This window comes from Pectinophora gossypiella, chromosome 17 (assembly GCF_024362695.1).
Source record: "Pectinophora gossypiella chromosome 17, ilPecGoss1.1, whole genome shotgun sequence".
Classification (NCBI taxonomy): Eukaryota; Metazoa; Arthropoda; class Insecta; order Lepidoptera; family Gelechiidae; genus Pectinophora; species Pectinophora gossypiella.
The window spans coordinates 15,088,531-15,149,478 of NC_065420.1; the positions used below are offsets into that span (position 1 = coordinate 15,088,531).

General features: G+C 40.3%; 2 protein-coding genes and 2 non-coding genes across 6 annotated transcripts; 3 read left to right on the forward strand and 1 right to left on the reverse strand.

Annotated features, from left to right (window-relative positions):
• The first annotated feature begins 6,338 nt into the window (after positions 1–6,338).
• LOC126374715 (solute carrier family 22 member 1-like) lies at positions 6,339–30,719 on the forward strand. 3 transcript variants are annotated; one of them, XM_050021442.1, is made up of 8 exons: positions 6,339–6,512; positions 21,931–23,961; positions 24,201–24,402; positions 27,954–28,054; positions 28,359–28,510; positions 28,659–29,276; positions 29,403–29,584; positions 30,021–30,719. In XM_050021442.1, exons 2-8 carry the CDS (start codon positions 23,792–23,794, stop codon positions 30,273–30,275), a joined length of 1,680 nt encoding a protein of 559 aa, XP_049877399.1. In that variant the 5' UTR covers positions 6,339–6,512; positions 21,931–23,791; the 3' UTR covers positions 30,276–30,719. The 3 variants fall into 3 exon arrangements, with proteins under 3 accessions (XP_049877399.1, XP_049877398.1, XP_049877397.1); XM_050021441.1 differs by lacking the exon at positions 6,339–6,512 and adding an exon at positions 19,794–20,240; XM_050021440.1 differs by lacking the exon at positions 6,339–6,512 and adding an exon at positions 19,794–20,236.
• A 22,687-nt stretch (positions 30,720–53,406) lies between these two features.
• Positions 53,407–55,167, forward strand: LOC126374648 (general odorant-binding protein 1-like). The gene is made up of 3 exons (XM_050021339.1): positions 53,407–53,550; positions 54,269–54,449; positions 54,977–55,167. Exons 1-3 carry the CDS (start codon positions 53,407–53,409, stop codon positions 55,165–55,167), a joined length of 516 nt encoding a protein of 171 aa, XP_049877296.1.
• Positions 55,168–57,296: 2,129 nt separating this feature from the next.
• Trnaa-ugc (transfer RNA alanine (anticodon UGC)) lies at positions 57,297–57,368 on the forward strand. The gene has a single exon. It is a non-coding gene; the product is annotated as a tRNA-Ala (tRNA).
• Positions 57,369–57,770: 402 nt separating this feature from the next.
• Trnaw-cca (transfer RNA tryptophan (anticodon CCA)) lies at positions 57,771–57,842 on the reverse strand. The gene has a single exon. It is a non-coding gene; the product is annotated as a tRNA-Trp (tRNA).
• Between the last annotated feature and the right edge of the window lie 3,106 nt (positions 57,843–60,948).

A 60,948-nucleotide genomic window follows, 5' to 3' on the forward strand; every position in this document is an offset into this window, starting at 1 on the left:
CACAAATAATTAATGATGTTGTCTAAAAGCTACTTACATTAGCATAATTATCAACAGAACAGAAAATGAATGTGACAATGTAGATTCAGTATAATAATATACATCAAGTCTAACATTCTTTAACAAAAATCACTGAATATGTAATCCGAACATTAAGAAAAGTAATAAACTATGAAACCCATAAATCACGCAAATTAAAACCGTATTCCTCTCCCTGCAAGGCGCCATTTTTAAAGGAATCCAAGTTGGCCACTTACGAGAATCGTTTGAATAAAACATTTTAAAAGTTTTCCCGAATTTAAAGAGGGTGAGTGTCCATAAGGCATTTTTCACCGCGTTCATAATGTGGGGGAGGGGAGGAGCGGCGGAGGGACGGTAATCCGTGTTTGAAAGAAGTGGCAGTCATTTATCGCGAGTGTCGTGAGCCCTCCGGCGGCCCTCTGGCTCTGTGTGAGCTACGAGGGAACTCCCTCTTAATTCGATTTGAAATGTGGCTTTTTACTTCTGATAGTTTTAGTTGAAAGACCGCTGCAGATTTATTGCTCGCGTGTAACTTTAATTCTTTTTATTTTATCTTTTTTTTGGGTAGATGTAAGAAGACTGACTATTCTCTTTACCGATCTACCGTCTTTATAAAGTTATATAATTATTTCAGCAAACAGATGCCTTATCTTAGTTCATTTTAGCTAATGTTTTATTCATTCAGAAATCAGAAATCTTTTTTTAGTTTCTTTTTGCAAAGACTAATTTAGTCTCCATAAACCAAAGTAAGCGTTTCCTTATCATTCGTATTTGGCCTTCGCGAATTATAATACTTAACTCTGATTGATAAACGTTATCACACATTACTCCTATGTGTACCAAGTACTTAAAACAACATCTCAATACTGACGTTTGTATGATGTTTGCCATGACTGCCTGAAAATTCTGAGCAACTTTACTTATTATAATAATATTGATAAGTAACCGTCGGAATAAGTTTATAATGTAACCGTCACAGATTTTTTAAGATAACTAAAATTCACTATCCGGTACAGATCATCACTTATTATTATTTGTATTATGTTTTACATAAAGTGGGCGAACGTGTCTAGTGATCTAATCTATTACCTTATCTATGTCTGGTTTTCTTAATTATATTGTATACTTCACTGTATTCCAAGGCAACTTACACTCTACGTACGGTCACGAGCATTAATATGTATACACTTTGGTACCATGTCACTTTAACTTTTCTGACAAATTGAACTGTAAGTCTCACTAAATGTCAAATATGTTAGTGCGACAGAGTCCTAAAGTGGATACATTATATTGCCCATGACTGTACGTACGCCGTTTCTGAATTTTAATTTTCAGAATTTTCAGTTTTATGTGGAATTATAATCACTATTAAAGGACAGAGAAAGACGAAATTAGTTATATTCCGACGATGCGGAAGAATTTTGGTCTGCTGTCATGTTAAGAAAGTTTAACGTTTATACATGGTTCTTCACACATCCGAAATCCGAAGTCTAACTGGTCCTCCAGCCACCGATACCAGGACATTGACCCGCATCACCAAGTGACAGACACGAGGGAGGAAGCGCCCCCGGGTACAGCCTGATGGTGCTAATAAAGTACGGTAGCTGCAGGGCCCCGGGCTACGGGCCTACTGCGGGTATGTAACGTACACGGTCAACGTTTGCTTTCGTTAAAGGACTAGAAGAAATGAGATTCCCTTAAAAGACATTGTTTGAGTGGGGTGTATACTGACAATCTTTTTCATTTGTTTTATTATTTGCCGGTTACGTCTGGTGTGCCCCAGGGATCTCATCTTGGACCCCTATTATTTAATGTGTTTATTAACGATGTTATTGATTGCTTTAAATATTCAAAGGTGTTATTATATGCAGACGACACAAAAATCTTCTCGGTTATTAGATCTCCTGAGGACTGTCAACATTTGCAGGAGGATTTGCTAAGATTGTGTCAATACTGCTATAGTAATAAGCTTCATCTTAATGTTGACAAATGTTGTATAATTTCTTTTTCAAAAAAAACTAAACCTATTCAATTTAGCTACAGTCTTCAAAATCGAACTCTTAAGAGGGTTACCGAGGTGAGAGACCTGGGCGTGTAACTAGATAGTGAATTGCTTTTAACCACTCATATTAACATAATAACTGCTAAGGCTTACAGAATGTTAGGCTTTCTGTTTCGCCAGAGTACTAGTTTCAAGAATGTCAAGACACTGATTTTGTTATATAATTCATTAGTTAGGTCCCACCTGGAGTATGCCTCAACGGTATGGAACCCGCAGTATAAAACTCACGTGCAGTCATTGGAGTACATACAGAATAAATTTATTAAACGAATAAAATACAGATTTAAAAACCTTGATTTAAGCACTATCCTCTCTTTGGAAAGTCGAAGAGAACATCGTGATCAAGTGTTTCTATACAAAATATTAAAAAATGCAATTGATTCTCCTTATTTTGTTAACAAAATTTTGTTTAAGTGTCGCAGCGTTAGACTTCGTCCCAATTCTGACACTTTTGCTATTCCTTTTTGCAGAACGAATTACCTAAAGCACCGTTTTATAGTTAGAACTTGTAGCAAATATAATGATAAATACAATAGCATTGACATATTTCATCTTAAGCACAATCAATTTGTATCTGCCCTCAAAACGTTGGAACAAATGTAGCATCAACTTTTCTTTCTATTTTTGTATTGCTTGCTTACTTAATTTATTTATTGCTTCTGTCTACTTCTCAGTGATGCATGTATTAGTTATAAGTGGAGACTTCATTGGCTAATGTACAAACTATTTGCATTTTTAAATTGTTATTTAAGCTGTTTGTTTCCCGATTTGAAATAAATAAATAAAATAAATATTATACAGGGTGTTAGTGACATTGTAACTAATACTGAAGGGACATGATTCAGACCATGATTCTGAGTTAATATGAAGTGGAATCATCCCTCAAGTTTTCGTTACGATGTCACTAACACCCTGTATAGGATTTTATAGTAATGACTGATTACGATATTATGCATACTATAACGGAGTTGTCAATTTCAATACGAGGCTTGAGCGCGGATTTCATAATGAAATTGAGTTATCAATTTAAATGACTTTCTTGTAATTATTTTCATTTGCTTATATATAACATACAAGAAATTTCTTAACGCGAACCCCTAAGACGGCGTTTGTTTTATATGAATAGTAACATTATACATCGATGATTATAACATCCCGTTAGCTAGAATATTCACAAGATTCACTCTCCTAGGTTCCGTACGCACAAACACGTTTTATGAAACGTCAACTTATGCTTTGTATTGTGCTCAGTCAATGTCCGTTAATTTCATTATCTTTACAAAGCTGCTTTTCACCACCATACATGTGTTTATGTACCAGGGCCCGGTGGGGTGTGGAACGTACCAGCTCTACTCCATCACACTGTTATACTATATATTAAGACCTAATTACATTACGCGATTTACGCGACCCATCGGGCCGGATGCGTTGGCAGACTCGAATGTGTTGGTAGGTACATCTGGTGACCGGGGCCACGATTTTGACATACATTTTATACAACACCCGACGCGTCAAGCCCGATGAATCGCGTAATCTAATAAGGCCTTTAGTGGAGGTGTCTACACTTGATAGAGCGTTTGAGCTGCTCGAGAGTCTTCAACTTGGCTTTACAACTACCAACCGACGGCTTTACGTATTCTCCGAAGCACCAGCTGCTAGACAAAAGCTACCAGATGATTCAATCGTACGCGCCACTGGAACAATGATATAAACAACATGTGGAGCTGGTTCCGATCGAAGCCATCAGAATAGTGAAGGTGTTCAAGTAACAAGGTGCTTTGTAATTCCGATCCGCGGAGAGTGACATGAGAACACTGCCAATAACGTGCGCCTGCGCACTGCGCTCATAATGTTGCCGTGTGTTGGGAACGAATGGGATACTAGCTCACTTGCGGCCGCTAGGAATACATTGGGTACCTCAATGGAAAAGACGTCGAAGTGTTAAAGGTTCATTAGATAAGCTCACGACTATACATTCCCAAATGTGCAGAAGAAGATGAAGTAAGCACTTACCCCCACTTCACCGACCTTTCTGGTACCCCAACGTGATAGGTGGTGAGCCGTGTCTACGTGTAACGTAATTGTTACAAATTGAAAATTGAAATGTTTTCGCTATAAGCTTGTGTTGTTGTTGATTATATTGTTCGATTAATTCTTATGAGTACGTAAATACATTTTAAAATGGAGTTCCAGGTATGGTTAATCTTTATCATAGTAAAGGAAGGCAGAACTAAAACAAGACAGCTGAAACAGATAAAAAAATAACCTTTAACAAAGCTCGCAGGATCCAAACGTAATGCGCAGCCAGTGATACATTACAGTGATAAAGCTCATCCAAGCCCACGGTATTATGCATTCAGCGTATCTATGTGGACTGTTAATCTGCGCGCGCATTGCTCCGTGGACGTGTGTCCCGGCCATTCCAGGCTTATCAGGCACCAGGTGCAGCTGCAGACCCTTAGCGACCCTTAGTGATCCCTATCGCCTGGTAATGACCCGTTTACTCTCAATTAGGGACAATCTTCAAGTTAAAACTGTGGTTTTTACGCTCTCGCTTCTTTAGTGGTGTCGTTGGGTGTACGGCCGATGTCAGATGGTCGGATAGCACTCGTGTGAGGAATGCTAACGCGGCTGTGTACGTAGTTGGCTTGTTAGTCCGCCGGTCAGGCCGTGATAATAGTTTATTGACAACTCGAGGAATGATTATGCTAATGTTGCTCGAGTTTCTTACGATGCCAGACAACATGGGATGTTTATTTGTGTAAAAGAAGTCATTTATACCCTACCTTACCCCAAGTATAGTATACTTTAGGTGGTTTATCGATCATAAGTACGATTCGGCGAACACTTAGATATATTTTTTCCTTAAAAATTATATTCTAATTTATAATAGATACTTAGGTGCAGTAACTGTCAGTACTATTCAGAGACGGAGGACAGGAGTCCTAGTACGGCTGTGAAATAGATCACTCTGGCCTACTCGCGTCAGATAGAGTACTGCGCTGCGGGGCGGAAGGCAAGAGGGAAACCACTGCCCTATTTTTCCCTAAAAAGTAGCATGGAGAATGCTACACTGACAAGAGCGTGGCTCTTAAATTAGTGATGAATACGTACTTACCTACCTACTACCTTTACTTTTGATAATCTATTCCGTGTACCAACGGCTTCAATTTTCCACTTGGCTGTCACATAAATCTACTAAAATCACAATCAAGTGAGGGACCATAAAATGTGATGATATAAGTGTGTGCATTACAGCAGCTTGTCCCCCAGTGTGTAACTAGTAACTCGAGTGTGAGGGGACGGGACGGTGTGTGGGTGCGGGACACGGCGGGACATGACTCGGGAGCGGGACACCCGGCGCGGGACATAGCATTCTCTACACAGTTTTAAAACAAAAAGTTTGCACATTTTGCAGAAAAGTATATATCCTATTTAAGGGTTATTATTGTTTTAAACAAAGGTACCTACTCTTAACCGGCGAGCATGCATGATGACTTGAATAAGAGTGGAAGAAGTGAAAGTGGTTTATCAGGATCGTAGGGAAATGGAATTGCGTGGTCTCTGCCTACCCCAAAAGGCTTCATCTTATTTATGTTTGTAAGAATTAGTCATCACCAGCCCATTAACGTCCCCACTGCTGGGGCACGGGCCTTCCCTATGGATGGAAAGGGAGATCGGGCCTTAAACCACCACGCGGGCTCAGTGCGGATTGGTGGTTATTAACGTCTGCTAATGCAGCCGGGACTAACGGCTTAACGTGCCTTCCGAAGCACGGAGGAGCTCGAGATGAAAACTTTTTTTTTGTGGTCACCCATCCTATGACCGGCCTTTGCGAAAGTTGCTTAACTTCAACAATCGCAGACCGAACGCGTTTACCGCTGCGCCACCGAACTCCTCAATTAGTAATATCTACCAATATTTTTCAGTTTTCATAACATTATGTTGTTTGCCGACTATTGTACTTTGTGTACTTAGGTATAATACTTATAGATAATTGTATTGTGCATTTTGAAAGTGTGAAATCTTGGCATTCAAAGAACGGAAAACAAAATACCAAGGCGAAACAATGAAAACCGAAGTGCTAACGTAAAATAATCAAGAAGCCTAATATCTTAGGGTTACCTATAAAAGCTATAACTATTGCGAAACTAACTATTGTTCCATTGTAAGGAAACAGATTTTATTTGTTTCTCGTCCGTGAAGTATCGTGAGGAAACTGCAAGAGGTTTTTATCTGGTGGTATTTAGCGGCGGGTGTGGCGGCGATTGCGGTCGTATATTGAACCTTATCTCGCAAGAGTTACGAGCTACGCGGCGGAACGCGTCTATCGGGGAAGCCTTTATCAGCTGGTGGTGAATCTCGCAGTACGCCGCCTCACAACGAAATATAGGATGGTGCTGTAGACAGTCATGTACGTGTAAAAGAGGTAAATATGTTAACACAGACAGACAGACAGACAAATCTTTCCTTTTTGAATTAACAGATACATTTAATTCCCACAATCCATATCGTCGCTTTATGAAAATCACATAAGAATCTTTTTGAAATATCACGTGATTTTTTTCAACAAACCTCGATTTTATTCATTTAATTTTAGTCCAGGGAGTTTAAAACGGCCACATCGAAGCAATTCATCTAAGAAAGCAATATTGCTATTTGACAGTAGTTTGAATTGCGCATTTACTTTTATATGCGCAAATGTCAAATTGCAATATTGCTTTCATAGATGAATTGCTTCGATGTGGCTATTTTAACCCCCCTGGCAAAAAAATAAATTACAATTTTTTACCTGGATTGACAGTAGCGTGTCTATTGCGAGGTTGTTGAAGAAAATCACATCAGAATGTGAATTCTTGTGGTATAGGGGGAAGGCAAAAGGCAGTAAAAATATGTAAAGATCATTTAATTCATTTTCTTCTACGTCAATAGTTACAGAATCCCAATAATGCGATTCATAGTGCAGTCATAAAACATATCAGCTATCATCCAAAGCCGCTTGCAGTGAGCCGCCGCAGCCGGCGCGTGGCTCCGTCCGCCATATCCGATATTAAAGAATAAAACTGTCAAAACCCATTATTTTGAATAATGGTACTTCTATAACCATTCTTAAAACGTTTGCAACTGGGAAAAGGGACTCTATGTTGTGGGACAATAGGAGTTTATTTTGGAGTATTTTAGTGTGGAAGTAACTTAGTTTTTTATGAAGATCACGAGCGTAGAGGGTGAGCTGTGAGGATCCGAGCAATAAGGAGGTGGTTTATGGCCGACACTAATACATCTCTGAGATTTCCTACCCTCGCTTTTTATCCAATGCCTCGTTCTCACCTATCCCGAGGACATTTGTTTTGAAAATAAACCCTTTATGACTCTACGGTACATAAGGCATCTTCAGCCGTTTCTGTTTAGTATTCAATAGCGACGCTATAAATCATTGACATTTGGTAGGACTCTGAGAGAAAACCTAATTTCAATAGTGAACGAAAGTACCATATTTGTCAAAATAACTGCTTGATTCATCCATCACGTATCAAGACCAGTATCCTCATTTATTCTTCCTCATTTATTTATTTGGTTTTTTTTTTTAATATATATATATATATAGGAAAGACATACACACACATATATAGGTATATATGTGGTTTTCAAGAATTGTGCCCGGCTTATGGCAATATACTCGCCACCTATACAAGAGACGTAAACATACTGCCTACCCGTTCAGGGATACAGGCGTAATGCTATGTTATGTTATATTATATACCTTAGCTTAGTATTATTTATATTTATCTAACCTCGTAAGAACCGGATTTCCAGACATATAATCAATATTATTTAGATTTAAAAAGGCATCTGGTTGGAGGCTAAGGACGTCAATACCTAGAGTTGCTGCAACATATCATCTTACAAGTTCAGGCTGCACTTTGTACTCTACTTACCCCAATAAAGATAACGGGCGTGAGTTTATGTAAATATGAAATGTATTTCTCAAAGGCAATGAGTGTAAATTATCACAGAAAGTACACATTTTATATTGTTTAGAGTGAGGTGATTGAATTCCTGACCGCAGGCAGGGTTGTGGCTACAACACCATGGTATCCTTCAGTCTGTCTGTCTGTTGCATCAAACGTGCAACCAAATAGACACCTAATGGTTTAAATTTGGTAGGGGGAAGCTGGAAGCAGTATTTGCCTGCTAAAGATAAAAGACCATAACCACGTCCAAAGGTCTCAGAAGTGATCGGAATAAACTGAACATTGTCGGGTGGTAAAATCCGTTATGGCGCAGAAAACGCGTGACTTACCTCGTCCTCGGTTCGATTCCCGACTCGAGCTTCGACTTTATATGTTCCAATTCATGTTTGAATCATAGAAGATATCACGTGATTCCCAGGGTTTGTGCCGGCTTAGTGGCAATAGGTTCGCCCCGTATCATATGAGACTGGCGAGAAGTGTGTGTACACACTATACGCCTCTGCCTACCCCTTCGTGGTATACAGGCGTGATGCTATGATACGTTATGTAGTCGTATGGCATCTTGTGAATCTGAACTATTAGTCAGATCTGTTGACAGAGATCATTCTTCTGTTATGATGTCTAGCGGGTGTATCGTCGATGGTCTGCTGCAAGTGGCTATGGCGAGGAGATCGGAAATTGATTTTGACCGCGACGGGCAATATCGCGTGGAGTCGTATAAATGTTATATTGTGCGTCAAACGTACTCGGCATACCTGCGACGGCCGCCACCAGATGTACACCATTCTAATCTTTCATCTTTAAGTAATACTATCCTCGAAGGTTGCCTGGAGGAGATTTCTACTTAGCAATAAAGCTGGCTGTTTTGTATTTTTGTATTTCCTGTGTATGCAATATAGTATTTCTTTGAATATCTAAATATTGTTCATCTTAGGAGGATTAAAAAGACCACGTTGAAGCAGAAGAAGAAGAAAATAGGTGTGAGTTTGTGTATATATAATGTCAGTGTTCCCCTATAGATAAACTAATTCACAACTCTTTGCAAAATTAGCGACATAATTCAGTAGTGCCTAAGCTCTTTAAAGATTAAAAAACTTTGCAAAATCAGTAAAATAACCTACCTACTTATATAAGATTTGAAGGTCATACTCCTGCCTATCATGATCGCGAGTTTACTTTTTAAATTCAAAGCAGTTTTTATCACATCAGTAAATATGATATCCAACTTCAAATATTATCATAATTTATTCAAGAACCAAAACTACCAGAGCACAACGAGTATTCGCACAAATAAAATGATTGGAGATACTTCCTAGTGCGGATATGTTTGCGCACGCGCACCCGACTCACATATGAACACGAGATTCGTACGTACCATGTACTTAAATATAATTATCTAAGTACCACATTATATGGTCTCTATTGCTTATGTTTACCTTTTGTCACAGTTCACTTCACTCATCGTCAAATGAGATGGTCGCCAAATCAACATCATCATCTCCCTAGCGCTATCCCTTGTTCACAGGGTCCGCTTACCTAACCTGAAGATTTGACAAATCCGGTTTTTCGTAGAAGCGACTGCCTGTCTGACCTTCCAGCCCGCGGAAAACCAGCCCAATACAGATTAGGTCACATACCCCCGAACCGCATTTCTCGGGTATGTGGGTTTCCTCACTATGTTTTGATTCGAACCTGCGACCTCATAACGAGAGTCAAGCGTACCAACTGGGCTACCATGGCTTCAGATGGTCGCTAAATATTTATTTCAAATGTCTACCTAACATTCTAACACATTCGGCTGTAGTTAATGCCACCCGAAGCACACCACGTTACCACCGCGTTTCTTGCAAAAACGGATTGATTGATTGAAAGAAACAAAACACGCACTACGAGTCAAAAGAAACGCAAAGACGATGTTAAACAATGGAATTATTAGGCACCCAAGACTTAACTTAGAAGCATATCGTGCTCATAATCACAACAGCTTCGTCACTTTCTCAAGTTAATAAAGTTATTACCTGATTGAAGCAACAAATCAATTTCTCAGGTTCAACGCCGGCCGGTTAGATGCACTTGTCACGGCGCAGTATTTATGTATCGCATCATTAATTGCATTAGCGGCGGGACCACCGACAATACAATACAGTATAACACAATACAATCAGCCCGCAGGCTCCGGTCGGAGGTCGGGCGCAGCTCCGGTCATCTAAATAATGTGATGTTTTAATTATAAACACGCTGAGACATCGACTAAGCTTCCCGAACGTAAATTATAAGCGTAAGAATATTAACGTGTGTGTTTAGTTCGTAATAACAATTTTAATAGACTATTAAATTAAGATATTATATCCATCCTAGGACTTCGTATCAAACAAGCTGCAAGCTGTCGCCTGATTATTTGAGGCTCTGCACACACCATTAGGGACTACGCGCGTAAGTTTGTGTATGTGTTTATTTTGTTGTTTCATCTTTTTTATTCCAATAGCTTAATACAAACCTGTCTAAACATTTTTTGCTGCCAACAATAAATTTTGCGCTAAATTAACACTCTCCTCTCTTCTACATTTGCTATACCCCGCAGGGTCCATAATGATTGTCATTGTATAATGTCACCTACATTGTGGAATGGCAGTCAAGTTATTTGAATATATGAGTATGTAGTTACTGACGCTTTTTTATAGTTTCTGTTAGTAGTGTTTTCGTGCTCCTTAAAGAACTGTTTCATATAAGAAAGTCTATAACCAGCTAGTCAGAAGTACTTAATGCGTAGGCTTAGATCGAACAGGTGCGAGGTAGAGGTGCCCGGTTCCCAACAGCAACATAGTACACTGTAATTTGTCGTAGCAGGAGGCTTGTGAGCTGTTATGATGGCCGCCATTACTGAACTGTTATACCTCCTTAACCTTACACTCCAGGGTATTATTCTAGGCTGCAAACATACATTATACAGGGTGTTAGTGACATCGTAACGAATACTGAGGGGGATGATTCAGATCATGATTCTGAGTTGATATCAAGTGGATTTTCCATGTCGGAAAATTCATGAAAATTTTAATGTTTTTATAAATTATTTTCCGCTCCATACTTTTGCGACGGAAAATTCCGCTTGATATCAACTCAGAATTATGGCCTGAATCATACCTCGAAAGTTTTCTTTACGATGTCACTGTCCTGTATAAGACCAGGCCTATTATCCATTAGGGCAGACAGAGACCTGACACACCAGTCTTCTTCCGATCCCATCAAAATCTTCTTTTGCTTCTAATCTTCTCTCTCTTGACTTGACTTTTCGTTAAAAATCCCCTCGACTGCGAAATTCGTCGCCGACATATATAAAAATAAACTTAACATAAGCTCACGGCTACATCTGGAGTAATCAGAGGTACATCCATCGCAAGATTAACTAAATTCCTACACCTCTCCGAGCTTTCTGTTAGACCAACGTGTTAGGTGGTGAGCCGTACATAGTCGAGTCTACAATAGTCGAGCCAACTGTTATTGAAAACTGCACTTAAGATAAATTGATAACTCATTGGTACATGTCCGATGTACAGTCATGAGCAATATAACGTATCCACTTTAGGACGCTGTCGCACTAACATATTTGACATTTAGTGAGACTTACAGTTCAATTTGTCAAAAAAGTTAATGTGACTTGGTACCAAAGTGTATACATATTAATGCTCGTGACCGTACCACAGGACCACAGTGACCACTCAAAAAAAAACACAACTAAGCTGGTCGCACGCGCAGCCCAGCTCTACACCTCATGATGCGCCGTGTAAATTGCGATTATCATTAGTGAGTTCATTACGCGTCATTATATCATTACACAGCCACTTCGTCACATTACACGCAGTTCATTATTACATCGCTCTCGGTTATGTAAAACATTTTCAATTCGTTTCATAATCATAAACATTACTATGTTAATTGTTTTTTGTTGTTGATTGAAACTAGACCGCCTCTAGGACGTTACTCTCGTACCTGAACTTATCCATTTAGAGAATGCTTTATTTTTTTATAGATCCTATTATGATGGTAAGTAAGCATTTGGGTAACTTGTAAAACTTACATATTTACCAAGTTCTACTTAAATGCCAACTAAAAATAATTCCGTTACAATTCCTAAAACGTCAAGTAATAAAATAGTAAAATTCCGATGTATTTATGGTCACCATAAATAAGTCGTTTTAAAACACAACCAAACAACAGTTAGTTACATTTTTATTTGCGTAGATTACAAAAAAATACCAGTTTCTATGGCGGGCCAATCACTTCGGGCAATGTCTTCAAACCACCAGCAATAAAGCAACGACAAATTGATAGTGAATGAACGAGGCATATGTACATACATACATATTGACGAGAGTGTGTGAACAATACCCAATGGTCAAAGCAAACCGTTATACCAACACAGCACAAGAGCAGCTGGAATAGTTTGGTGAACAAAGCTTGCGGTATGTAAAGCCAATCGTACACTGTCGTACTAAGCTGTGAATAAATAAACCAGCAGACATAGTTCTTAGAATTAGTAAGCTGTTGTGGTGCTGTGCAGACGAAAGAGCACGCAGTGTATGTGGATCTAGAAGGAAACATGTCGACTACTTATATCACCTTACCACCACTTCATCTTATGGTTGCCTGGAAGAAATCGCTTTAAGCGATAAGGCCGCCATTTGCCATGTACTTAGTTAAGAGTCTTTTTGTAATTATTTATTTTTTTAATTTGGTGCAATAAAGTGTATTTGTTTTGTATGATAGAAAAATTCAGGATTGGATTACAAAATGATTTTTTACAAAAATTGCGAGGAACTGATTGTTGCTGATAATTTTAAAACCAATGTACAAGGATTATGTAAAACACCGGACACGATGAATTGAATAGAAAGCTAATGTAGGGACACAAGGCGGTATGACCGATAAGGTGTAGGTAATGTGTACGATAAGGTGTACTAGATACATATTAACATTAAAAAAAACAAATGAATGGCACCGATTCTTGCGATCAAAAACAAAACACCTGTAAACTAAATAGGTACTTAAAAGAAAGAGATCGAGCTAATTTTAGAGCAGTCAAACTATTTTTTTTTTGTCGGTTATTTTCAATTTAGATACCTCTTTTACAAATTTTGTCGGCCGTTCAATCTCGTTCCAATATTGGACATTAAAGATAACGAATTGAAACTTCTGAATTGATTATGTATACACGTTTAGCCAAATCTTCGAATATAAATTTAATTAAGAAAACCAATATTTTTGATGAAATACGTTTTAGATAAATATGCTGATGAAATTCTAATGATGGCATCTACTTACAATAAATTAGTTGGCCCACAAAAATGTTTAAAAAAGAATTTTATTCACAGAAATTGACAGTTTGCACGTGTCTCAAGTCAGAGAACAATTCATCCAAAGTTTTAAACGTCAAAACGATTATGATCCGTCCATTTCACTAAACGGAAATGAAAATTAGAATAACCAGCGAGGCACTCAGCCGCGCGATGTACATTTCCTACGACGACTCTAAAGTTCGATACAACCCGCTGGCATTAACCACTAGTTAACGATATCAAACGGAGATCTGGATGCGACCTTCCTCACTTCCCACGCCCACCTTCCCACCGCTGGGAACGGTGCCGTCACTCACTATTACACCTCAGTTATATCATAGCGAGCATTGTGCGCGAACACCGCACTATACAACTAATATTAACTATGATTATAGTTGGTATCATAGTGTGATACAATAGCTCTATTAAGATATGAAAGACAGGCGCTGGGCGGGCTGCGAGCTTGAAATATTATTTAGATTACTATTGATAATAGCCGCTGACCATTCGTATAATTTTAAGATTTCCATAAAATTCCCTGCAGCAATGAAAGAACTAGGTCTTTGATAAAATTATTATCAATTAGCAAATCTTAATGGAGTCAGAACAGAATTGAGGACGTCCTAGAAAAGGTTCAGTACTTGGCGTGGGAGTACGAAACGATTGATGAATGTGGAGGAACCAAGATAAATATGTCGGAAGAAGGGTCAAAGCAAATGGAATTCCATAGTCTCTGCTTACCCAGGTGGGAAATAGGCATAAGTTTAAGTTTTGTAAGTGTTGATCATTCGTTGCCTTTAATGTAATTACTATGATACCATTATCCTACTACCTATACTTCGGTTTAAAGATCTCTCCTCTCCAATCATGAATCTTCAAGAAACAATGTAAACGATGAAGTTATCTTGTAAACCTTTGCCTTTCTGGTGAACTTTGACGACACATGTAAAGTTTATCAAGTGGAATTCCTCACGAGCCACACATGTAACCAGAAGATATTAAATCAAAAGCTCACGCGATATAAACCTAGATAAATGCAAATAACTTGTAATGGATCACAATGAGCGGAGAGTACCGCAAGGGGCACAGGTCAGCCGCAGTCAACACGACAAACATACGAGCATTAACACGTTTACGGCCAGAAATACCGTCAGTCATATTGATTCTCGCTTTATCTGATGTTGTTGGTTTATCTACGGGTCGAGTGAATTAGGTGATATCTCGTAAAAGGGCAAAGAGTTATTTAAGTTACGATAAGAAAATCCAGGCACTAGTGAAGCATTAGATGAAGACGATATGTGTGTCTAAAAGCCCAACTGGTAACGGACATCAGCATTTTTTTCTTGTCATAAAAACTCATGTTGTAAAAACAGTGTACTCGTACTTCGTCTGCTCCGTATCGTGCGCAAGCGTTGGTAAACCTTTTCTGTAGAGTATGTATCAATATTCACACGGTGTCATTACATCGATGAACCCACATTGATCCAAATCATTTAAATACTGCTATTAGCAATGTGTGCGTGAGAGGTTAATATTTATGATTGTATCTACCCATAGTGTGGGTGTATGTATGGTGTTTATCTGGAGGTGCGCGTGACTCGCTCCGGACAAAAATCCGGCCGCGAGCCGCACCGCGCCGCGATTTGTGCGCGAGCGCAACCTGTCATTACCGCTCATACTCCACACACGCACCGAGAAGATTCTCCCAACGCACCGGTATGAGGTCAACATACACTTTCTTTTAAGACCCATTGAGATCCGTTGCTTTTATATTACGAGTACTTACATCCAAATATACACTTTTATGAAAAAGAGGCGCTTCATCAACAACAACATTTATTTTTCAGTTAAGTACATTCATAACAAGTACACAAAACTGCAAAACTCAAGAAGAAAATTGATCTAAGTAAAACAAATCACAATTCATAAGCAAATGAACGTGTCAACGACGAGAAGGAAAGTAACAATGGTAACGTTTATAGCACGGAGCGCGACAAAAGCGAAGGTGGAAATGATTTCCCCGAGGAAAGTAACGAGCGGCACATGACGGCAACACGATTATATATTAAACCTTGTACGAACGATCCCGGCCGTGGAGCTACCTGCAGCACCATCTGTCATAGTCACGACCCACGAGGCGACAGCTTGTCAAGTGGTAAAACTTTACGAGTCCTGAATCCCGGCGATTTGATGACTGCAGGGAAGTATGTGGGTGCTGTCTAAAATGGATCAACGCCGGCCTTGATTTAATACTCGCACGTAGCACGTAGTGACGGTAGAACTTACATACCTAATTATATATTAAGATACCTGTTGTTCTTCTGACTATATGGACGACATAATACGACGTTGGTAATAAGGATAAAATATTGTTAGATACACGAAAGAGTCGCTAAATTTACTTTGAGTGAGATTGTGCTTGTTGATGTTATATCTCTCTCTATTTAAGAGCTGCGCTCTTGTCGGTGGAGTAACCGCCATTCCTCTCTTCTTCCCGCCAAAACCTTCACCTCCCGATACGACACGACCTGCACCTTCTCTTTTATTTGTTTCATAAATGTTATCCTAGGTCTACCCCTTCCTCTCTTCCCTTCAATTTTTCCTTCTATATAATTCTTGATAAAAGAAATATTTAGTTAGTCGCAAATTTTTACGAATTCTGTGGGAGCGCGATATTTATGCGATTATATGTAGTGCTACCTAAGTTTCCTTCTGTCATTTAAAGTAGACGCGTACTGAATGAGAAACGATATCTAAAGAATAAACCGTCTGCTAATATAATACGACATATTTTCTATATGAATACACACTATAATGTGCGAATTATTCATGGACATTTACGGTCCATATGTTGTTATAGAGTCTACCAACAAAGCTTTGTTGCCGCTGTCCATTTCGGTAAAGCTCGGAAAAGGATTATGACGTGTAGTGTGATGGACTCACCTGTCAGCATGGTTGAGGTCAGCGCGCACCCAGGTCGCGGGCCCCCACTCTTCTAGGGGGCCCTCGTCTCGCGGGGGCCACCCCGGGGGCCCCTCCTCGCGGCCCTCAGGCTTCATGCCTAGCAGCCCCGACAGCCACGTGTACGACTTGCTGCGCTTCATCACTCATCACACTCAATCACTGCCATCATCATCACCATCACTCACTTTGATCACTGTTGCGTCACTGTCTGCCGCTGCTTCACTTCACTCCGGTACACTATGTACACCTTGCAACATATGCGTTGCCAATGTAAACTGCGACACACTCAAATTCGGTCAACGGCGCTGTTGCTGTGAATGCTGTGACCACGCCGTCAATGAGCTCCCCGGACACTCCCCGAGACAATACGCGTGTGTCGACAGCGCCGGCGCAGCTCCCGTCAAAATACCAATTAATTTGAACCTCATTAAAATTTTCCGCCTCTCTACACAGCCTCGTTATTAGTGTATTTCTTACGAGGAGTAAACTTAAGGCTCACAATGCGTTGCCGCCCACTACACAAATCGTAAATCATCGGATAAAATTGACGTTAACTATTGATATTAAATAAAAACTCGTCAAGGACAACCGCTGTTCACAAAGTGGAGTTCTGTAGGTGACCATAACAATTATGTATTTACTATAGAAGGAATTTAGTGGAAAAAGTGGCCGTCGTCATATATCGGTTATGAGTTATGAGATGAATATGGCATGACACGGCCATGAATGTGGTCTAACGCGAGCAATAACGAGCTCGTTGAGTGTCGCGCGCGCAGCTACAATGTAGCAGCTCACCTGACTACTATACTCTGCGATATATATACTAATATCTTTACTACTCCTTGAAGCCGTAAATTCTGGATTTAACGCCCAGGATTTAATTAAATCGATCGGCCCAGTTAAAATTAATTTTACGCACTTGTCTATGTCGTAATTAAAGCATTCTAACTTTAGCGCATACTAAGTAGTAGATACTAAACTCAGTTACCGCAATAATATTTAGTAGTTATTAGTACTGCGTAGGTAACAGTATCGAAAGTAGCCGGGAAACTAATCGGTGGTTACACTGTACCGCTATACAAATCTTTTACAACAGTTAAATATCGTAATCGACACAAAATCGTGACTGGAATTGTTCAAAATTGAACCATTTAATAATCATTTACGGAACTCTAAAAGCACCGTCAAGTTTGACCCGGCGACCTCCGGTCAACAATAGACGTGTTGATTGTAAACCGCGGAATAGAGATGCGCCGGCGCACGCGGATGACACGCCATCATCGCATTCTTAATTTGGTAAGGTTAAGTCTCGGATAGTGTACGGGAAACGTGGCGAGATGAATCTATGAATCCGTCAAGAAAGTACCTGAAACAAATGGTAAATAAAATTAGTAAGTTATAATAGCATGTAGTGTGTGTTATAGTGGGGTGGTAGTGTTTAATTAGTAGGCGATTGGAGCAACCACCGTTCTACACGTACTATGGAGTAATGAAGGCGATTACTCCACCGATAAGAGCGCAGCTCTTAAATAAAGAGAGAGAGAAGTTATATATTATGTTACATTGTAACAACTAAAACTTTACATAAGTAAGAGAGCTCATATCCAGAGAAAAACTAAACGACGATTTCAAATTTTTATACGTCAAAAGCTCTTAGTTCACAATCTCAAACCAAACACAAACCTGAATACTTTTTTACAGTATTCATGAACCAACTACTAGATTGAGGAGCTACCAGAGGAGGAGGAAGGTGTTACCGCAGACCGCAGATCAAGCCAGGCGGCAATTTACCTTTATAATACCACATTAATATTAACTGACAAATGAACATCTCGAGCTCGCCACCTAAACAGTCAAGTAATGGTTGTACAGAATACTCCAGCGACTGGATTCCAAAGTGTTACTTCAAAAAACTTGGCGCGACTGTCAAGTGTTACATAGGCGTTGTCAGTCAGGGCGTGGATGCGCCGGAGTGGCGTGGTGAGACCACCCGGGCAGCTGTCATCACGCCTGATGGTGGTTATAGTGGTTTGAACCCGGAATAGTGATCATTGTGAGAAGTGTGGAGAATCATAGTTTGATGTCTATAAAAAATAATATTTTTATTCCAAAATGACTAAATTGACCCTAAAGTTAATCGAATCCTGTTTCCAAACGATCAAATGTGAATTAACGGTTCAAAACAAACTTTTCGTTATTTATAAAGGCAGTTCGAATGAACTAATAATCATATTACTTTGTTAGTAATATGATTATTTTTGTGAGAGTGTTGGATAGTTAATAGAAAAAGGAATTAAATCTAACCTAAAATATCATAACATAGCGTATTAAGAAGAAGATTATCTACACAACATTCTTATTCTCGCATAACTCGTAAAAGCAAAGTAACTGGGACAGCCAGGGAAGCCAGTCGTCCACCGTTACTCGGCAGAAAGTCCCGCGTTCGAGACCCGAGAACACTATAATGAGTTTACTAGAAGTGCAAGTCAGGACCGCTACACCGATAGACCATAGAATACATCATGGAAAGTGTTATGCAGCGTGGCAACTTTGCATAAACTGTTTATATTTTCGCATGCAACAATTGGCAAAGTAGTCAAAAAGGGCTTTCTTCTCACATACTTAAATACATATGTTATGCGCATGTGTAAGTTAAAACTTGACCACCTCGTACCATAGTACAATTAGGATCCTCAATAAGTATTTACAGACTACAGAGAAATATTGGGTAAATAATATTGAAGAGTCACTGCAGTGACTGCAGTCAGTCCTTGATCATAATAATCCTGTAATAATAAGATACAAGCTAGTATATTCTATGACGCTGGTTCCAACGAACGGGGACCACTTTCACGGAAGCTTTAACAGTCATTTGTTTCAAATTTGGGTTGTAATGGGATCACTCCCCTAGAGCCGACAACGTGTTTCACGCTGTCGAAAATACTGGAAGTGTTTAAGGTAGATAACAGTGATTTCAATTAATCGTCGAATCATATGATGGCGAGACGAAGCTAAAATGTTATTCTATAGGAATACAACTATTGACTCTCAGTAACAACAATGTTGTTAACACAAATATGCACATAATAAATACACATATCTGACTAAGTTGAAAAACAGAACATAAACAATACAATCGCGGCAGGCATTGCGCCATGCCCGGGAGAATGAGATTCTAACTTTAGAAAAATACTTGAAGACGATCATATTGTGGGCTGTAGATTTCCTGCTGGTTCTTAATGTGGACTTCCTGACCAGAGTTGAATAGAATCCAGTACGAAACGAGCGGTCTAGCGGCGAGTACCGGCGGCTGCACACGGCGTGTTTGCTGAGACGCGAGTGTTTTTGTTACCACCTCCCCCCGCCGCCCCGCAGCCGCACCCGCAGCCGCCTTTAACGCCGAGGTCCGGCACCTCACACCTCCACCACATGGGGTCCACCACAAACACCCACCTGCGTTGAACATTCGTACATTCATTGAAGCAATATGAATTGAATCACGAAGTAAGAGCATAAAACTGGTTGCTAGTGCAACTGTCGGCGAGGTGACTTTTTTCTCAGCAATCAGAATCAGCAGTTTAAGTAATCTTAAGTACTTTACAAGTGTAGTGTTTACGGGCGATAGACCGTTTATCAATGTGGAGCGCACACAGCTCGCCGTCAACAAGTAATATAGTGACAACAATAGTGAGTTGTGCGCAGTGGCAATGAATAGAATCCATTGGGAGGGCGCGGCGTGACCGGCGCGTGCGCCGCGTGCGACAGACTCACACAAAAACTGACACAAATTCTACAACTCCATGCAACTATTGAACACAATCAAGAGACCATTTTGTTTTGTAACACCATGAAAGAAATATCTGAACACCTTCATATTGCAAAATGTAAGTAAGTACTTTTCCAATCTTTAGCGTGCGGCGTTTCACTGAGCAAAAGGCTCTCTCTTCACGGATCAATATCTAAATATGTCGTGAGCCTGTCTTCCGTAAAAGTATAAAGTTAATTTTTGACTGCGATTGCGATGCGATGAGTATTTATGGTTCAACGTCCGTCTGAGTTTTTATTGTGTCCTACAAATCTTTCCAAGCGGTTGTTACTTTACATATACTTTGGTGTTTATACGTGCCTACAACACGCATGACCCGCGTTCCCAACTAAACTATGCAGCACTTGTGCACGCATTACGTTGAGTATGCGTGTGGGTGCGCGCGCGCATCCGGCGCGATACAGCGCGCAGACAGCGGCGGTGGACGCGCAAGGGCGGGGCAAGGCCGCGCGGGTCGCGACCCCGCCGCGCGCCCGCGGGTCGCCGGCGCAGCCAGCACCATTACTATCATTATACGACTCTACGCTAAACCTGTCCTTACCTCTTGTGCTTTATTTGCCTTTGAAAAGCTGCTCTAGCCGTATACTTACAGCGAAGACGATTTTGTATATTTTCTCAGATTTTAGCAACCCATTTCATGCTCAACCTACAAATAAGTATTTTCTGAAGCATTCGATGCGACATAATACAATGAGATTCAAATACCCTTGTTTAATACTTTCAAGTTCAAGTAAACTGGCTTTTTATCTTATGTGATATTTTTGTACTTAATCTGTCTTACTTATATCCAATTAAAGGTAAGTGTCGCATTTATGCAAATTAATTACGGCGCACCGCATTGGACTATAAGCGTAGTTATTAACGTTATAAATAAAATATAAAACTCTAAATTATATATTGTTTCCGCGAAGAGACTTTTTAGCTATTGAGCTTCATCTTATCTGTAACGCAAAGGATTAGCATGAGAGGGCACAATAAGTTCTTTACGCTACACTGCAGAAAGTAGCACGTCCCACTGACATGTTTCCATTATCTTGATCTGTGAGGATCCGTTTGTCTCCCCGAGTGACGCCATCACTGACAACAGTGACGCGTGACACAAAGCTTCTTGTTAAGACTGAGGAAGTCTGTTTAGCAAATAATAAGATAAAGAATGAGCAAATACCGTGCCATGTGTTTAACAAGGTTTACATTATATGTAATTATTTTATTATTGCATTACAAAATAAATAAATTTCTTTCACAGTTAATTTCTAAAGAGACGGCGAAACAATTTGATACCAGTAGACATACTCATACAATTATCACAAAACGTAATACGTTAATGAAGACTTGCGCAATTTTAATTTTACAACTTAGCAATCTTCATTTTGTGGTACATCTCACAAATTGTATTTTTAAGAATAACGAACGACTCTTGCTAACCATGAAACATCATTAAAATACCTTCAAATTAATTCTAAGTACCTACTACAAATAAAAGCAAAGAAGATAGTAAGACGAATATGTCTGTCAACATGGTGGATGTAGATTTCAACACGTAAGATGGAGATGCAGTGTAATTACCGTGGCTTTGGGCACTGACAAATGAGGGTTGAGGAGTACGACGCGGGCGCAGGCAGTCTGGTGCACCACCCTCAACCTCGTTTGTTTTGTAATTTAAGAGAATGACGGATGCCAAAGTATCAAAAGAATTATTTAAACGACAAATAAAATCTCAACATACCTTAAGTATTTTTTTTTTCATTACAGATACCAGTTATTAAATAGAAGTAGAAAGTAATAATGACTAATTTTATACACTATATGATACATGCATGGAAATCGCAACAAAGGACAAGAAATAACAAAAGCAACTTTAATATAGACATCAAGAGAATTCAAAAACATAATAACAGGTTAAAGTTATTATTTTAAATGTAAATCGAAAAAATATAATGCAAATAAAGACGAAAATGAAATTGTAAGGTAAATAAAAGAAGACAAAACCTGTCACTTACTGTGGCCAATCGCTTGCTGGGAATAGATTAAAACGCCATTACAAGAGCAGCGGCGGGACAAGGGGCCGTGTCATTAACAGACTGATACGAGATGCAAACCAGACGCATGGCACCCTGATGGACATATCGTGATTACGCTAGAGGTGAGGCTGCCAGCTGGGAACGTTTATTTGCAATCCAGTCTCTATCTTGATGAGGGAAATCGATCAACACTGATGAACACCGGGATATCTGTATTTGAAACTCGTAAGTACAAACCTACCGGAGAGACCGTAAACAAAGTGTGAAACTAAAATTTATTTAATTATTCAGAAGTGTTAAACTTATAGCGTCTCAAGATTAAATATGTACTTACTTAATAATTTATATTTAATCTTAAAGCATTGTAGTAAAAGAGACAATCAACATAAATAACAATCAAAGGCCAACGGTAACAAGAACTTTCAATTGCATATTAAATTAAGTGCTCCGCTGCCTTAATTGAATTACATTCAAAGGAACAACGAAAACTAAACTTGATAATTTATGTCAGCGATTACAATCAAACTGAAATAAAGACAAGTTCGTATAAAAAGTTTACGACACGATAGATTACCGCAACACGCACCGAGCGAGAAGTTAGAGCGATGTCGCTAAATGAATGTTTCCGGGAATGCTGCGACAGCGGGCGCGGGTCAACTCGTGACTTTTAAATTCACGCAGCCTGCTTCTCAAGACACGAATTAAAAATAATTCGGGGAAAGAAAAAAATAAAGAGCACGAAAGCACAACAGGCAAAAAGTTAAAAGTGTTTATTTTAAAGATTAAATAATCAAGAGCTCGAATTGGTGAATTGGCGCGGTGTGGACCGGTCGACAAAAAACTGGCTCAAGTCGAGCTCATACGAGCTACATACTTTGCAAATTTTTTCGAACATCATTACGCGCTTAATGGACAAAACCGTATATGAAAAAATAATAATTTGTATAATACATGGATAATACCAGCCCAAGTATCTTACTATCAAAATTATTATGAATCAATATGCCAACGTATACAAGAACATATTAAAGTGCCACATAAATGTTAGTATTATAATGAAGTCCGAAGAAGTTTGTGATAATTTTAATATGATAAGAGTGAAGTAAAGGTAAATTAACAAGCAATTACATTATCTTTATGACAACAACGTGATGCTTGCAGTAATAAAACAGTAGCTATCGTCGCCGGCGACACACGCCCGCAGCATTTTTGAACTGAATTTTAACAAGACAAACGTTTTACTCTGGTTTTAGTCTTTTATAAATTATTGAATCTCTGCTGAAATGTCATCAGACAACCTTCTTTTGAAGAGACATAAGCTAATCACAGCACTCATAATCTACTTTTAAACAATTCAAATTAATTCAACCAGAATTCAGAAACCGATACGAAACTTGATAAAGTGACTTATGAAATAAACCACCTTTAACGGACGACAGAACCAATGTGCCAGTGCAATATAAAATAAATTACAGAAATTGTATGAAAAGTGATGCAGTCAAATTAAACAGAACCTGAGCTTGTGACAAATTACGCCGAAGTTTGAAAACCATAGTAGAGAAGCACACAAATATCCATAGATACGTATAAAGATGGAGCTCAATGATGATGACAAAGCAGTACACCTCGATGAAGTCCTGGAGCACCTGGGAGCGTTCGGCCGCCACCAGCTGCTTACCATGTGCATGCTGGCGGTCGTGTACGCCACCAACTCTATGTACAATATCAACTATGTCTTCGCCGTTGAAGATGTCAATTATAGGTAAGTACTGCTCTACTATGATTGTGCCAATGATATTACATAAAATTAAATACGTACTGTACATGCATTTAGAGTCTTTGACAGATTTATTCAGAGCGAATTTCCATAGTTTAGAAAGTTTTTGAATGTGTTGATGTATTTGTTAAGTTGATGGGCCCGTAGACTCACGTCCCAGGTCAAGTTATACTAGTGTATGAGAGATGATGTGACCATCAATAGTTTATTTTTTACATTGACAGATGTAAGATTCCGTCTTGCGACGCGGTAGACACGAATTTCTCAGCGTCGTGGCTGATGCTGTCGTCTCCTGGTTTCGAGGATGATACCATCAAGCAGTGCCAACACTACCAGGTCGTTGACCCCTCCTGCACCTTCGATAACTCCACGCTACAAGATTGTACCGAATGGATGTACGAGGTGCCGAACAGCTTTGTGGCAGAGGTAAGTCATAACTTGACATAGTATTAATAGACATCTACTCATTTCGAAAAACATATTACAGTCAGAGAATATTGTACTTTCTAGTATTAGGAATAACATTCTTTGCCTGTGTGTGTGTGTGATCTCTGAATACTAATTGGTTAGTCGGTCACGTAAAAATAACAGATTGTCTAGCACAAATGACATAAACTCACAACTATAGCCCCAAATTAAGCTATTCAGTGGTACCTCCATCGCAAGATGAGTACCCATACTTCACCGAGCTTTCTGTTAGACCAAGGAGATAAATGGTGAGCCATCTATACTTACAGAAATTGTTGCTAAATACCTACTTATTTATTACGTAACCGTAGTCAATCGAAACTAAATTAATTCTAATTTTTTCATTTTGATACCAGGTGGTATGTTTTAGGTGGCAATGCAATTATTACAAAAGAAAATATTTCAAAAGCAATACTTCACCAACACAACGGAACAATTTGTTCGCGATTCTCTACACAAAAGCGATTTCCAATGAAAGCAATTTACATGTTTTTTGCTGCGTTTGCGCAGAGCAAGCGGCGAGCGGACCGGTCGACGACGGCGGGTCAATATCGTCGCATAATACTCGCGTTATAACCCGCATTATACGTAATACACCCGCGGACCTCGCCCGCAGATCGCATTAGAATGCATTAGGTGAACTCGGAGGCTCAATCGCGGGATGCTGTTGCCTCACTGTAATCTGCAATGAAATTGAAGCTAGATATAAAGTAATTGACTACGATATGGATTTTCAATCCGCGATGACACCTACGGAGAAATGTATTTTCAGGGGTATATGACCTAAACTCATTCGGGTTAGGAAATGACAATGGGCACTTTTGTATGAAACTTGGTCCAAGAACCTCCACTGATGAGACTTATATGTAATGAAAGCTTATGCTTCCCCTATGATTCTGGCAAAGTCCTATCAGATTCTGTCCCGGGGTTCTTTTTTTACGGCCATGTTTGTCCTGGCTAAAAATGTGATAAAATACAGTGGGAGCTAAAATCGACTCAAGATTTGTTGCTGGATAACTAAGTCTACATAAATAATTATGTATCATATTGTATATCATTTTAAAGAGGATCTTTTCCAGAATCCGAAACATAAAAAAAAAAACAAAAAAAATCTTTTTGTAAGCGAATTATAGTCAATTTATATCTGCAGCGCCATTGTTTCTCGGTAGCTAAGTTCAAGTTTCATGCCTTTTATACCCCTTCCAAAAGTATCTTACCGATTTTTTTTTTATATTGCTTCCAGAATTTGATCTGAGTGATAATAACAAGAAAAATAAATAAACACCTCTCCGATAGAGACCGGCTAAGCTATTGCCTATTGCAAGAAATCGTCATCATTAGCAAGTCATTACGGTATTGCATATTATAAGCTTATCAGCAACTTGGAAATTGGTCCAAGAACCTCCACTGGTGAGACTTGCATGTAATGATAGCTTATACTTGTCCTATGATTCTGGCAAAGTTCTATCAAACTCTGTCCTAGGGTTTTTTTTACGGCCATGTTTGTCCTGAGTGTACAGTAGTGGACTGCAAAATCACCTCAGGATTTGTTGTCGAAAAACTATTTAACTAAGTCTATATACATAATTATATATCATAATGTATATCAATTTTAAAGGGGAAGGTTATCAGAATCAGAAACACAAATAAAAAAAATGCATTATGTAAACGACTTTTAGCCAACTCACGTCCGTAGCACCATTTTTCTCAGCAGCTACGTACGAGTTTCGCGCCTTCCAACCTTTCCAAAGGAGCCCAATCATTTTTTCCTTCTTCTGATATTGCATTCTTAACCTGACAAGTGACAACAAAGAAAAAAAAAAAAAAAACAAATAGATACCATTCCGATAGAGGCCGCGTAAGCTATGGACCTATTGCAAGATAACGTACTCAAAGGCTAGTCATTATAATCCAACAGACGTAACATGATTAGAATGCGGGAGGACGCAAATGTAGTATGTTTTCTTTCACCACAATCTTGTTTTATTAATCCAGGCTTATATCTTGTCTTATAAACAATGCCGAATGGCAAACGTATCGTAAACGTAAGGTTGCCTGGTAGTAATTGCTACCTTGGCAATAAAGCCGCCTTTTGCACCAGTTATTGCCTGAACTTGTTTAATAAATGTGTTTCTTTTGTATACAATAGAGTCATTGTATTGCATCTTGATTAGAATGACTTATTTCTTGTTTCTCTCGTACTAAGCTGTATGGTTGTATTGCTGTTAGTGTTAAAGAGACACATATTTCGTCTCTTTCGCATAAGGCGATGTACTACATTTCCGTCCCGCCGCATTCTAATCATGTTACGTCTGTTGGATTATAATGACTAGCCTTTGAGTACGTTATCTTGCAATAGGTCCATAGCTTACGCGGCCTCTATCGGAATGGTATCTATTTGTTTTTTTTTTTTTCTTTGTTGTCACTTGTCAGGTTAAGAATGCAATATCAGAAGAAGGAAAAAATGATTGGGCTCCTTTGGAAAGGTTGGAAGGCGCGAAACTCGTACGTAGCTGCTGAGAAAAATGGTGCTACGGACGTGAGTTGGCTAAAAGTCGTTTACATAATGCATTTTTTTATTTGTGTTTCTGATTCTGATAACCTTCCCCTTTAAAATTGATATACATTATGATATATAATTATGTATATAGACTTAGTTAAATAGTTTTTCGACAACAAATCCTGAGGTGATTTTGCAGTCCACTACTGTACACTCAGGACAAACATGGCCGTAAAAAAAACCCTAGGACAGAGTTTGATAGAACTTTGCCAGAATCATAGGACAAGTATAAGCTATCATTACATGCAAGTCTCATCAGTGGAGGTTCTTGGACCAAGTTCCAAGTTGCTGATAAGCTTATAATATGCAATACCGTAATGACTTGCTAATGATGACGATTTCTTGCAATAGGCAATAGCTTAGTCGGTCTCTATCGGAGAGGTGTTTATTTATTTTTCTTGTTATTATCACTCAGATCAAATTCCGGAAGCAATATAAAAAAAATCGGTAAGATACTTTTGGAATGGGTAAAAGGCATGAAACTTGAACTTAGCTACCGAGAAACAATGGCGCTGCAGATATAAATTGACTATAATTCGCTTACAAAAAGATTTTTTTTGTTTTTTTTTTTATGTTTCGGATTCTGGAAAAGATCCTCTTTAAAATGATATACAATATGATACATAATTATTTATGTAGACTTAGTTATCCAGCAACAAATCTTGAGTCGATTTTAGCTCCCACTGTATTTTATCACATTTTTAGCCAGGACAAACATGGCCGTAAAAAAAGAACCCCGGGACAGAATCTGATAGGACTTTGCCAGATTCATAGAGAAAGCATAAGCTTTCATTACATATAAGTCTCATCAGTGGAGGTTCTTGGACCAGATTCGCCCATTCTCCTTTGATTGGCAATCTTGATACATCTGTAAAATTCCGTAGCTGTCAAATCTTCATGTCACGTAACGGGTTAATGCTATGGAAATTAAGATCTGGTAATATTCCAGTTTGGTTTGGCGTGCGAAGACTGGAAGCAGGCGATGGTGGGCACCGTGCACAGCTTCGGGAACATGCTGGGGCTGCTGGTGCAGGGACAAATCTCTGACAGGTGAGCACTTGTAAACATCAACATATATATATACACAAACAACAACATCAACTTGTTTGTTTGTTTGGAGTTAACAATGACCAAAAAATTCCTAGATACGATCCTGACACTAATTTCTCTTCTTCCAACCAAATAAAAATCTTCAAACTTACTCGCTCCTATCGAGTACTGACTGTTGCCTTAACCGTTCTTTAAAACATTCTTTAGACACCTAGGTTCCTTTTCCGACTCTACCACAAAACGCCAGAGTCGTAAATATTACTTTTTCTTAAACTTTCAACAAAACGTTACCTCCGATTCTTAGATTTGGCCGCAAAACCGCAGCAGTGTTCGCCGGAACTATGGGAGCAGTTTTGGGAATAACGAAGAGTTTCGCCACTTCGTTCTGGTTCTACATCGTGCTGGAAGGGCTTGAAGCGGCCATCGGAGACGCGTTATCGCCGATGTTCATGTTAAGTACGTTATTGAGTATATTTTTATTTTTCTTCAAAGGAAGTAAAGTTCATAAACTCGAAACACCTTCGTGAACTATTTATTTTCGCATATCTGTAATCTACCGCCATTAAAAATGAAGTGTAATATTGTAGACAATTTGCGTTTGCAGGTATCGAGATAGTGGAAAAAAAACGTGCAGTACTCTTCCAGATGATTCTTTTAAACTGCTACACGTGCGGGTTGATCGTGATGCCCTTCATCGCGTGGGCGGTGCCCTACTGGAGACATTTCCTCCGGGTCATATACGCACCCACTCTACTGATACTCACATACTCCTTCTACCTCGACGAGAGCATCCGTTGGCTCTTCAGCAAGGGCAAGAGAGACAGAGCGACCAAACTCATACAGAAGATCGCCAAGAGAAACGGCGTAGAAATTGACAAGATGACATTAAGCAAATTAGACTATATTGGAGAAGACCAATCGAATGTAGTGAATGACAGGAAACTGTTGATGAAGACGTTCAAGTCTAAGATAATGATGCAGCGCTTCGTGGTGTGCATGGTGTGGTGGTTTACAATTACTCTCATCAATTATGGGATGATGATCAGCTCGGTGTTTATCGACGGGAACAAGTACGTGAACTTCGCGCTGCTTATGCTGATGGACATTCCTTCGAACGTATTCTATTGGCTAGCGCTCTCCAAATACAAGAGAAAAATTCCGCTGCTCGCCTCCTTCCTTGTAGGCGGCGTGTTCTGCGTCACGCAACCGTTTGTACCAAAAGGTAAACTGGAAAATGCACTAAAAATATATTTTACAAACTGTGATTTGTACCAATATTTTTGTACAACGATGTGACCTAGGTGGGACACCCTCACCTAGCAAATGCCTGTGTGGTTGTTGGTTGCAGGGTACGCGTGGTTGGGCCTGGCGCTGCTGATGGTGTTTGAAACGCTGGCGACGTTCTCGTACAACATCGTGTACATGTACACGTCAGAGCTGTTCCCCACGTACACGCGCAACTCCATGCACGCCGTGTGCTCCGCCGTCGGCCGCGTCGGCGCCCTGCTCGCGCCGCAGACGCCACTGCTTGTCAGTATATCCACATTTACATCTGTATTACATACAGTTAATCTGAATCAAATTAGGTCGCCCACCTTTGGGGTAGGTCCTTCACATATCGGAAGTTCGTGATCAACATCGTCATCATCATGTGATGTCATCATCGATCATGAAGTGGATGATCTGCCTCCCTTCTCTTACGTCTAATACTTCTCTTATGGCCATGTAGAATTCAGAAGACGATGAGTTTTTCACGTAGCCGCCCATCTCAGTCTTAAAACTCATCATTTTTTCGAATAATATCTGCTTCGACCATAAAGCCACTAGCGATACACACAGGCCTTACAGGATATCTGATACTGATACAGCGTAGACGCATAGAGCCGATAGAGATCATAGGAGAAAGCTTTTTTCTCAGCAATAGGAAACAAACCACACACTTAAAATCCTATGGCTATACTTCCAGATATCATACTGGTCGGGTCTTCCGGCGCTCCTGTTCGGTCTGACGTCACTGCTGTCAGGGGTGCTGACGCTGCTGATGCCGGAAACGGCCAACTGCGAGCTGCCCGACACCGTGCTCGAGGCCGAGCGGATCGGGCAGAGACGACGCAGCAGCCAGAAACTAGGACAGATCACGCTCAAGAACGGAACAGCAAATGCAGCCACAGTCAAACAAGAGGCTCCACTGCTCAACAAATATGAAGACAACAAGACTTAGTATATTGAAAAGGATAGTAAGGGAAACAATTGTTACCAAAAGTCAGACATGTACGATATAGAAGAGTTCTTCAAAAGTTAAGAGGGCCACGACTCTGCAAGTTAGTACCTAATTTTAATTGTAAATACGAGAACATTACTAAATTATTGTACCTAAACAATTAAATTTAAATTCCCTTTACGTATATCAATGATGTCGAACGGATCGGACAGATCCTGCCAACAATGTATACAAGCTTCTTCTCTGAACTAAATTATTATGAAAGACTAAATAGATTCAGGCGTTACTTTGCTCAAATTCATTGTCATGATAGACACCATAAAATAGGAGGATGGAGTAGAGTTCTTCAAAATTAAAGAAGTCCTGAAGTCTTTAGGATAGTAACTTAATTTAAATATAAATATGTAAGTAATTAAATAATTGTAAATAAATTTATTAAATTGCGCAATCATCTCATTGCTTACGACAATCACGGCATTAGAATCACTTCCGCCATTATTGGTTCAGTGGGTGTCGAGTTGTTACGGGGAATTAGTCCGGCGCAACGTAAAAGGAATCGTCTGGTAATTTGTTTGAGGACAAATATCGTGGTGTCGGTTTGTTTGCCGTTGCATTAACGGTGCATGTCGTGAATGCAAACAACGCAACGGTCGCAGCGCGCAGGCGCGGGATTCCGGTGTTGCCAGCTTCGCATACAATACTATACTATCTGGAGTGTGTAGATCTACGACCACACTACAGTTTGATAACAATGTTGTTCTCTTATTCGTTGCGTAATCTACAATTCGACATATATTATGCAGATATTAGATCCCTACTAATGTGCAAAAAGTCGACAACAGAACTGGTCAGTATACCGTCAGTTTTTTTTATAAACAACAGCGTGCAATTGAACATCTATATCGACACATCCTTCAACTCCGTCACATTTAAGGCTAACGACACGAGCAGACACTAAGCACACGAAGCGTGCGCGCACCTGCGCGAGCGCCGACCTTGCACCTTTACATCAAACGCCCGCACGAGACACTCGCGTCGTACGTACGTACATGACAACGAAAGCTCCATAGACTAGCCAATGTTACGTTGAGGTCATACTACACTTGTTGTCTGGTCATTTGATGCAGGCAAAATCAGTCTGGAAAGTTTTACAGGAGTTTATAACGTGACTTATTGTAATTTAGTCGCATATGGCATCAACTACTTGGCCGGACAAGTGGGGAGCGCTGATGGCTCTCACTCGGTACAAAAAATAAGACAACTGGACACTTATAGGCCTGTAAAAGATGGTGACTACCTAATCCTTGAACTGTTTCTAACCATTTTGTAAGTCTTTACTGTCTGTTCTTTTTATACGCTGTAATGATTTGCAATTGAATTCCTTTTATCAACTATAGGGGTACTGTTTACTCCACCACACTGGCCCATTACAATTACTCGCCTACGCAACCATAAAAATACGTCCATCTTTAAGTATCTTTTAATACTTTTTTTTATTTGATATCGATTTAAAACTCAACAGAGACGAACACAAACTAATCAACTAAACATAAACAGATGACATCAATCAGAATAAACTCGCATAAGTATTGGTAAATAGCAAAGTCAGTCAGTCAAGAGTATAATAAAAGTTTATTACCTTCTAACACCTGAACCAAAGCGAAATAAATTGAAACGATTGAGTCATCTCAAGCTCAATCGACCCTGTCCTATTACTGAACTTTCAAAGGCTGATGCAGAGGACTTTAAACAGTTTTACAACAAAAAACTAGTTAACCTACAGTAGTGTAGTTCATTGGCAATCTCGTGGTGATCACAATAGATGGTGCATATCTGTGAACAAATTAAAAGCTTTGTCACGCGACGGGTCGTGCCCATCACGCTGCGTCAGGCGAGATGATGTCACCGCGCATGCGCGGACTGTTTGCCGACACCTAACGGGGATGACCTTAGCAGTTTTTGTTGCTCGCATATCATCCAGCAAGTACCTGTACGGTTACCTTTCATTTCACTCCGCGTCTAATGTCAAAACCATTATCACATCTCACTAGTTGCGAGCTCGCGGCTTAATTTGCCGGGTTGCGCAAGCGCACCGATGTGCTACGAGCACTGCGTTGCATGTTCGATCTCCACACACACCGCTAACCACTTGAATTTACGACGAAATAATAATAAAATAACGAACAACATTCCTACAATTTACGATCGTTAACGTTGGTTCCGGCCCATATGAAACGAAATGGCGAGAGATAGCCGCCCAATTACACACGCATTTATCTATATCAATTTAATTATACGGTCCTTTATGTTTATACATTAATCGGGTAGTTTAATCTCCTGGATAATATTATACATTTTATGAAGACGTTCCATTTCAAACGATGCCGCTCATTGTAAAGAGGACAAGTACACCAAATTCAATTAGGACGACGCGAGTATCTCGTCAAACTAAAATTTTATTACGAAAGTGTCACTCTATAATTACGGCTGTCGGATGAGCGTCGCGTGATAGATTATCTACAATAAAACTCGGCTGAAGCTTGCGCCGCGCCGCGCCGCCTGCGCCCGCGACGGGGACGAGGCTGTACGTGCTTTATTTAATACAAAGTTGTCTCGTAAGTTTACCGGCGGTTTAGCTGCGCTCGAGTGCCGTAATTTTGCTCCATAAAACACTTCCTCATTTGTTTAAGTTGTCCGCCGGCGCCGGCTGCCCCCGCTGCCGCGGTGCCGCACCTCCGCGCCGACCAGCGTCATCCCGCTGATGGGCCATCATCGCCGGCACCTCCTAATCTCGCGTCGTCATGCCTCCACTGAGCCGTTACTGAATTAAAGATTCTCTCTATCGTTAGATAAAGTTTTAGTACCGATCATTTTACAAGCCGTTCGCCGTTGAAAGCTCGTTTAATTATCTATTACAAATTGAACTCTCGGCCTGGGATTTTCAATGTTAGCGCGAAATTCCTTGCCAATAAAGCAGGAACTTTTCAGTGTTTTAAAGTTGGCTTGCAACAAACAATAGAATTCCATAATATTGTATAATATTTCTACTGTTATGTCTTCAAGAAGGATGTATGCCAAATGTGGAGGATCATAAAAACACATAATTCAAAACTGGACCGCATTAACTTTTCAAATAATATATTGGTACTTTTATAAATTCAATATAAAGTAGGCCGCTAGGTAAACCGGATAAACCACTTCGACAGTATGTACGTGTACCAAGGTGTAAGCAATGAAAATGATTTCACATTTACCAGTAATAAAGTAAGTACCTATTGTAAATAGAGGTAGGTGTGGATTCGTTCTATGGTCCTACCAACCTCCCGGATATTAACCGTCTCTGTTGTATGAGCCGGTGATCGCGCAGGGCTGGCCGAATGATCTGCCTACGTTCTTATATTAATTACGAGTTCACTATTATCCGCCTAAGAAAAATCTACATCTTCAGAGCTTCGAAGAGAATGTAATGTCGACATTCCAGTGCATAACAGTTTATGTAAAATTATTTTGGCCCTTTTAAGGTATGAATGAACGGATCCTCTAGCTTCAAAGAAACCTACTATATCGAATTAAACGAGTCATTATCATGAAATAAGGACAGACATGTAACTCTTATATTGCCTTTAGCGGCACATCAATATAACTTGATGCAAACCGTCTAGTCTATACATATCCAGTTTTGTGTCACAAACAAAAACAAAATGTTATTCGAACAAGTAATTGCCCATTAGAATTAGTTTAGCAGTAATACTTAGTTTTTATGGATCCACCAGTCATTTGTTTTCACTTGACATGCGCAATAATGTCCCGACTCCACCTATTAAGTCATCTCTCATAGATATACGTGTATGTCATTCTCCATAACACAAGGAATAGCAATGGCGTCGCTGGCTGTTTACATTTCTTGTGTGATACTGATTGGTTTATAACAACTAGCAGGTTTAGTTTTTGCAATTACGATCGCAAGAACCTTCCTGATAGTGACGGTAAGTGCTACCTTTGTGCTGCAGTATACACTGCTCTTATATAAGCAAGTCGATCTATTCCTGTATGCGTGTGCACATGTGGAATGCATTCGTCTTTGATGTACTCACTACAAGCCTGTGTACCCCTCCAGATGCAGTTTTAACTACTTGCGCATTAAGGATGCGAAGTCTTAATAGTTATTCAGCAGTTCTGTAGTCCATGTTGGAATGAAGATGTAGTCGTAGAGATCACAAAACGGACCTTAGAGTCACTTTCACATTTCGAATCACACGTTTGATACCGTCCGAGTTGACCGGCTTACGTTTAGTATTACGCTTCATAAGAATTCAGAAATTACAATGACCAAGATAAGAGCTTTTGACTGTTTTGCAAATGTCACGCGAGTCTTACCAGACTACCGAAAGTGGCGCGGAGGCTCGGCCGGCCCTCCCGCGGCCCTCACACGCATCATCGGCTGCACTATAATGGGTAGTTACCGTTTATTGCAGCGACACAAATAATGCGAGCCGGGCGTCGAACCGCTCCCGGTCAACGCACCAAGATTTATCTCTTCATCCGCTGCACCAGCCCTGCAGCCCTCATTTAAATGAAGCCACAATGTTTTCATGCAACTTTTTTCCGCACGCACAAACACACATCGGCAGGAACCGAACCAGTAACATCACACTGTAGCACATTTGCAGACGCACACGCGGGTTGGACAGGGAGGACGAATTCGGCGGTTCGACATTCAAACGGGCGAATGGCGCGAGAGTGGCGGCGCATGCGCGGACGTGGAGCGGCGGCGGCCGGCGCGCGAGCACTGCCCCGCGCGCGCACTCAACCTGCTCCGGAGCTTTTTGCGGTAAAAAGCTCGAGATAAAAGTAAAATTATTGCGCTCCCACGCCGCCCGCGCCGCCTGCTGCTGCGACGGCGGCGACGCCGGCGCCGCTGCTGCTTCCGATCTCCGCCACATTATAGTCATTTGATTCTTTTAGAGCCATTAGCGGGCGATGGATTATGATTAATGACGTAGGCTTCTTGTTTTAGATGTCGATTCGTTTTGTAATATGAAAATTGGTTTGTCAGTAGTCGTTACGTCGATGGCCGTTCGATTATTTAGCTTCGTAATGGGATTATGATAAGTGCTTTCCTTTTAGAAATGAATTTGTTCATTCAATTTGCTTTTAGTTAGAGCGTCTTATTAACGGCGATGTGGTGGTGTCGGAAGTGTGACTTGTGAATCGCCCGTTGGCCGATCACCGGCACAATATTATCCACATTGTTTGTATCATCAAATGCAAGGTCAGTGAAATTGTTATAATGATACATCACAATGATATTAGCTGCAGTGCGCGGTGACCCGCGTCGCCCCACACCTGCTCCGGCGCATGCATTTACATAACCTTACTTTTACGAGTTCTGTTCATTCATTAACGACGAATTGGCGATTAATTGCTGGTAATGTTGACCAGAAGGCCGTTGGACGGCGGTCATCCGACGGTGACCATCCGCCACCACTCACCAGCAGCGCTCCGGTAGGTAACCAACAGGTTCCAATCACTCGCTTATCAGTTTATCACACACATCCGCAACATTACTCATAAATCATAGTTCAGTCCATTACGACCAGTTGCCGATTGGTTCAGTAAATGATGCGGTCATTAAAAGGTATTTGCATAATGTAGCTTGTAAAACGTTGCTTAGAGCTTTCCATTTCACTTGTTTCCTCCGGAGTGAGTTCTATCTCTATCTGCAAATGAAGTTACAATTAGTTACGTATGTGGCTAGACCCCACAGCAAATTGTGTACTTAACTGAAAGATAAAACTACTTACTTGCCGAATACATTACCAAATAAAGGAGCTTCCTCGAGCTTTGTTACTATACTATACTATACCTCCACGCCTACGTCTCTCTGTCAGTTATTGTAGTTTACAGTCCAACGATTGCTTACTTGACCTTTTGTTATATGAACAGGTCCCGCTCCTCTGATCTTGCGCAACTTTTTATAAACCGCAAAAATAAACGGAATACCTTTGATCATACTCCGACGTAAGCGCGGGCGCGGGGAGTGCGGGTGCAACCTGATCACAGCGAGTTGTATTATGTTGTTGACGTGGATGCGCCAGCGCAGCGACGGGTCCCGTGGAGTCGGGTTACACGCACCACGGGTCCCGTGATCACTGAGATAATTCCCGGCTTCGACCCGCCGGCGGAAGAATAGAACACGAACGACCCACCTCAGAGGTGACAACTAAACATATGTCACAACTGACATTATTTTTTACATCAAGGTTGTTGTGGTTAGGGGTTGATGTGTTATTTTGGGGATGTGAAAAGGGGAACACCTCGGAGCGATGGTCCTGCTCTTACATTTATTTTCAATAGTATTCCTTGGGTGCTCTGTTATCAAATTCCACTGGAAAATATAAATATAAATACATTACGTTAATAAAAAAGAAAGGATCAGGAAGAGACGAAATTTGGTTTTCTAAGAGCAGCAGATTAGAATACAGAATTATAGGTACTATAATCATGATAATTAATAACATATTTAATTAATTATTAACCATTGATATATTAGCTATGAAATTCCCACGTAGACACATCAACATGTGTGTAGGTATCGACGACATCGACCACATTAATCTAAGAATGTTGAGAAATAACTTACACGGAAAATTAGTAGTTGCCGGCAGATGATTATGTATAATTAATACAATTTAATTAAACTTCTTTGATATTACTATCATTATATAATCGGATACCAGAATACTTTTAGGTATACTTTTTTTCCGCTCGATTTTAGTGGTAACGATTAATTTTGAGCGGAATTTGAAGCAAGTGCCGCAGTTGGTACCTGCCAGATGATGTGGTGCTATAAGTCATGGTGCACGACGTGGGAACGCCGGTGGAACAACATAGACAAACCATCGATAACGGCGCCGTAAATCAATAATACACAAATTAATTTATAACCCGACACCACGGCTAAGCGATTCAAATCAATTTCCCATCCTATTGGAAATCAAAAATGAATGACATGAATTACAACTTCCTGCGTAGTTAGAGATCTTTATTTTAGTTGTCATATTTCTAAAAACTATATAACAAATAGATCGTAATTTTTTTTATGATTGATCAAAAAGTTGTCAAATATATTTCTTGATTTTCAGAGCTTTCAGAGCGCTCGACTGGTCGATTAACTGGCGTTACTTACAGGTCACGCAACACGTCACCCAAGTGGAATATTACAATACGATAAATACTCACACCTCACCGAGCTTTCTGAGCGACACAACACACTCAGCACATTATTGCACACAACCACAACATATAGGACAATTACAACATACCAAAAGAAGTACAATCAGCGTCCTTATTGCAAAGCAGCAGAAAGGAATTAATACATTAAACTTACCTACACTGCAACTTGGACTTGTTAACTTTCTTTAGTCCATGGGTAACATAATTGTTATCTATAACAACTTGCATATATATCTACTTGTTGTAATTAGGTTTCCTGTTTCAGGGGGACACCAAAGCAGATATTACAGTAATTAAAAACGGCTTAAGTGAGTAATAATTGTTGTAAGTAATGTTGTAAAGCCGCGCGGCAAATAGCCGACCCGGCCGGGGCGACGCGGGGCAGGGTCAGGTGACGTCATAACTGCTTCCGCGATTCTATAACTATTTTACTATCAGATTAAAACTAAAATCTAATTTCATACAACATTTCTAGCTTATTTTCTTGTGTTATAATAATCCTATTATTTCGAATATAGACGAACTTTACGACAGCAACTCATTTAATGAACCTATTTCATGTAAACGAAACATATGAATTAAAAAATAATAAAGAAAGAAGAGGAAAATTTTATTAAATAGAATACACAAAAATATAAACGATGACTACGGGGCTCACCATCTATCACGTTAGTCTCGGTGAGGTGTGGGGAATATCATCTTACGATGAATGTACCTCTGACTACCCCATTGAAATATAGTCGTGAGCTTATGTTATGTAATATAAAAAAATATATAGCATATATACGTCCCGCTGCTGGGCACAGGGCAATGATATAACATACGAATAACTTGTTAACATTACTGGTACGTCAACCAAAGCAAAACAATAACATTAGTCCACTGCAATCAAAAGCGTACAACCAATCAAAGGCGAGTCGTATTTATCTTTGATCATTCGATGTACCGTATCTGTCTTGTTTCACCACCCACCATCCACCATCTACCGTCCATAACCCACGGTGGACCATCGACCGACACCGGCCGCCACCACCGCCGGACAGGGATCATCTGTGTTCATTGTCAGATTGGTGATGTTCACACAAATACACGGCGCCTTAGTATGCGCACTTAGAGGAGAGCAGGTACCGGTTAGTGCGGGAACTTTAGTACTTTACTTACTGTGTAAAACTAAAGAGATGCATTCCTATGACAAGCCGCCATTGCTAGCCTATTGATGACGTAAGTGTTACTATTCAATTTGAATCTCCTAGGAATCTCCAACATTCCAAAGACTTAAATTTTATTATTCAAAATTAAGTTAATTACTGACTAATGTATTTAATTACTATTATTTGTCACATATATAAAAATCATTACAATGGTACATAAATCGTTTACTAAAAATACAAAATTTTCTTGCAAAGTAAATTAAAAACATTGGACGTGGATTATTTATTTTTTACGAAATGGTATCGCAGGGTCGGATGACGTCAGCTGGTTTCAAGGTTAGAAATGCTAGCTGTCAGTTTTGGCATACCTGGTGTACTTATACCATGACTGTAATAGAGGCGGCCGGACACAATGATATATATCCGTATTAATCTGCGTCGGAGTGGAAAGAATTGGATACCATCAAGAACTTTTCGTATTACCTACTGAACTGCATGGTGACCTATAGATTCAAGTTCAATCTGTCAGTCAACTATAGCTAAAAATAAATGATTAACATCCTCTATGCTGATTTTAGTTGCATGTATCGAGGTTATGTTCGCCTCCCGCCGATCATGCGCCGCTTTGCTCGTAAATCTTATACAACCACCGCCTTGTAAACCACTCCCGCGCAGACCGCGAGCTGCAGGAAGCAACCATAGCCCTCCACTGTTCCATTACAAGTAACCTCTATGGCTATAAAGTATCGAATTACCAACAATGTTCCTACGTTATAATTGCACGGCTGTATCGGAGTTAGCTGCATCCGAGTATACAGCTCTCATTATTGATAGTAAATACTTTTAATGAGTTAATTCTAACCCACAAAATATTTACGACATCGTCAATAGCTGGGTTATCGCGGTTTAATAGACGCGCCTCTGTACCGCCGCCCCATCACATCACTACCGACCGCCCAGCTGTACGTACTAGATTTACCTATAAAACAGATTACATCATTATACCTTTTATATACGTAAATAATACTTGTATCATGATCGTCTTAGATGTAAGTTCAATATCTCTCTTGGTGAAAATAAAAAATACGTTTAATTCTTGGTCACTGATCATTCACGGAACTTTGTAAGTAATTGTAACTACACAAGCAGTGGAGGTCGCTGCAGGAATGAGGGGAAAGTATTCGTAACTTATTTTTCTACAAAAGGCATAAGTACTCAATCAAATCATCATCTGCCTACCGTTATCCTGTGTTCCACTGGGTCCGCTTACCTTATCTGAAGATTTGACAAGTCAGGTTTTTTACAAAAGCGACTGCCTGTCTGATCTTTTAACCCAAAGGGAAAACCAGCCCAATACATGTTAGGTCACATACCGCCGAAACGCATTTCTCGGGAATGTGGGTTTCCTTACGATGTTTTCCTTGACTGCTGAACATGTTATAATTTATTTATGATCCCATCATGAATTCGAAAACAAATTTGAAAATCATTGGTTCATGCCCGTGCTGGGATTCGAACCGGCGACCTCACAGTGAGAGTCAAGCATTACTCCAACTGGGCTAGCACGGATTTACATACTTACTGATCAAATCAAAATCTTTCATCAATATAGAATTATGAACGTTCCGATTCAAGTGTTTGCTGTTCGTCATAAATATCGTGTTTGACTGTGGTGACGTCATCGCATTCGCAATATTGTGTACATAAGTGTACATATCATGTAAGTAGAGGTACCTATTCTACCAGAATTTGTGAAGCACAGTTCCGTGTCAGTGGTTTTGCTTCTGTCGATCTTATATTAATAAGGTCTATTCAATAATAATCATGATATTAAATTAATTTTACGATGTTAACCGCGTCTAACGCGAAATTCCTTGTTAATGTGTGTGCGTCAAGCTAGCGGCCTCAAAAAAAAAATGGGCACGAAAAAATAATTTGACCATACCAAAAAATAGTACTCTTATTGAAAAAAATAGTACCTGTTGTAAAAAAATTAGTACCATCACGGTTCTGGATTTATAGCCATGTTTTATTGCACTTGCTAGCTTGACGGTGAGCGAAATTTGGCGAGAGTTAACGACAAGGTCTTTCGCTTTGATTTAAACGCCGAAAAATAGTACCGAAATAGTACTCACCCCCTGCAAAATACCGAAAGTAGTACTTCAACGGTTCCAAAGTTATAAAGGCAGTTCTTTGATCCCGCTAGCTTGACGTTTTGAAAATACCTATTATCTGGGGAACGCTTGCATACTTCAGTATGTAACTAATGTCAATAAACTCGTATGAAATAGTACTCCCTACCATCATAATTTTGATCCGATTCTCTTTGTAGAAATGTTAAAAAATCAACATAACCTATGCCATACATTTGTTGTTGATACAGTCACGTAGACAATTACATAACCTCACAATTTATTCGTAAGTATTGCCATTTTGGAGGTCTACCCTACCATTTCTTTGCACTTCAGTGCTGCTATTACAAAAAAATCCTATTGCATACACCCATATGCACTAATTTTAATAGAAAATGGCTGCATGGGTCTAGTTCTTATCGAAAACAATCTGTGATTTTAATACATCATAATACATTTTTAATCTGCTGTTTTATTTTATAATTTATACCTTCATGTTGAATTTGTTACGGATCGAAGTGTTTGTTAATAAACAATTTGCAGTATTTGTAGAATAACTCAAAGAGTTTCAACAATGATATTACTTTCATCTAACAACCCTGGCACTTCACCAATTTTTACCCAAAAATGGGGAAAAATACTGAAATCTGACAACATTCTTGACCATGTGTAATAATTTTGTTCGCGACTGTACTTGTCTTAATAAATGTATGACATAGGTTATAATGACTTTTTGACATATTTCTACAAAGAGAATCAGGTCCAAATTATGATGGTAGGGAGTACTATTTCATACGAGTTTATTGACATTAGTTACAAACTGAAGTATGCAAGCATTCCCCAGATAATAGGTATTTTCAAAACGTCAAGCTAGCGGGATCAAAGAACTACCTTTATAACTTTGGAACCGTTGAAGTACTACTTTCGGTATTTTGCAGGGGGTGAGTACTATTTCGATACTATTTTTTGGCGTTTAAATCAAAGCGAAAGACCTTGTCGTTAACTCTCGCCAAATTTCGCTCACCGTCAAGCTAGCAAGTGCAATAAAACATGGCTATAAATCCAGAACCGTGATGGTACTAATTTTTTTACAACAGGTACTATTTTTTTCAATAAGAGTACTATTTTTTGGTATGGTCAAATTATTTTTTCGTGCCCATTTTTTTTTTGAGGCCGCTAGCTTGACGCACACGTTAATGTGGAATTCCGCAATGGGAACCACAGTTACGACATTCCATGCGCGTTCGAATTTGTCCGTGAGCCGGTGATTAGCAAACAAGTGGTTGAGTTCACACTCCCAGCGCTCGGTTCACAACTCGCGCGCAAAAAATATGTTTTTGTTATGTTTTTTGAATATGAGAGGCACCGGCATTGTGGCTGTACAGCCGCGTCGATTGGCGCGCGGCCGCGGGGGCGGGGCCACGCCGCCTCCCGCCGCTCACATAATTACCGACACAGCCTATTGTCATTTGAATTTTGGACAAATAAATATGTGTATTGGTCCGGCCACAAGGCCCCACTGTATTGTCCTTTACACATTGAAAAGGAAATAAGAGATATGCGGTTTCTTTCTTCCGAATTCAATAGCTGACTTGTGAAAGGTTCATGGTATAATTTCAACTTTTTTTCATGTGAATATCAACTGGTACCGTAAGAGGCTTTTATGTCAGCTATGGATGTACTTTTTGTGTTAAGTATAAACACAAAAAAGTCTACAATTTAATGGCATCTCTGATTAAAATGCGATTATGGTAGTTACAGAGTGTCATATAAGAAGGTAAATAAATTCATCTTGCGTCGCTATTGAATTATATGAGGGATATTTATATTTAATTCCTCGCTGGAGAGTAATTGCGGCGATTTGTCTCCACAGCGCGCAGGCGCATAGCAGGAGTGTGATGGGGACTGATGGGAGTGGCACCCGGCAGGCACTTTGTACGCACGTACTTAACGTAGTTACCTACACAAAGTCTAGAACACATTACGTTAAGAGGTCACCTACCGACAACAGACCACGGATCTAAGTTTAATATAGATCGTTTTAGGGTACCTCTTTTTTCATTTTGAGATACAAAACCCAACAATAAACTCCAACAAAATGTAATTTCGCTGTAAACATTGTGTCACCGTAACGTTTGAGCTGCAACAGATAAATAAAAGGAATCTTTTGATCAAAGAAGTAGGCAGTTAACATATAAAACAATACTTAAAATAGAAGTGCAATAATATTGTTAAAATATAGTATGATAAATATAAACTGTATCACTGACTAATAATTAAGTATATTGTCCTCTCTACCAGTTGCAGTGCCCTTACCGGGTCCATGTTGATACTATAATATTTACTTCTGTATTTTTATAACACCACAACTTGTACGAACACATGGTCGCAATAAAGCATTTCTATTTCAGTTAGATCACAAACTAATCAATCTAGTTGTCCCTGATATACCACCGCGATACCGTCCATGCAGCTCACAGACGTCAACCGCGCTGCATCTCCGCGGGAGCTCCGTACAGTACGCCTTATCTATCGCCAGTCATTTGTCACAGAGATTAGATACAGGTAGCACGTGTCCAACACGTGAAATCTTCAATAACGGCGAGTGATTTGCTTCCATGTTGGTCGGTTGGTCCCCCGCTGAGCGAAGGACTGATTGCACACAGATAGTCCACGTAAGCTGTGCCTACAAAAGATGGTACATGATGGAGAAGGAAGGGTGCAAGAGAGCTGGGCGTTAAAATGCCACATCAATTGCAATAGTTAAGTTTATAATAATTACAACAGACATAGAAATATCAGGTTTTAGTTGTGTCTGAATACAAAGAAGTCACGGAATAAATCTGCGAACGCGAATATAAACACGCTAAGTACCTGTTTTAAGGGTTATATACTGCAGACTATTGGTGTAGGTACCTACGTAAGTGTAATAGCTGCAGACAGTGGACGATGACTCACAACAAACAGCACTCAAAACAACGTGGGAATCCTAAAATGCAGACCTCACGCCACCGTGAAGTAGGTACTCCATACAGTGCACTGCTCTCGTTATTCGAGTGAGTCCGCGGTGAACATCCTGCAGCATAATGTCTGAGAATTCGGCGCATGCGCGGTGCGGCGGCGGCTTCCTTGTTCTGTAATTGCGCGGGCGCAGACACGCGCATATTCCACTTCTTCATAACTACTGCTTTCTCACGGCCAGTCGGCATCACTGCTATGTAGAGTAACTACATAATGTCGGTTGTGACCTTTTTCTACATAACAACATATCATAGCATCACGCTTGTATCCCCGAAGGGGTAGACAGAAGTAGGGGTAGACAGATATAGTACACTCACATAGGGGACAAGCCTTTTGCCATAAACTGCGCACAAATCCTGGATAACACATGATATCAATCTTCTAACGCTGAAGTTTCAAAAATCCAAAGGCTTACCTTATTCCTTTCGTTTTCTTAATAATGTACCATGTATAAATAAGTAAACCGGTTTAATAAAAGGTAACCGGGTGATCGACAAAGTCGTTATGACCAGCAAGTAGTGCGCATCACCTCGCATGACACTTGGTCACAAAAACCCGACATATTTGTGGTGCGTTTAAAGTAAGTTTACGTGCCTCGAACCCTGCACTACCTGGAAGTGGTCATTACTGATGGCACGTAGGTAATGGCACGTACCGGCACGTATCACTCGCAGTCTGAATCACTATAAATGTTAATGTCTCAAACACGACGCTAAGCACGCTGGAAAGTGACCTCAAATCCTATAATATCATAAAGATCACCTGAGTACCAACTACAAAGTCTGGTTTCTCTTGTAGTAACGTAATGTAAGTTTAATCTATTTAGGTACAACAGATACTGTAGCTAATGACGATGGTGGCCATGAGCCGAATCGGAGTCCACGAAATTCCTAGTAAACACTAAACCCCTTGAAATACAATAAAAATCGCTATATTAAAAAAAATACAAGTATGACTACGCTCTATCTTATAGGCTCTTTTGCTTGTCAACTACGAATGCACAGAGCAGATTATCTACTGAGATTGGTAGTCCGGTGATGATGTCTCTGTATGTATTCACGTGTCCTCTTCCAAGAACGCGCCGATTACACCAGCAATTACCCCGCCCCCCGCTGCGCCCGCGCCTGCGCAGCCCGCCCGCGCCATATCGGAGGACATTCAATTGCCATTTCCAGTGCGAATGTAAATAATATATGGACGGTGGTCGGTGTCTTCTCCCGGCGCCGGCGCCGCCAGCGTCGCATTAGGTGAGCCTCCATTTTTCCCATATTTAGACAGGTCCGATGTGTTATTGGCTAACTACATTAAAATTCTTTCTCTTGTGTACGAGCAGACTGGACCGATTAAACACTTATTAAGATTCAACTTTCGATTTTTCATTTCTGTTCACTGCTACACAGCACTTCTTTAGGTTTTCCCACGCTGTATTTTCTGAGAAGCTACATGGAACCTACATAGAGTGCTTCCAAAGAACTGTTTGACACAAGCCGGACTCCAGATCCAACTCACCTAGAACTAGGTCCAACTAGGCTACCGCTAGTATTACGCCTTGTAATTTGTAATGTAGATACTTAGTAAATAATTTATTGTAACTTTAGGACTTAAGGGCCCTATCTAGTACCACCACGGTTACGCCACCAACAAAACGCATGTATATTAAAGGTAGCTCACTTGGTTGCGCAACCATGGCGTCGTAGTGAAATAGGGCCTTTAAATGACGTTGGCTCAAGCTGATTATCATCGAACGAGCGAGCAAGTGCTATTAGCGAGATGTACCTATACTTTTAAGCAACAATGTAGCCGGGGGGAGGGGGTCCCACGTCTCGTAGGTGGTCCCAATAATATTAATGTACATGTCAGAGTCATCAATCAGATGACTTCGTCCGTCAGCGGCCGCCGGCTGTCGCACCACAGTCGCTGCGGCACACGACGCTAAATCAAATACAATTGATAGCTACTAATAAGGATTGTTTATCTACTAACTGTACCACACGCCTTAGCTTTGTTGAAGATAAATGTACTTAATAATACATCTAAATAGGCAGCAAGTGCTTGTTATATATTGAACTACATTCCTTAATATAAGCATGGCTTTTATTTGAGGTTGCCTACACATAGAACTCTTTTTGCTTTTGGGTGATTGTGTCGTCAGTTCGTTAGGTACAAATACATAATTTCGCAATTTTAATCTGTAGGAATGGAATTCCATAATCTCTGCTTACCCCCGGTAGACAATAGGCGTGAATGATTCGATTTTATGAATTAGAATTCATGTTTCGTTCCTTGAAAATTGATATCACGTGGTGTTCAGGATTTGTACCCGTTGAGTGCAATAGGCTCAGCTGGCGAGGAGTGAGTGCATATACTATTCACTTCTGCCTACCCCTACGGAGATACAGGCGTGATGCTACTTTATGTTTGTTGTGATATTGTATGGTATGCTGATTTTTTTCCAAAAAAATCGTTCTCGTTAGTGTCGGAACCGTCACCTTCTAGATGACTCCCACAGAGGATCCCCATTCATCTGACATTCAGAATTACTTTCCTAATAAATAGATACCCGTAAAAGGCTATTAATATCGGATTAAAGAGCCAATTAATTGGTGCCGGCCGTAACTCCCGACCACCGTCAGCAGAATCCGAAAGTAAACTCCAAGATAGATTAAACGGTAAAGCGTTAGATTACACAATGTACTAACTACTCACGCTGAGTCACTATATACCTATGTACCTAATACAATATGACTAGGTACTTATTTACTAAACTACACAATGTATTAGAACGACACTCAGCAGATACTCACATGATAAATGACACCCCTAGTTAGTGCGCGAGTAAACTGAGTGTAGTAAACCAGACGACGTGTAAGAGATGTTACAGATGTATCCACCGCTATCACTCCGTATCGTTGTCGGTGTTGCCACCAGTATCCGACCAGCTCCACGCAGTAAGCGCGCAGTTGCTATAACTATGCCTCAAATACAATCACCTCTATTTAACTGAGTAATGGTCCCGATCCCGGTGAGAGAAGGTTGCAAATCAGGTACTCGTCCGTGCGGTATGGAACCTTGTCGTAATGAGGTGCGCACGCGCAGTTACACGGGCAGCGTAAGAAACTGGCCCATTGCAGTGCAGCTTACCTTTCGCCGTGAAAGGCATTTTCTAAGTTAACGATATCGCCACTTCCAGCTGCGCAATTTATCTCAGTAATAGTGATTTAGAATTGGAGTAATTTATTGTTAGTGCTAGTAGAAGATGATGCGCCTTAATAAGAAACTCGAGGAGGTGCTCCCACGGACCGGCGCAGATTCATTTTATTGGACTTTAATTTTGTTAGTGGCGATTGTGTTGATAATACTTACATCACTTCTTATTAAAGAGATTTTTTTTTCGTAATGTCTACATCATTAACTTAAGAGCCCCGCACTTGTCGGTGTAGCATTCTCCATTCTTGTTTATCAAAGGCCAATTCTTTGACTTCCTTATAAGACACGACATTCGCCTTCGCTTTAATTTGTTCCATAAAAGCTCTTCTGAGTCTTCCCCTTCTTCTCTTTCCTTCAATCTTCCCTTCTATGATGTTTTTAATAAATTCGTCGTTTCTTGTTAAGTGTCCAATCGTATTGTCTCTTCTGTAATATTTATCTCCTTTTACTAACTGTTTTTAGCACTTCCTCATTAGTAACCCTTTATGTCCAACTTATTCTTTCTATTCTCCTCCAACACCACATTTCAAAGGCCTCGAGTCTCTCTCTGTCCCTCTGTGCCAGTGTCCAAGTTTCACATCCATAGAGGGCTATACTCCATACGAAAGTTTTGATGCATCGTTTTCTGATTGCTTTGGCAGTCTTGGCCTTGAATATGCACCCCTTGTTATGGAAGGCTTGTTTTGCCATTGCTATTCTGGTTTTAACGTCTAAAATACATCTTGAGTCATTAGTTATTATGCTGCCTAGATATTTAAAGCAAATCACGAATCGCAATGTACGAATGATAAATACAAAATACCATATGATGCAGTAGCTGTTATACCAGAAAACTTATACTGACCTTCAGAAACCTCGTATACCTAGTTTGGTTGTAACTGTGCGGACAAATAACAAGCAATGAGTTCTATAAGATGTCATAATAGATATAATTTCATACGGACTAGTTTGCATACGTAATGCCAGCGGACACACACGACGACGTAGTGTGGGCTGAGGAATCAATTTATTAGGCCCTTACGCCTTAAGGAGAGCAAGAGAGGGAAATGTCGCCCTAGAAACTTCTTTGCCCCACAACAACATCCCTAGCTACGCCAGTGCTCATGCCCAGCTCACGGCCCCAAGGCGTCACCCCGTGGCCCACGTGGGAGCGAGGCCCCGCGGCGCGTCAAAGGCATACTCCCAAGTAATGCCCGTGCTAATTGTAGCAGCATTAGCATGACGGCCTCATGCCCGCACGTCTCACATTCGGCCGGAAACCATACGTTTAAAATCAACTTAATTGATCAGCTTGTTAAAATTAATCCTTCTGGTAACAACCGCAAATCAGATACGTAGAGTTCTCTTAAATAGTTGCAAGCTACTCCGATAATAGCCTGTGGAAGGATAATGACTGCGGCAATGGTCCTGCAATCGCAGATATTAAAGGAATTCAATTAAGAAAACATAGTTTTAAAACAAGAAAATAATGTCCGAAAACTGCAACAGCCAACAATGTAGATACTACTGGGTGCACGTTTAAACATGCAAATCTTACAAATATAATAGGAAACGTAATGACATCAAACAGCCCGGCGAGCAGTCAGCGGAAGGCCTGCGCCGGCGACTGTCGTATAAGACGGCAGTGAAATTAAAAGTTAATTTTATGACCTGCAAGCTCCGAGGATACTAGTAAATAATATCGACAGTAATTAAACTGATCCTTTTTTAACCTTACAATGTAATGAACCAAATCAAACTATAAAAACTGAATATGATTGCGTGGTAGTAAAATGAGTGTGACCGGAGACCACCCGGTGTGCGCCCGCGTCGCTTCCTGCGCTGGCGCAGCTCGCGGGCGGGAAGTGCCCGCTCTGATGACCAATCAATACGCCAGATCATTACATTTTGGCTACCTGATATCACCACGCTAATAGGACCGCTCTAATAGCAATACTCTAATAAAAAATAACGGCAACGATAATAAAATACAATATTACCTTAAGTGGCTTCTAACGTTCGAAATTGGAATATGCAAAGGCTTCTCGGAGCTGCGGCATTTTATTTCATTCTTCCCCGGAACGTCGCATGGTTCTTGGACTTTATCCGGAGACTAGATGCCGCATCAATTAATTATAATTAGCGACATTTGAGAATGCGCGGCGAGTGCGGCGAGCCTGCGCTGCGCCCGCGCAAGAAATAAGCCTCAAGTTTTATCACTCGCATATTTTCTGCAACAGACTTTTTATTCGACTTCTTGCGCTAACTTACCGTGGAAAATGTTTTTTTATTCCGTTCCGTGGCGGCAAAAATGTAGCATTAATTAGTCGGAAGATATATTCAGTGAAATGTCATCTTAATGTGGCGGCCGCCCACACCGCTGCACCGGTCACCGCACTGATTGCACATTCATGTGATAATGCGCGCATGCGACGTTATACGTGTATATTCTACGTTTGTTAATTGCCAATCGGTTCCTCTGGAGTCCCGCTTCTAACACTGCTAATGTAGGTAGTTCTTGGAAGGCGTCCTGTGACTTATAATTTATTAGTAGATTAAATTAAATATTTAACTCATTTCTTATCGTAATATACGATCCCAACGACGTTATTACCCTAGCCAGAGAAGTGGCAAATCAGCTCGAGAGAACAGACACTTCAGGACCCCAATATGAATCCCGCCAGTGTGGTCAACGAAAACGAAAAAGGAATCTCTGCACTCAGCGCTTATCGGTCCTCTAAGGTCGGTTGATTCTTTCAAATTTAATCCTCTGAGACAGCGGTGTGCATTCAGCACCCTCAACGCGACTTCGGTGCTCCCCATTTGTCCGACCAAGTAGTTAATACCATCTGAAAAAAAACCTGTCACGTCAAAATAAAAGACCTGTCGATATGTTGACCTGTTGATACGTGGGTGCGATACGTGGCATCTGCTGCAACTCAGGCATGTTCAAGACAAAAGTATACTATATACTACTATATCACCACAGCAGATCACCACCGTCCTCCGATCAGCACCGATTACAGTAGGAAATTACAAAATTAGTTATAGATGCATCTCGTCCGCAGCGCACACACTGTTAATTATGGTGCGTTATGAACAAGAACCTGTCACGGAATGCTGCGTTACCAGCGATTAGCCGAGATCTGCCGAGACCTGCCGAGATATGCCGAGACGCGAACAGTCCAATCTCGACCTGCCCTCATTATACTACCAACCCGGCAAATTATGAAGAAACTCGCGCTCCTCACTCCCAACATGGAGAGACCAACCCATATTATGTTCGCAGCGATATCGTGCACAGGATAGGCTGTTACATTCAAACAGCTGACGTCGAGTATCTAAACGAGTATGTTTCGTGATATTTGGATCATTTTAGATCAGAATGAAGGACAAGTTAATCCGAGAATTCGTCGAAATTTTTTAATCCACGTCGTGCGTCGTCGTGGACGCGTTGTTAGATCATCTCCTTTATACGTCCCCCGCTCAATATCTGCCTGCTCAGTGGATAGATACTAAGAACCTAGGTCATCCTGAATTATACAACCATTTACTTACTTACTGAAAATAAACTCCAGTACAATGTTTATAGATCAATGCAAACACCCGACTGATTGGAAAACGTGTTGTCTCATAGGCTTCAATAAGATCTAAGGAGGCAGTTACCAGAGGTCGGTTAATAAAAAGTGGTTTGCAGTATCAGTATCGCACGAGGTAGACCCGAGCGAACAGGTTTGCAACGTGCCCAAAAAAATCAAGTCGTACGCACCGCCCGCTTCGGAGATAATTTCCCCCGTATCCGGGGAAATATAAGGTTAATAAACAGTCTCAAGATGGGTTAATGATTGTCTTCACTCCGACTTTATATTACTGCGAAAAGATAATAATACAAACCCTAAGCTTATAGCTTCCACGAACATTCTCCGATGGATGATCGTTGAATATGACATTCAAAGTTTGCCCCATACATGGTATGACACTATGAAAAACTTTGAGTAAGTACAATGATCCTTATAGTATAATCCAGGGAATGTCGCAGCAATGGACTGAAGGATCACGTAATCGCTTTCCCTTAATGCACGTATACATACTCCTATTATTAGCGATGTGCTGGAAACCAGCCACTAATACATAACTAGGTTCTTGCAATGCGGCTAGCGGGCTAATATACCTTGAACGTTCGAAACAATCTGGATACCCATTGTAGCAATACTTGGAAGACACTTCCCTGGCAGAAGCGTGACTATAGCAGTGTCAGTGCGCAGGATGTGTGCAGCGTGCGGAGTGATCGGCGCGCACGCAGCTCACGCGAGCCCTCAATAGTAATCACTCCACTGTCGACCATTATCTTAACCCGCCCTCTAATACTGCGCCAGCTAATTGCAAATTATAATATTCTAGTTACCCGTAATCCATGGTGATCGTCCGGACATCGCGGCTTCATTAACGGTCGCGTTCTTGATACAACATCCGTCCGCGCATCCTAATATGGGCGTACAACTTTAGAACAGAAAACTTGCATTTTTTTTGTTTATCATACCGATTTAAAATAGGCACAAATAATGTGCTAAAGTATTTAATGCAAATTAAAAATTAGCAGTTCAAAGTTCGCGAGTATTCTCTCTATATATAAACGAATGTTCTCTCTTTCCTTTGTAACTCTATTTCCTTCTATTTTTTTACTTAATTTTCTTTTCCTTTCATTTCTACTTCTTTTTTCCTTTATGCAGAGGCGGACGTAGGACAGGAATCCTAATACAGCTTTGAAATAGACTACTCTGGCCGCCATCCCACTGCCGCCGTCAGACAGAGTACTGGGGGCGGAAGGCAAGAGGGAAACCACTGCCCTATTTTTTCCTAAAAAGTGGCACGGAGAATGCTACACCGATAAAAGCGTGGTTCTTATAATTTAGTGATGATGATTTCCCTTGAGCTTAATTATCACGTTTTATTTGCATATTTGGAGAAAACAACTGCAATAAACAAGATACTTTCATTTGAACAAATATTGGTAAATGTATGTGAATTGGTCTCAGGCCTGTCTTGACTCGAGAGGCTGATCCTCGTCTCCATTCGCGGCAGGCACCGGCGCAGGCGCACGAGGTGAGCAATGAAGATCGAGGTACAATTAAGCGAGCCGTAGATTATAGTAATTATGAGCAGGAGATTGGCGCGCAGGCGCGGCCGCGACGTGAGCGCGCCAAATTGCCGGCGAGAGCTCGCTCCGCCGCCAGAGCAATCAAGTACTTCGCAGCCCGTACCCGGGATAAGGTCACGGGTGGTTGGAACATCACACACTCGTGATCTACGTATAGGCACCTACGTGTTGCCAACAATAAGTAAGTACCTACTTAAATCATCTCGTTCGCTGTACTTGCCAACTACACCCACTTACTTAAAATAACGGTGGTAGGGCAAGTATATGAGTTTAGTCAAGAGCAAACCCATCTTAATTAAAAAAAAAGCAAATTATTTTTTTAGTTGATCACACTAAAGAACCGCGGCTTATCTGAAATACTTAATAATAAAGTGCAGAGGAGATTTAAATTAGCCGTTGTATCGTCCAGCATGGAATTAAAAAGCGCATCAGCTGCGCCGGCGCATACATCCGATAATGTTCCAATTAAACGCCATTACTGCGCCGGAACATTCCGCGGCAAGCATTGATTGGCTATCGCGGAGATCGCACGAACACCAAATAAACAGAGGGTTAAAAATAAATTAATCACAGCAATTCCGAAAATTATCCAGTCAATGTGGACCAAGGTATTCGCTTCGTGTCCAAGAGCGACAGAATGTCCGGACAACTCCGCCGTAGAGACACCCGCCCTGCCCACTCTCTATTGCAGCTTATTGGCACCACATTACTCATGGCTCAGTTTGTAATAGCTCGTGCACTTACATTTAATGAACTCCGCTATGAATGGAGCTTTGACTTCGCTATAATTGGCATAGCTACTTTTCAAAACTAATAACTAATTATTCGTTAAAACATTGCAGACCCTTGACTTCGCAAATAAATCTCTGCTGAGAATGATTTATTCTTTAGTCTTTTAGGAGAGGAACATCTAATATGAGAAAAAATATAGCCTTGTGTATATATCAATGTCAATGTGGACACATTGGAAACTATAGTGGTCTCTGAGTAACTATAAACATCTGATTATAATTCCATTATCTTATTAAAGTGTGTAATTCTTTGCAAATGGTCCGTTGTCAAATCGGAATGAGTTGAATATACACAGAACGCGTCCACGGCCGCGGGGCCGGCCTCCATCTTACTGAGAGTAAACACGTCAATAGCAGGTATTAGCTGATGATAGGACATTAGCGGCGTGATTGGCGTGCGTGGTGGTGCACCCGCCGTATATAGCGGGCGTGTCGGCGCGGTCGCCGGGAGTGGCCATGTGGGGGGCAGCGGTTGCGCGGGCGCCGTGGCTGGTGCTGGCCGCGCTGGCGCTGCTGGTGCGCAGCTCGCAGGCGACTGTCGAGGTCATGAAAGACGTCACGCTCGGCTTCGGGGAGGCGCTGCAGCACTGCCGGGAGGAAGTACGTTGCACTGAACTATCTTCACACCTTTTGTAAAATTGCTTCAGCGAAATATCTATGCCATTCGTGTAATTATAATCGTAAAAAAGTCATGAAAATTATAGTGTTTCTTAAAATTATTTCCAATTCGATACTTTAAAACAAAATCCATTTGATATCAACTCAGAATCATAGTTTGAATCATCCCTCAAAGTTTTCGTTACGATATCATTAACACCCTGATTTTTCAATATCTCAGGACTTTAGCTCAATGCCATTAAAAGATTAACCAGCATGCGTTAAATTATTTTCCAGATAGCGCCAGATATACGATAATTAATATAATTAGGTGGATACTCGTACCTATTAATTTAAAACCATAATATCTGCTACAGAAAGCTTCTTTCTGGCAATTGACTAACATAAATCACTGCGGTCCTGTGGTTCACCGACTTCCTTCTCACGCCGGGAGCGCCGATTTTAACCCGGTACCAGACTTGGACCAATGAGATGTTAATGTATCTTAAGTGCAGTTTTAATTACAGTCGGCTCGACCATTATAAACGGCGATACTGCTCACCACCTATAACGTTGGTCTAACAGAAAGCTCGGTGAGGTGTGAGTACTTAGTTCATTTTGCGATGGATATTATTATATATAGATTAGATGACTACCCCGATTGAGATATAGTCGTGCGCTTATGTTAACTTGCATAAAATGTTATACATGTGATGTGTAGAGTCAGCTGACAGAGGAGAAGATGGAGGAGTTTTTCCACTTCTGGCGCGAGGACTTCCGCTTCGAGCACCGCGAGCTGGGCTGCGCCATCAAGTGCATGAGCCACCACTTCAACCTGCTCACAGACTCGCACCGCATGCACCACGACAACACGCACCAGTTCATCAAGTCCTTCCCCAACGGTATTTATGTTTATTTTATTATCATGGCTGACGTTAATGGAGTAACTATAATATGCGTACTAGGTATCAATTGTGTTAGTATCAACGGCCGAGTAGTCAATTACTTAATCTCAAAAACCAAGCACATTTAATTTTTTTCATAAAGTAAAGAGAAGATTTTTTTATAAAGTACACTTAGTAATTTACTTAAACAAAATAAAAGAAAAATAGATAAGCAGATCTTTCGATACAGGTAGATATTTCAGTTAGCTAAACCCAAAGTTGCACAGGTCTCAGTGCTAAAAATATATTTGAGTAAGTACAAGGGATGTACATCTATTGATTTTGGTACGAGACACCGGAGTCTTTTTTTTGACGGACTTATTGTAGATTTGCTGCAGATGGCATATTAACTACTTGGCCGGACAGAGATGTATTCAAAAACTCAAAAAAATATGAAAAGAGTTTGGAGCGAAGCAGAATCGGCCGTGAGCAAAATTAAACTCACTAGGAGAGTGGTTAAAGTGGCGTGGTTACTTGTTACCCAGGTGAGTTGCTGGCAGCGCAGATGGTAGCGATCATTCACGATTGCGAGAAGGCGCAGGAGTCTGAGGAGGACCACTGCTGGCGCATCCTGCGCGTGGCCGAGTGCTTCAAGCATACGTGCACGCAGCGCGGGCTCGCGCCCAGCATGGAGGTGCTCATGGCGGAGTTCATCATGGAGGCCGAGGCCAGATGATCTGGGGCGCGGGCGGGGAGAGGGGGTAGGGGGGGCGGCAAGTGTAGTAGTACTACGTTCATATAGTGTTAGGAACTTGGATTCAAGTGAGACGTGGCAGACAGGTAGGTAAGTGAGTATGTCAGGAATTGTTTGTCCCGTCTCAATAACAGATTATCTGTTGTCAAAATTGCTACATCAGGATGTGTGAAATGTGCAGGAATTGTAGGTACTTTTATGATTGTCTGTATAAATTTAGATTATTGTAGATATCAGTTAAAAAATCTGTTCATTTGATGTTTGAAAAACTATCAAATTCGAGTAGAAATAATAAGACAAGTGTCTACTGTGCTATGTCATTCGGCATCAGCGATCCGGTATGGACATGGTCATAAACTTTAATTATTATAACTATTACCTGGAAGCAACAATCAGAGAGGACCTAAACATCCGCTGCTTCGACAATAAGTGGTACATGTTTTGCCATCTTATAATAAATAATAAGATAAAATTAAATTGTATAAATTAATAAATCGGTAATCAGACCACCAGTCTCATGGTTGGATGACATTGTGAGGTATGTCGGAAAGCAGTGGATAAGACTTGCATGGGACCCGAGGCCTATACCCAGCAGCGGGTGGATATGGATACAGGCTGAATAGATAGACGGAATCAGACTCAGGTACAACGGGAGTACTTACTATTAACTACACTTGCCAGGTATTTAAGTAGATACCTAAGTAGGTACTAATATTATTACTTCTCGAGGGAATCTAAGCAATATTCGATAGATAAACTTTAGGGTAGGTGTACTGAGTTCGTGGTGAGGCGGTCGTATGGGAGAAGGAAGTAAGGTACAACTTTATAGGTATTGTGTGTAATGATGATTGTATACCTGCATTGTAGCTATTATACACTTCTTATCAAAAAAATATTAAATACGACTATCACAAAACATATTATAATATAAATAACCTATATACGTCCCACTGCTGGGCACAGCCCTCCTTCAGTCATTCGGAGGGGGTATGGAGCATGATACTCCATCACCCAGCTCCGGTACGGGTTGGTGAATGGATGTGTTTCGGCTAATAAATCGGGACCAACAACGACATAAAAGTGCCTACCGATGCATGGATTCATGTTACTTTTCTGACAATCAGGTGATTCAGCCTGCAATGTCCTAACCAAATAGAGGACAGTCTCGCAATGTGATTTCGATTATGCCCCCATCGGGAATTGAACTGGGACCTCCAGATCGGGAGCACAACTTTCTAACCACTTGACCACGAAGGATAGAAATAATAATTAAAGTAATTAACAAAAAATAAATAACTTGAATAGATAATTTTGAAAATACTATTAATCGACACAATTCAAGATTCGATTAATATAGGTATGTAAAGTCCAGCACACCCCTGACCGTTTTCCAATTTTCTTTAATTTACGCTCCAACCATTACTAATGATACTATTAATAAATCTAAATAAACCAACAACGCAATACCCACTCCCAATTATTTCAGTATACTTGCCTTGCCTTTCTTAAATTTTTACGTTTTTTTTTAACCATAACATGACAACTACTAAACCAATTGTGATTAAACTTGCATTGTTGCCTGAGTAAATAGTTAATCCAATAACAACAATTATTGAAGTACTTACTAATAACTAACCTCCAACTGCTTCGTGTTTCCTACTAACACTGATAAGGGCTTCTTTCATACAAAAGACATCAACGAGTTCATTGTTATTGTAAACATCTTATCGTTACATTATTGTACCTCACTACACAATTCGCTGAGAATTATTGCATTACGATCTGTAGTTGCTTGCATGGCTAAACATACATACTTACATCCACCTGCGTTATATAAGGTTATATTGATAACCTATTTTTATTTAAGTATGTTTTAAATTTTCATTTTACAATAGGTAGGTATATAAGGTTTAAATAATAAAAAAAGGAACTGTTTAAATTTTTTTGATGAGAAGTAAGATAATTACTTAGTAAATAAGTATAGTTTTAAGGTAACGACGACAATGGCTTTGATAACCGGTTAAGAACAAATAAACGCCTGTAAATGCTATAACAAGTGTTTTATTACGCCGCTCCGCGGACAATCACCATTTTCGTCACTCGCTTCAAGCGGGGATGTAGCTCAGTGGTAGAGCGTTCGCTTTGCATGTGAAAGGCCCCGGGTTCGATCCCCGGCATCTCCAATTTTTGTTAACGTTAATTTAAACGGACCAAAAAGCAATCGATACCTAATAATACAGAGTATAATTAAACAATAAGTACTTTTTTTTTGCTATTAGTTAATCCATGATATTGCTGTATAGTAATCCTAAAAATAACATGGTATCAAAACAAAAGTAATTTATAAGAACAACAAAACTTAACTTCTTCACTTCATGTTGTTCTTCTCGGAAATCTTGACATAGTATTATTCCTTATGTTAAATGTAAAAAAAAAACTATAAATACACAAAAGAATAAAGAATACTATGTATTTCACTATAGGAAGATTTGTGATACGAAATGTCTTATTCCTTATTCTATGCTATCGTGCAACAAAAAAGATAATTTAACCACGTTTTAAAAAAAATGCCAAAAGACTTTTGATGACCCCGACGTGATTTGAACACGCAACCTTCTGATCTGGAGTCAGACGCGCTACCGTTGCGCCACGGAGTCGTTGGAGCTTAATGCGAATTTTTGAATAACATTACTCTGTCTTGTGTAATCTTAAACAATTAGTAAAAATAAGCGTATTTTATTCTACTTTAATATTTCTGGATTAGACACATTTACAACAAATATTTAACCACGAAATTTAACAATACCTGTGATAGTAGTAAACACGTAACAAAATTGAATGCAAATTAAATATATACTACTAGAGACACCTAGTAGCGAGTGGCAAAACTAGAAATGTTGAAGACGTAGTGTTGTACGTTGTACACCAATTTAGTACGCTGTAGAAAGTATAGATGGCGCTTAATATTTTTTTGTAATTTTTGATTGTAGAATAATTGTAAAGTAATTAAGCATATGTAAATATACTTGTATTTAAGAAATTTATGTAATAGAGAAAAACATTCGTGCTATTACATTATTTGGCGCGCACATATAGGTACTAACTACCTAAGGCATAAAAATAAAATCGAATCGAAGGCATTTTTTACATTCCACTCACAATATTACTTTAACAGAGACGTGAACAACCGAGTTGGCCGGTTATACAGGTAGGTATACCTGTAGTGTAGTCACCTACCTAGAGGCAGGTAGCAGGTAAGTATCTATACTTACTTGTTTATGTAAGCAAGTACGTAGGTTCTAGTTACTTACTATATGGACTTTTTATTCGATAACAACATGACTCGATCTATCTATGCAATAAGATCGCCAAAACAAAATCCAGTTTCGCTTGTGAGGTGAATTCCCTGCCGCCGACACTGCGCGTATAAAAGCGAGTGACCGGCGCCGGAGCCCCAACTACTGCTGGCCGGCATTTGCTCAGTATAACACTCATTGGACTCCTTCAAAATGTTTGCAGCTGTTGTTATTCTATCGTGTTTCTGCATGGTGCACGGCCAAGTGGAACAAGGCATATTTGCGCAACTCTACTATCCTCCAATACCGAATCAAACCCGCAAGGTCGCTGTCAGGCCGGCCGAGGTCCAAACAACTACGCAACGTACGACACTTGGAAGTGAAGTGGACATAGCTGGTGAAGGGGCGGCGAAAGTAAATGAAAAGGATACTGCAAGAACCACGCCAGTGTCCAGTAGTAAAGCAGCTGATGGGGCGAGAACTGATTCATCTTCAGCAGCTTCCCTGCAGGTGGCACCACTGGGGCGAAGCGCCCGCGACTCCGGATTCCGGACAGCTGGCCGCCCGCGCCCCCTGACCCTGCGCTGATCCACAACCATACTAAAACAAACTGAATCCATGGACTATTGGCATTACCCGAACCCGAATATTAAACAATCAATCATCTGAATATCATTGTAATAAAGTCATGAACCAAAGTAAGTAGTTTGTTAGTTACGTACCATCAGAATTGTGTCATCAAGCATTTGTGTACATAGGTTAGGCACCTCACCTACAATTAACAATTAATGGACATGTACTAATAGCCGTGGCTTATGTAAACACTTGGATTATCCTCTAAGTACCTACATAAGTATAATATCATCGTTCTGCAATGGTAATAAACCATCTGATTGTGAATGGGTGTAACAAAAGGGTCATCATTTATAACCAAAACAAAGATAAAAAACGCTTATGTATGTTATACATGAAATTAGAAGGTTAAACGAAGGAAAATCTGTACAGCGCCATCTATATTGTTTTTGAGGAACGTAGCCTCGAAAGTCCCTCATTGGGCTAGTAAGCAGTACACCCATCGCAAGATGAACTGAATATCCACCCGCGTGGCTGTAAATGAACAATCTCTGCTATTCACCACCAGTCATATCATAAATAAATAACGCGCACAAATACCTACCACTTTTATATACTTAACATACCTCATTTTTACTTCACTTGTAGTAGGTTCCCTCAGGTGGCATTAACTATATTTGGCCGGGCAAACGGGGAGCGCTGAGGGCTCTCATCCGGCTTGTAGCTTACCAATGCGTACGACATACGTAATAAAAAAAAAATCTTATTGCATTTAACGTCCAGGGGGGCCCAAAATAGGCCACATCGAAGCAATTCATCTACAAAAGCAATATTTCAATATGACATTTGCGCATGTAAAAGTAAGTGCTCATTGCAAACAAATGTCAAATAGCGATATTGATTATTTAGATGAATTGCTTCGATGTGGCCTTTTTAACCCCCCAGGACAACACTTGTAGAAAGCGGCGCGTACACATTGGGATTAATAGGGGTAAAACCCGCGCGTGGTCATCGACATGCGCGAGGTTGCCACCAGTGGCGCAACCACCCACAGTTACAGTACAGTAGTAGATACCTACCATAAGGAAAAACTGCAATGCTTAAATCATGGGAACAAAACCCAATTTAGAGGAAACGCCACCTACAGGGGCCCAAACGTTTATAGTTAGTAGTACCACGTAGGTAGGTCACTGTCCGTGCGATGGTGTCGGCGCCAGCACAAACCTTGGCCGGGTTGGCGCGCTGCCCTGCCTGTCACGACACGCGCGCGGTGTCACCACTTTCCCGTGGTAAATACCCACACTCGCTCGTCCAACCGCAGCCGATCTTGATCTCTGCACTCAAAGATACAGTCTATAACAGTGCTGTGTCTCGCGCCTTTAATCTCTATTGGTATAGGCAGAACCAAAAGTCGTTACACGACATTTGTCGACTTTGGAAATACTCGATACCGACTTATAGTCTGCGACATTCATCAAGGCTCAAAATGATAAACAGCATAAACCATTATGCATTTTTCTATTAGATTCCTTATGGCATGTATGGATTGTAAAATACTTGCGTGATCATCAATACTTAATTATTATTATAGTCTATTCAATTTAATAACACTTTAGCGATGATCAGGAAATTTGTAAAATCAGAAATAAGACTACTAACGTAGTGATCCAACTTAGCTAAAGTTGCTCACTTGCTAATGGTTGGTAAATAGACAGAATATGTCTCATGGACGGCTATCTTTAGGTACATCGTACTGCTTTTATATAAAGTGTGTTATAACTGCAAAGTATCATCAATTCATCATCCACGCATCTGAGCAAAGGTCTGAGGCTATCATACACAGCTTTAATTAATGTCGGGTTTTCCCGATGTATGCAATGTAGGTAATGTATTC

Coding starts and splice junctions, on each gene's coding strand:
- LOC126374648 (XM_050021339.1), top strand. CDS start 53,407: ATGTGGGGGGCAGCGGTTGCGCGGGCGCCGTGGCTGGTGCTGGCCGCG. Junction 53,551..54,268: donor TGCAGCACTGCCGGGAGGAA/GTACGTTGCACT, acceptor TGTGATGTGTAG/AGTCAGCTGACAGAGGAGAA. Junction 54,450..54,976: donor CATCAAGTCCTTCCCCAACG/GTATTTATGTTT, acceptor CTTGTTACCCAG/GTGAGTTGCTGGCAGCGCAG.
- LOC126374715 (XM_050021442.1), top strand. CDS start 23,792: ATGGAGCTCAATGATGATGACAAAGCAGTACACCTCGATGAAGTCCTG. Junction 23,962..24,200: donor GTTGAAGATGTCAATTATAG/GTAAGTACTGCT, acceptor TTACATTGACAG/ATGTAAGATTCCGTCTTGCG. Junction 29,277..29,402: donor GCAACCGTTTGTACCAAAAG/GTAAACTGGAAA, acceptor TGTTGGTTGCAG/GGTACGCGTGGTTGGGCCTG.